The 72089-nt window shown below is 38.2% G+C and overlaps 2 protein-coding genes and 1 long non-coding RNA gene across 4 annotated transcripts; 1 reads left to right on the forward strand and 2 right to left on the reverse strand.

Moving 5' to 3' along the window:
• Nucleotides 1-15361: 15361 nt before the first annotated feature.
• LOC107810280 (putative envelope ADP,ATP carrier protein, chloroplastic) lies at nt 15362-22511 on the reverse strand. 2 transcript variants are annotated; one of them, XM_016635036.2, is made up of 11 exons: nt 22069-22511; nt 20627-20683; nt 19362-19424; nt 19191-19247; nt 19024-19107; nt 18623-18691; nt 18433-18545; nt 18164-18333; nt 16779-16857; nt 15640-15790; nt 15362-15425 (listed from the first exon to the last, which is right to left on the reverse strand). In XM_016635036.2, the coding sequence occupies exons 1-10, from the start codon at nt 22402-22404 to the stop codon at nt 15682-15684; spliced, it is 1137 nt and encodes a 378-aa protein (XP_016490522.1). In that variant the 5' UTR covers nt 22405-22511; the 3' UTR covers nt 15362-15425; nt 15640-15681. The 2 variants fall into 2 exon arrangements, with proteins under 2 accessions (XP_016490522.1, XP_016490521.1); XM_016635035.2 differs by having other exon boundaries at nt 15362-15790.
• A 5777-nt stretch (nt 22512-28288) lies between these two features.
• On the reverse strand, nt 28289-29765 carry LOC107810282 (uncharacterized). The gene is made up of 2 exons (XR_001653599.2): nt 29506-29765; nt 28289-28727 (listed from the first exon to the last, which is right to left on the reverse strand). It is a non-coding gene; the product is annotated as an uncharacterized LOC107810282 (long non-coding RNA).
• A 2593-nt stretch (nt 29766-32358) lies between these two features.
• LOC142165076 (uncharacterized) lies at nt 32359-33144 on the forward strand. Its single transcript, XM_075223712.1, has one exon. The coding sequence runs from the start codon at nt 32359-32361 to the stop codon at nt 33142-33144; it is 786 nt and encodes a 261-aa protein (XP_075079813.1).
• Nucleotides 33145-72089: the final 38945 nt, after the last annotated feature.

The following is a 72089-nucleotide window of genomic DNA, read 5'->3' on the forward strand; positions in this document are numbered from 1 at the left end:
TTCTTGGTGGAGCGCATCACATTCGACGACGGCTGAGTTCAGTTGTGCCTAGAGTTCATCATTGAGTCGAGACCACTTTTTGGCCTTGTCCTTTGCCCCCCAGAGTTGGTACTTAACCGATGCCAGCTCCTTTTTCGATGTCTCTTCTTTCAAAGCTAGCAGGTCTATTTTGCCTTTCCACGCCTCGGTCGTGGCCTTGACCTCATCCATCTTAGCTCGAAGTTGGTCGATCTGGTCTATCTTCTCTTGGACTTGCAAAGTTGCGTTATTAGTCACCACGAGTAGCTTCTCATTTTTAGCCTCAAAGATCCTTACCTTCTCGACCAGGTCGGTGTGCTCCCGCTTCAAGGACGAGGCCTCCTTCAGAGCCATTTCCAGCCCGGCTTGGAAAATTGGAAGGTTCTTGAGGGCCTTGTTTGTTGTTTACTAAGGGCCTTGTACATGTTCTTATTCCGGACTTGCTCCTTAAGCTCGAACTCGAGCTAACTGATTTACAGGAGGGACCTAAGGAAGCTTTGATGATGAAGCACTGAAGCCTTAAAAATAATAGAGTAATTAGATTATGTCTAAAACTAAGTAAAATTCGCAAGGGGTACGAAGGATAGACATCTTACCCGGTTCAGTTCCTGTTGCGCCTCGTTAAAAAGGCTCGACGTGCGTACTTCATTCATCTTTTCCTGGTCATCCTCGGTCACCAGGTAATGAAGGTAGCTAGCCATGCCCACTTGAGAGGACAGCGCTCGAGCGTCCGCTGGGATATTAAGAACGATCATTCTCTTATAGTCGGGGTCCACACGCGGGGCAAGGAACTACTTCACTAGTTTCGGATTCAAGCCCGACTCGCCCGTTCCTGATGGCACATCCTTTTTTGGGACCTCCAGGTGACCCAGCCTAGAAAAGTCCTCCAGCGCATCCATGGCCATGCCATCAATGAACGTGTTGAGGGCATCGTCTGGGTCGGGCGCCATCTCGTTTGATTTCTCTTTGCCCGTTTGAGCCTCTTCGAGCATGGACTCAATATAGGACGGCGTCTCCACGATGTCAATGAAACCAACTACCTCCTTCGGGACAGAACTGACTTCTCTGGAGTCTGCGGCCTCCGTTTCTCCCTCTAGTACCCGAGCTAGAGAGGGATCGATCTCGTGGTCACCTTTCCCGATTACCGCCTGCTCTCCCTCATTGAGGGTTGACTCATGAGCGATGAACTCAAGGTCGTCATCCTTAGGATAATCCTTGAGCCGGTAGAGGGAATCAGAGTTTGATACCCTAGACTTGGTACACTTTTTGTTTTTCCAGACCCGGATGGTCGCCCTCTTCTTCTTCACCTTGGTATTCGGGGAGCTCGAGGATTTCCTCTTCTTCTTTTTCTCCTCCTTTGCGGCAGCCCCAGGCTGTCCCGAAACGGAGGGTTTAGCAAGCAAGGATAGATCCTCATCCTCATCTAAAGGTCTGAACTCGATGGTCTTGGGCAAACATGTGAGAAAAAAGAAGACATAGAGATATATAAGTCAAGTGTATGAACGTAATCGTTCGGGAAAGAGCCTCACCATGGGAACGAGCCTCCATTTGCAGAAGCGGATCCAGGATTTAAATTATATGAGTTTAATTATAATATTTTTAGCATTGAACCTATTATATTTTTAAAGTTATGGGTTCATATCTATTATTTTTGCAATTTTAATGAATTTTTACATACAAATTTTTACTCCGCGCCGAAAGTTTTGGGTTTAGTTGAACCCGTAGGCAGTACACTACATCCGCCTCTATCCACTTGCCCTTGGAGAGCTTATGCCATGTGCACTCAAAGTAGGGCATTTGTTTGCGGATCTCCTCGATCCACTCCTTGAAGCGAGGCATTGTATTAGGAACCTGGGAAACCACTGCACAACGACAAACATAGGTAATTGGAAAAAGAATAAAAGGGAATGCCAAATACCCGAGAAGGAAAAGACTTACAGGATGCATTCCACTTTTTGGGGAACGATAGAAATTCAGAGGGGATAAGATCTTCAGTTTTCACCTGAACAAACCTCCCCTACCAACCTCGATTTTGGTCCTCGTTGATGCTCGAGAATGGAGCCTTGCTTTCTTGGCAAACGAGCTTGATCAACAACCCTCGAAAGATTCGAGATTATATAAACAAAGAAAATGGTAGAGGGTGAACTGGGGTGCTTTGGTGTTGTTTACAAAAGGTCAAGGGAGGATTACGATCCTCTAAAAGGATGGGTGAATCTGCCCAAGGCAGAGGTCAAGGACTATGGGGTCCACCGGGGCGAGCGTGAAGGGGTAAGTGTAAACACTTAAGTACCCTTCTACATGAGTAGTGATGTCTTTGTTGGGCCCGGGGACGACCGCCTCCTTGCCCTCCAGTTACAGTCTACCTGGACCGTGGGTAGTGTTTCCTTAGTAACGGAGCATATCTACCTCCATGCTCCCTCGCCTCGATCCTATTGACCGGAGGCCTTCTCGACATTGAAGTTGTTCCCAATGGAGCAACCCCCAGGTACGAAGCTCTTCAAGGGAGGCTCCTAGGCCATCTCAGGAATAGTCACCTAGGCGTTTGTAGTCGGGTTGGAAGATGAAGGGGCGGTTTGCTGAGGCACGAATTTGAAAATTTTTGCCACCGGGATCTGAGAAAATATGAAAGTTTGAAGAAAAGATATGAATATTTAAAGAAGGGATGAAGATATGAAGGTCTGGGTTGAAATTTCAAAGAGAATATATGAAGATTAAGGATGAAGATATGAAGGTCTAAGAAGCAATGTATGAAGATATGAAGGAGTTAAAAGTAAGTAGAGAATTCGAGGGTAAATCAAAGAGTTTTGGAATCGGAAAGTGGAGAAGTGAAAAAGGGTCGGAGTTTTTATAAGGGGATAACAATTAATGTGCGACGTTTCGCATTCGAGGACAGTCAACCGACGACTGACACATGTCCAAAGTCAGAACGACGTGAATGATGGGATATTTTGTTGACCCAACAACTCGGTCGTAACATACGAAGGAAGGAACCGGGATCATTTATCGCTTCCTGCCGTTTCAATAAATCTACTCTACGAAATTCGAGGGGACCATTTGTGTACGGGTAAAATCGGGGGCAATGTATATCCCGATTCCCCGATGAGATAACGAAGGGGGAGCACGGATCCGGGAGATTGTAATCGAGGTCAAAGATCCTTTATATCAAGACTCGGGAAGAGTGAACGGTATATCGAACATCGGACATGGTAAAGCGATGTGCCTGGGCCGAGAGTAAGTTCTGGACCTCGGAAGACACGGTGAATGGTTATGCATGACGGATAGAGGGTCGTGATACTCGCCCTCAACCGGATATCACAGCATGAATCTCGCTCTATGTCGATTATGGATCAACAATTACCCGAAAAAGAAGATTTTTTTACCTTTTTTAGACTTATACTAGTGCTGAAACTCTCCTACTATATAAAGGGAAAGTTTTTCTTTGATCTGGGACATTGTAACACGCAATTCAAGGCAAAAAAGTTTATTTTTACCTTCTAGCTACTGTTAAGAATTTTGTTCACTTGTTATGTTCTTCATTCCGAACTGAGTTCGAACCGAGGGTCTGATCGAGGACAAGGTCACTGTTCAATCTAAGATAGGCTTGGTCGTAACATTGCAATTGGTTTGATCGTTTAGTTGGTGTTTAATTTATTTATTTGTTATTCTTAATTATTCATATTGAATTAAACTACGTATCCTTTAAACCGCATACAAATTTAATTATTATTCAATTCTAGGGTAAACAGACTCTTTCTGCTACAAATACCAGAAAATCTTCAAAACAAGAAGACCTAGGAAGGTAAGTAGACCTTTAAGATGGTGCGAAGCATGCATTATTTGAACTGATAACGGTTTTGGAAGTGCTAATTTTAACATGTAGTATATAGCTGCATATCTTGTGTATGAATAGAGAATGCCCGCTTCATTAAATTCTTGTTGTATGTAATAACGAGAGAAGATATTAGTTTTACCTGGTCTACAGTAGCATCAAATGTTAGATCCATCCATTCAAGTGCATGTTATCTTCATTTCAGTCGCATTAAGACCGAATCTCTGTTCCCCTTCCCCTTCCCCTTTGTGAATGAAATAAAAATGTTATGACGTAACTACCTAATCTTCTTGATGCCCTTACCGAAAACTTCTAAATACTCTTTTTTCAGAATTTTAGGTGTTATTTCACTTGCTTTCTTATTTAATTTGCGGCCCAATGTCTAATATACTATGTAATTTGTAGATCCAGTGCTATCACTCAACGAGAACCTAGGTAATATAAATGGTGCACCTTAGGGGTATAGATACTCATGTCGTATCTCTCTAGAGTAATATTTAACGATTGCATTTTCTCGTCTATCATCCAAATTTTCGTTTCACTGATCTAATGAAGGCTAATTCGAGCTGCTAAAAACCTAAAAATTAAGTGTTACTGTTGCAATGACGTTGATTTTTCCTTCACAATTACTTCATTGTGATAGAGAGTAGGAAGAGCTGAAGGAAGAAAATATAGGATCAAACAATTGAACATATTGTTCATGTTTTCGAATAGATTTTTTGCTAGGTAGACTCTTAACATAACTACTCTAGAGAACCAACATAAATAAACTTACACAACAGCAAACTAAAGGCTAAAGAAACCAAAACTGAGAGTCTGAGAACAACTTATGCCCATGTTGGTCAAACTAACAATTTTCTTTTCAAAGGCATCCAAAATGAATGAATGAATGAATGAACTCTAATACCCAAAGATGAAGAGAACCTAGAGAAGGCAAACATTTCCAGAGCTTTCTTAGACTCTGACTTATATCATCTTCCAAGCAGTAGCTATGATATAATTTAGCCCCGGGGAAATGAGAGCAAAAGCCATTGATTAGTTTGATTTTTACCTTATGAATTATTGAATTCTTGCTTAGGAATGAATGAGACTTTTGTTCATTTGATGATCTTGCTTTGTAGTGATTCAAAAGGGAGTAGTTTGTAGTGCTTAATGCTACTTAGATTTGAGAGAATCAACTCAAGGGCGGATTCGCTTCGTTGGAAAATTTTACTAAGTATATGTATTAATACTGTGAGGAAACGGATAAGTAGGAAAAAATTACACAACCTAACAAATATTGTCACTTGGAGTATTGGTTATGTATTTAATTTTTCTCTAAGAGGTCAAAGGTTCAAACCTCAACTAGCACGTCTTTTTGTAAATATTTGAGAGAGCCTCGCTAGGAAGAGCGCCATGCTCAACAATGTGCTGGGTTGTGAAGATAGTTGATGTTAGTAAACAAAAAAAAAAAAAAAGTAATGTGCATGTCTTGCACAGTTACAGTTGAGTAAAAAATGAAAGATCCTTTTTATTTTATTATTGAGAATGATAAAAATAGCCAGTTTTTCTAGTGTGGTCTTTGCATCATGCACTCATCCAACTATTTTAGCACATTGAAGGAAGGATGATGTTATAGTAGCTTAATACGACAGCAAGGGAAGACAAATAATTGAAGATCCCCCAGCAAACCAATCCTAAGATAGTGGCAGTTTTATGTAAATCTCAAAGATATAAGAAACAGTTTATACCATAATTAAAGTCTACAATCGAAATGTCCTTTTAGAAGCCACAAGTATAATCAAGAAACTTGCTTATATTCAACTAAATTTAATATTATATACCTGGAGAAGTTAAAAGATCTCATAAATTATCTTGTTGGAACTATTGATAATTTTGGAGTTTGTTATTAATTCCTGCTCAATATTTCAAATAATTGTAACTGCTAATTTATAAGCTTTGAAAACTAAAATATAATATAGAATACTATTATTAGTGGAATAGTCTTGTATATATATTTTTTAGGAGTGGGCGTTTGGACAATTCGGATTGCATATAAGAATTTTGGTTTGTATTTTGATTTTCGGATTAAAAAAATGACGATCCAAATCCACTCCAAATAAGCTCAAATTGGATCGGACTTTTTAAGTTCGGTTTCAAATTAATCGGTTTGGATATTTTAAATTTTCAGTTTTGAACCTATATGTTGAGATGTTTCTTCTTCTTACGAAAGCTAATATCCAAATGAAGTAGCCATGTTAAATTGCCTAAAAAGTCCTTCATTCTCATTGCAATCATCCAAATAAAGTATACGTAATAAAATTGTCATCAAGGAAATGCAACAGAGACATTAATAAGGCCGATAAAAATTAACAATAGTAAAATTATTTCCAAATAGAAAGTACTCTGACGGTAACTTAGTAATTAGTATTGAATATATGAGATAATGCCTTATGGGTAGGGTATTGGAGATATTACTATTTGCATATGGATAATAAACAAAATATAACATATAAAAAAAATTGAATTTTCGGATATCCAAAAATCCGAAGTACCAAATCCAAAATCCAAAAATTTTACAAGTTAAATCCGAAATCCAATTCGAATATCCAAACCAAAAATTCAAAAGATTCAGATTTCAATTTGAATTTCAGGTTTTCCCGGACTATGCCCACCCCTAATATTTTTGACACTCTAATATAGAAGAGTTTCATATAAATCAGAATGTAGAAAAGTTTTAAAAATTCTACCACTTCCATTATTATCCAAAGCCAAACGTATGTCCTCTTTCTTTAATGTTCTTATTCTCTTCTTTATTTATTTTGTTTGTCATTTATATATAATTTAGGTGTATAATTTGTATAAAGTAAAATATTAATGATTTTAAAGTTCTAAATATCAGAATTTTTATTACAATTCAAATAAGGAAAACTTTCTTTATTAAAAATCCTAAATATTAGAGAATTAATTAAATGACTATTTCTAAATATTCTAAAATAGCATGCGAGAATATAACAAAAATCATATTTTTCGGTTTGTAGGGGAGTGCACAAGAATTTAAAGGGTAGAGTTCCAATTCCATTATTATAAAGTGTCAACTGGTGTTAACATGAAAAGCTGAAAAAGGTATTTTTTGAGTTTTAAGGAAAAATGGCAAAGAATGTTGAGAGAGTACCAAAGATTACATTTGACACTGAAATATGTAACGAGCGGGCATTTACTACTATTATTATTATTATTAATATTATTATTATTATTATTATTATTATTATTATTATTATTATTATTATTATTATTATTATTATTATTATTATTATTATTATTATTATTGAATTATTACATACGGAACAAGTTATTACCCCTAAGTTTTAGGCCATACAATTTAAAATAAAAACTTGTTAGACTTTACGAACAAGTTTAGTTTCTTTTCCCATCTCAATGTGAATTAAGTTTTATGTTAAATCTTTATTAAAGTTTTCCTACTACAAGTAGGTTTTCCTACTACAACTACGTAGAATCTCTAAACATCTTTTCCATTCTTCTCATTTCAAAATCCATCTTCTTCGAATTATAGTGTTCTGTCTTACTTTCCAAAGGTTTCTTAACTAAGTATCAATCAATGGAGAAATCAGCCGCAAACATTAAAATTGATGACCAAACCAATGACGACCCTAATCACTACAATTTGGCATTGTGGATAATATTAACTGTACTGGCTATAGCATTGGGTGTTGTCCTATCTTTTTATGTGTTCTTTCCGGCTAAGGTTACTGAGGAAGTCCAATACCCTAAGTTTCGTCTTATATATGCCTCCTCTTCACTCCTTACCGTGACATGCATTGCGCCACCTTCAGTCCTCGACAATCCTGACAATTGGAAACTCACTTTCTTAGTCGACAACCCAACCATTGATTATAATTTCTTATATGATGAATTTGATGCCAAGATTACCTACAAGGATAGAGTTCTTTGGCAACCTAATAATTCTGCTAGATTTTATCAAGACGAAAGCGCTCAAAACTTCGTCGATGCAACTTTTGGTGCTTTGCCTGATAGTTATAATGGTTGGATGACTAACACTATTATGAATGATGTTTCTTCTGGTCTTTCCACAAGATTTTCAGTAAATTAAATGGAAAAGTTCAAATAAGCCACCACGAAGAGGCACAACGTAATTGTGGAAAATTGCAAGTCTCTTGTGAGGATTTAGAAATTAAGTTCTCGCAAGGTTCCAGCATCGGAATGTTGATGGCTACTTCAGATGCTTGTGCAGTACATTTGCAGAAATCAAGTTGTTGATTGAAGGAGTTGGGGCTATGAAAACATAGAGTGATACAACTAGAGTTTTTGTTTACTTTAATAGAGTGATAATATTTTTGTAGTGAAATTTCTGAAAATACGTTATATTCTCTTATGTTCCGGTTCGTATGTACTTTTTACTCCAATGTTTGAGATCACATATTTAAATGTATGACATGAATTTTGATATTCTCTTGTTTAACATTCTTTTGCGGTCTTTATTCAAGTTTTAGCATCCTTTAATTAATCTGTAAAATAAGGAACAGAAATTGGCCTTATAAAACAATAATCCACAAAAGAGTGCAAAGTAATGATTAAAATGAAGAGCGTCTAATTAATGTTGATAGATAAGTGATCAGCTCCTTATGATAGTTCTTTGCCATTACAAAGCGAAAAAAAGGAATCACTTCAAACAATACACAAATGAATGAAGTTAATCAACCATAAAAAAGCCAAACCTAACTACTCTGACAACTAATCTTAGTCTAGTTTCTAATTCTATGTTTGAGAAATATATCTGTTATATTAAAATCAATAGCATGATGTCGCCATGGGCGAGAACTGCATTAAAATCATGCATGCATGGTTTGGCAAAATTCAATGTACATCTACTTCACTATTTTCAAAGATGTACGTAACAATTTTGTATTACTTGGAGAAAATACTGCTAATTATAGTCTTCAATGGAATTTTTATGATACTTTTTAGTAGTTAATTTACACGGGCAAACTAGAAACTTTACCAAATTAATCATTTTAGTTCTGTAATACACAAACTTCACTTAAAAATTAAGTAATTAAGTAGTAGCACAAGAATAATTAATGAGAGAAACCTGCGTTACGTTCCAAGCAGAATTAAAGTGTGAGCCACCAATATGGTATTTTAAGACAATTTTCAAATTCTTGAATTGCCATCAATGGGTGCAGAAAAGAGCTAGCTAATAAAGTTTTGAGGAACTTCCATTTCCTTTTCTGGTTTTCTGTTTGCTTGAGAATTGTTTTATCTATAGTAACTTCAATTTTATTTCTAAACGATTGTTGGCCCAAGTTAAGGTGAAGTTTTGAAAACTGACAAAGGAACTCAGACATGGACCAGGTCCATCTTGTGAAGCACAGTTATGATCAACTCAAACATGTGAGATGCACCTGAAGGAGATAAACCTAACATATCAGAAGTGTTATCTCTTGATCATGATCGAAAAGGTTGCATATTGGATCAGGAGAAAAACTCTTTACACAAAGAGAACACGGTTTAGGAAAAGGATAGAGTACTTAGAGTATGAGATCAACTAGAACTCTTCCACCATGGAAGAGTAGCATTTGTATCCTAGTCAATCTCTAATTGCTAAGTCCTTAAATGTTAGTGTTGTTCTCTTTTACAGGTAATGCACATAAGCAGAAGTTAAACGTGAATTAAGAGCAAAATAGCAAGGCAATTTTGCAAGCAATTTATGTGTGATTCAAGCGTGCAATCCTGAAGCTACTTGAACCGAATAAAAGAACCAGTTCCAAGTGTCTATTTTTTATTCTAGTTCAATTGTAGTAAGTGATTTTACATTATGCCTTTCAACTTATTTAGAAGCAATTGTATTAGGTACTTAGAGTTTTCAAGTTAGAGTTAACTTGAAGTTGTCGCAACAGTTGAGGTTGTGTGCCATAACGGGATTAGAGTTTATCCTAGGTTTACAAAAGAGTTTTTGTAAATGCAGTTTTTTGGCTGAGTAATTTTAGTGGAGAGTTTGGGAAAATCCTACTGGAAGGTAGGACGTGTTTTTTCACCTTTTGAGCCAGGTGTTTTCAACGTAAAATCTCTGTGTTCTTTATTTTCTGTATTTATTATTCTGCAACAGTAGTAGTTGGAACACATAGAAAAACCAGGTCTTTCTATAATCAAGTTAAGCGAAAATTGGGTATCACACAAATCACTCCCCCCCCCTTCTTGTGTGGTATTGAAGTATAAAACATCAATTGGTATCAGAGCGGGTTATCCTTGAAGAGGCTAACACCTTAGGAACAGATCAAAATGAGTGAACCACCTGGAAACTGGGAAGGACAATCCACCGCTAGGCCTCCACTCCTTAATGGCCAGTACTATTTCTGGTGGAAGAACAGGATGAGAGACCACATCATAGGAGAAGCCTATGAACTTTGGGACATTGCCTCTGGCTACTACAAAGAAGAATGTTGAAGGAGTGGATGTGCCAAAGACTAGAGCTAACTATACTGCTGAAGATTTGAAGAAGTGGGAAAAGAATACCAAGGCCAAGAAATGGCTTGTGTGTGGACTAGGTCCGGACGAGTACAGTAGAATTCAAAGTTGTACTACTGCTAAGGAGATCTGGGACACTCTACAAGTGGCCCATAAAGGAACTCCTCAAGTAAAGAGATCAAGAGGAACACTGCTATATTCTCAATATGAAAATTTCACCATGAAGGAAAGAGAAACCATCCAAAAGATGTACACAAGATTCACAACACTAACAAATGAACTTAAGTCTCTTGGAAAAATTATCCTTGAAGAAGACAAGGTTGAGTAAATCTTGATAAGGGTCTTGCTAGTAACTTGGAAAAGCAAAATCACTGCTATTCAGGAATCAAAGAACATTGCTACTCTCAAGTTGGACGAGCTGATTGGAAATCTCACTGCCTATGAACTGAGAAGACAAACCATGAAGATGGATGCACCCAAGAAGGAAAGAAGCCTGGCTCTCAGAATAGTTGAAGGTGCAGACTTAGAGGATGATGAAATGGCTATAATCACAAGGGCTTTCAAGAAGTATCTAATGAGAGGAAAGGTTTCTTCAAGATGTGCAACCTTCAACAAACCAAGGGCCCCTGAAAAACAGACCAACGAGGGCTACTAAAAATGTGGTAAGACTGACCACATGATCAAGAATTATTCTCGGTGGGAAATTGAATGGAAGAAATAAAGGGTTGAACGAAGAAATAGGAAGAAAGAACAGGTTCAACCCAAGAAGAACAAAAGATCGACAAAGGCTATGGTTGCTGCTTGGGGAGAAAGCTCATATGAGGATTCAGAAGATGAAGCTGGAGATGAACAAGCACTTATGGCCATTGGAGAATCAGATGATGAACAAGAAGTAAGTGTGATTCATCTCAAAGACAAAATTAAATTTCTGTCTAAAGAAAAGCTATCTGAATTACTGGTAGACTTCATTGATGAGTCTGAGGTCATAAACTATGAGAAGGAACGACTGTCTAGGAAATGTGTAGTCCTAAAAGCTAAGTGTAAAAATCTGAAACTCAGGGCTAGTGAAAGTGATAGTAAAAACACTGAGCTGAAGAACCAGGTTCTTGAACTTAACAACACTATCTTAGAACTTAGATCTGAAAATTTAAAACTGATATTAAGAAAAGGTAAAAATAAAGTTGATCACACACATCTCACCTTAGAAGAAAATTTAGGAAAAATGAAGGATGAGTTGTACAAGAGAGATGAGCAGATAAGAGTCTTAAAAGAAGATCTAGGGAAGGTGAAGCATGAACTAGACAGAACTTGCAAATGGAATAAGTCCTCTGATGTACTATCCTGGCCACAAGAGCACCACAGTAGCAATAACAGAGGACTTGGCTATGGGACCCCAGCATCTAAGTAGGATCCCAAAAGCAAGTACATCACACTTCCTGAGAACAAAATCTGCACACATTGTGGCAAGACTGGTCATTACAAAAGTGAGTGTAATGCAAAATAAAATGCCGGTCAAAAGAACAAAATCTTTGTTCAAGAGAAAAATAGGCTATCTGGATGGGCTAAAAGGAATTTAATTCACCCCTTTGCCTATAGAAAGGGACCCAAACTAGTTTGGGTTCCTAAAACTAACCCCTGATTTCGTTTTGCAGGTCCAAGTGAAGGGAAGTAGTCAAATATGGTACATGGATAGTGGCTGCTCAAAGCATATGATTGGAAGTAAGAACCAGTTCCTTTCACTTGAGGACCTAAGAAATGGGAAGAAAGGTGAGATCATTGGGGTTGGAAAGGTAGGTAAGACAGACTTATATTCCATTGAGAATGTCTACTTGATAGATGGCTTGAAATATAGCATGATAAGTGTATCACAACTATGTGACAGAGGTAATCTGGTAGCATTCACCTCTCCTAAATATTTTGTGATTAATCTTACCACTGACAAGATTGTTTTGCAGGGAAAAAGAGTAAACAATATTTACATTGTAGATTTGTCCACTCTTTCAGAAAACGAACTCACTTGCTTAAGTGTGTTGGACAATGATCCCTTCCTATGGCACAAAAGACTTGGTCATGCAAGTCTAAATAAACTCAACAAATTAGTCTCCAAGGACCTGGTGATAGGGTAACTTAACATCAAGTTCAAGGAAGACAAAGTTTGTGATTCTTGTGCAAGGGAGAAGCAAGTAAGATCCTCTTTTAAAAGCAAGAAAGTGGTATACACTACCAGGTCGATGGAACTGTTTTATATGGATCTTTGTGGTCTAATGAGAACATTGAGCAGAGGTGGTAAGAAATATATGATGGTACGTATTGATGATTACTCTAGGTTTACTTGGGTATTGTTTTTAACATCTAAGGATAAAGTATTTGACATGTTTACTGCCTTTGTTAGAAAAACTCATAAATAACCAGGTAATCAACTTGCATCAATTCGGTCTGATTGGAACTGAATTTGAAAATGCTAAGTTTGCTGAATTTTGTGATGAGCATGATTAGAGATGGCAATGGGGCGGGGTGGGGCGGTTGCAGCGCAGGTTCATCCTTAACCCGCATAAAGTTCAACCTGTCCCGCCCCGCCCCGCCCCGCACCGTATAGCAAGATATTCTGTTTTCAAACCGCCCAGCCCCGCCTCACACAAACCCGCACCGCCCCGCAAAGCAAAAAAATCATTTTTTTCATTTTTAACAAGTAGTTTCTATTTTTAAAAAAATCCAAACAAATTAAAGATAACATATGGCCTTCTTGTCTCTTTTTCTCGATAGTTCCATTTATGTCCATAATGTTTTTCATGTGCTACAATGTATCTACTACTAATCTTGTTAAAAAATATCTTTTAGCATATTACTCCATAGTAAAAGTAGTAATTTAATTAGTGAGTTAATTATAATAATCAATTTTAAAATATCTTCTTAAAACTAGTATGCTACATTCTTACCGAATAGACGCATCAATATTATATTTTAATGACCCAAAAAAGTGGTAATATCTGAATATGAAGTTATGAACTAACAAAATTTAAAATAAAAATAAAGATATAAAGATAAGCAAGGGAACATTAATAAAACAGATTCCAATTAAAAAAGCAGATTACAACTCTACGAAAACATTTGATTCTTCTTTGATGAAAAGCAGAAAATGTGCGATGCAGGTATTAAACAAATGCACAACCCGCAACCGCAGCTAAATTAAAAAAGATTCTTGAACCCGCCCCGCATAAACTTAAACCCGCACCGCCCCACATAAGCTTAAACCTGCCCCGCCCCGCACCCGTCCCGCCCCGTTTGCCATCCCTAAGCATGGTATAGATCATAATTTTTCTGCCCCTAGGACTCTTCAACAAAATGGAGTAGTTGAAAGAAAGAATAAGACTCTTGAAGATATGGCTAGGACTATGCTTCTTTCTAGTAAACTACCCCATAGCTTCTGGGCAGAAGCTGTAAACACTGCATGTTACATCATCAATAGATGCATGATTAGACCTCTTGTAGAGAAGACTCCCTATGAGTTACTTAAAGGGAGAAAACCAAATATATCTCATCTTAGGGCATTTAGATGCAAGTGCTTTGTGCACAATAATGGAAAGGACTCCTTAGGTAAGTTTGATCCCAGAAGTGATGAGGGAGTATTCTTGGGACATTCTTCACATAGCAAAGCTTATAAAGTGTACAACAAAAGAACTTTGTGTGTAGAAAAAAGTGTACATGTAGTTTTTGATGAAACTAACATTCGTACTGAGAGACAGGAATATGAAGATGAGGCTATTGGGCTGGTAAAAGAATTAAGTGAAGTCACAGCTCAAACTGAAGCTGCATCAAAAAAAGGAACATGTGATGGAACAGGTTCTTCCATCTAGGGCAACCTGGCAAAGGGAACTGAACAAAGAAGAAGTGAATCTAATTTCCAAATGGAACCTGTCCATGAGCCTGTTCCTCAACAACAGAACATGGGAGAAACTCCAAAGAGAAATTAGTTGGTTTTGAAACCTTACAAGTATCAAAGTTCTCATCCCATTGAGAACATCCTTACTGATCCAACTTTTGGAGTTAAAACTAGATCTCAACTAAAGAATCTATGTGCTTTTGATGCATTCTTATCTCTTATTGAACCTAAAAATATTGCTGAAGCTTTGCAGGATGCAGAATGGGTGAATGCAATGCAAGATGAACTCAATCAGTTTGAAAGAAGTCAAGTGTGGCATCTGGTCACTGACCCAAGGACAGATCAATAATTGGCACTAAATGGGTCTTCAGAAACAAACTTGATGAAAATGGAACGGTTACAAGGAACAAGGCAATGCTGGTGGTCCAAAGTTATAGCCAAGAGAAGGGCATAGATTATGATGAGACCTTGCTCCAGTTGCAAGACTGGAGACAATAAGACTCCTCATAGCCTTTGCAGCACACATGGAATTTACCCTTCACCAAATGGATGTGAAGAGTGCCTTCTTAATTGGCTACTTAAAGGAAGAAGTCTTTGTCAAACGAAAGCGCTCAAAACTTCGTTGATGCAACTTTTGGTGCTTTGCCTGATAGTTATAATGGTTGGATGACTAACACTATTATGATGTTTCTTCTGGTCTTTCCACAAGATTTTCGGTAAAATAAATGGAAAAGTTCAAATAAGCCACCACGAAGAGGCACAACGTAATTGTGGAAAATTGCAAGTCTCTTGTGAGGATTTGGAAATTAAGTTCTCGCAAGGTTCCAGCATTGGAATGTTGACGGCTACTTCAGATGCTTGTGCGGACATTTGCAGAAATCAAGTTGTTTATTGAAGCTGTTCGGGCTACGAAAACATAGAGTGATACAACTAGAGTTTTGGATTATTTTTTTGTTTACTTGAATAGAGATAATATTTTTGTAGTGAAATTTATGAAAATACGTTATGTTCCGGTTCTTATGTACTTTTTAATCCAATGTTTGAGATCACATATATTGTAATATTCTCTTCTTTAACTCTCTTTTGCGGTCTTTACCATCCTTAATCTGTAAAACCAGGAACAGAAATTGGCCTTATAACACAATAGCTGTAGTCATAGAAAAAGTAATGTTGATAGATACTCAGTGATCAGCTCCTTATAGTTCTTTGCCACTACAAAGTGAAAAGGAGGAGTCACTTCAAACAATACACAAATGAATGAAGTTAATCAACCATAAAAAAAGCCAACCTAACTACTCTGGCAACTAAACCTGGTTTTACAAAATTGGAGCTCCAGTCAATAAACCAGATTACTGGTAGCTCAATTCTCTTGCTCATCGAACGAGTGCTTCAAAATGACATGAATATTAATTAGGAGATCAATTACCTTCAAAGAATCAGAACATCTACAATATGGTGCAGTACGTAGCTAGGATTCTGTCTTTTGTCTCTCGCGGTTTTCCTCCATAATTCTTTGGAGCTCTTTCTCACTTCTCGCTATCAAACGCTTAACAGTGTCAAAAGTGGTAAGCCTAATGCTGCAGGAGAAAATGAAGAGACAAAAACAATGATGTGTTAGGTTATGATGTTAATATCATCGTCAATGATCATTGCCTGGTAATACTAGTACTAGTAGTAACTAAATTCCTTGTTATCGGTCCCCTTGGAGAACTGTTTGTTCCATCAGGCATGAGCTTACTTACGTTACTGGTTCGAGCCAGCATAAAACTAGTCAATTTATGATGAATCCTTAGTTTATGAATACTAGTGTAATCATCTCACGGAACAAACATGACATTTTATGAATGAAGCAACAACGTAAATATGCTTCTTTTTTTTTTTTTTTTTGAATGGCAAACAGAGAATAAATGGGCTGAGAAATACTGCAACGGGAAGACAGCTACTGCAAACATCTACAGAATGACACTAGCTGGAGCTGTGTACTATTTATGGCAAGAGAGGAACAATGGAGTCTTTTAACGCAAGCAGAGATCTTCTGATATACTGGTGAAACTGATTATACAAGAGGTTATATTCAGAGGTAGCATGCGGCCAAAATTAGCTGGGAAGATTCACGAACTCAATTTTTATCCTAGGTAATTGGTAGAGGTTGAGGAGTTAGCTGTGTAAGGAGATATAGTGGAGATGATCTAGTCTTAACTCTAATTACTGGGTGCTGCCAGTTTTAGAGATGTTTTCTTTTGTCTTGAGCTGTACATATTCTTTACTGGTAATAAAATTGTTTTAATTACCAAAAACAAAACGTCCATATCTAAAATGCACCTGCTATTAGGGGATGGCGATTATAACCGTGCAGTTTGTTAAACAAACACAGCGTCAAACATGAGATTTTAAAACCGGCAAGCCTAACTATATTTATCAATTATGCTACAATCTCAAATAGAAACTATTGAGCCTGATTAATGCCCAAAAAATGGAAAAAAGGTGTGCGGAAACAGAGACCAGAGAAGATAAAAAAATAAGTGAAAAGAGAACAGAAGAAGGCACAGGAATGAGAAAATGCACCTGCTATTAGGGAGAGTTTTCAGCGCATTGGGAACAAACCCCCTGTATAATCCAACTAAACCATCACGCGCCACTATACCTGAAAAAAGAAAGGATTCATTTAAACAATCAGAAAGAGTGTTAGGTTGATTAACATTCTCAGTTTAAAATAACTTAAATCCCCTCTCGAGCATGATCATGGACTTCAAAAACTATGATACAATCAGTCAGTCACTGAATTTTAAAGGCTTCTTTTCTTTTTCAAATGAAGTGAACTATAGAGTCAACAAGTTCGAGGAATTGAAATCAAAATGTTATCTAATTTTGACATTTCATACTTTTTGATACTTTAAGCTTAAAGGATTTGAAAGGATTTGAAGCACAAAAAACCTCATAAAGTGGAAAACAGTTTTATTAAAGCAGCTGGGCGACAGTATGTACAGCTATTTTCTATTACTCACTCGCCCCATTTTTTATGACCTATGTTGACTAATACCGAGTTAAAAGAGAAAATGGATTTATTATTATCTGATTTCGGTATATATTTGTCAACATAATTGTTGGAAGATGTGTCATGGTAAAAAATTATAATAATTGTTCGAAAATGTGAAGGCGTGAGATGTTAATTAAAGCCAAAGTTATATAAAACAAAAGCAAGTTATATTATTTTTTATAATGATGGAGTCCAGGCTAGCTTGCGCACACCTCGACTATTCCATCGGTGCTTGCTATCTCCCATCATTACAGGTTCGAGGTAACTTTGCCAGCCCAGCAAGGCACAGACAAACCGTAAGAAATCACCTAGAGTTTTTTGTCCATAGTGGAATTTGAACCTTAGTCTCCAAGGTTTTCACCTATTTCATTGACCATTAGGCCACACCTTGCGTGCTTAGTGGACGTTCCGATTCAAGGAACAATTCATTTCTCGGCACAAACTATTAGAAAGCAAGCCAAACAAATAGGGGTAAGGAGCATTCCCTATAAATCAAGGCTTGAGTATGGGCATAGGAAAGCCTGTGCCAATGACTACTACGATGCACAAAGCCTGAAAAGTTTATGTTGTACTAGAACCAAAAGGTAGGCTACACTTTAGCAAGCAAGTCTCGATCCCTTAAGTAAACTAAGCAAAACTTGGAAAGCAGGACACATGAATCGAGATCATGCAAAATTTTGACCGCAGCACATGTAAATCAAGAACAAACAAGACAAAAATACGGTTTAGATTAAAAGAACAAAGTGTAGAAAGATGGAACAAAAACCTGAACCTTTCAGATTATCTGTTCACAGCCAGGATTTGTACACAGTACATACCTACCAACTCCCATCCCCTCCTCCCATCTCCGCATAAAAAAGAAAGGAGAAGAAAACAACAAGAGATACAGGCAATGACGTCATTTATTACTTACCTGGGAAGGCATCCAAAATTGTCACATAAGGTGTACCCCTCATTTGCATTTGCCTTCTCACTGTGTCCAATGGATAGCACATTAGCGTGGCAATAGTTGCGGAAATCAAACCTGTAACCAGAGATGCTTCAGTTCGTTTCTGATATTTCTCTGGCAAAGCTTTCTTCACCCTGACATTCACAAAAGTGTCATTACGTTAGAGTACTAACACCAGGACCCTGTTTTATATGATATATAGGATTAAGATCTTCCAAAGAACATAGACTCACAAGTCAAAAACACAAAAGTTCACAGCGATATATGGTGCTATTCCAATAAGAGAGGGCCCAAGACCATTATAAAAGGATGCAACGCCTTCCTCTTTCAGCATTTTTAAAGCAACCTGAAATCATTGAACTAATCAAAATAATGATCCAGATATGTCCTCGTATAATAAATTTGGAGTTATCCAACTTTTACCTCACTCATCGTCTTATACCCAGGGTCTACTGCTAATCTCAATCTGAGGACATCTAATGGGTAGGTTACCTGACAACATAACAACAAGTTAAAGGTCTTGGAGACAGATAAAAAATATAACCAAAATACCAAGAACAGGAATATGAATAATTGAGCTTCTGCAAGCTCCCACCCCACCCCTGCAAATGGGGGGGGGGGAGATAGAGAGATCAACTGGTAGTTTTCAAGTATATCTTATAAAGCAAACAACAGATTTCAGCTCAGTAACATTACTGAAACAACAATAAGCACCAAGTTTCTGCAAGGTCACTTTCACTTGTGTAAACATAATTGCGAAATTAAATGCCAAATGAACAACAACTGAGAAATAGCTATTTGGTGTTCACAAAATGTAAACTTACAAAAGTCGAAGTCATGCCAGCACAAGCACCTGCTGCTAGTCTTCCAATGACAGAAAGCTCCCCATCCTTTCCTTGAAATAGTTTCTGGAAATAGAAAGTGAGAAATAACCTTAATTGTGGTGATACAACAAACTACTGTTATGTCTTCTCTAAAGATGTTTCAATACCTTGTAATTTTCATAAGCAAACAGCTGCACTGCACTATAAGGTATGATCCGTATCACCTAAAACATAAACAGAAAATATCAACTTGAAGTTTTAAAAAAAACAGAGCCCTAATCACCAAGAATCTATGACTGACTATAAATGTTAGCTCAACAGGAAAATGGAGCAAAAACCTGTGGAAGGTTGCCTTTCCAGTATCCTTTGATCCCTTCCTCCTTCCCAATCAATGCAAATGCCTGCAATCGAATTTTACGCATATATCAAAAACTTGAGAATCATAAGACTCAATGATGGCACCTATGAGTGGTAATTATTTCCCTATGGGAGGTTTGCAGAAAAGAGAAGCATAAGAAGAATTTACTTCTGCAATGTACCGATAAGGAAAATAACCATTATACTGTTATAGACTAAACAGGAGAGCCCAACCCAAAAGACTAGCCTATTAGGTGGGAGAACCCATTTACCATTTGAAATACTAGTCCTTTTTACTCAATGAAGGAGTCAATTGGTTCACATCAATTGCCCCTGCTTGACGACCAACGACCTTGTTGATCGCGGCTGGCACCACTTTTTTAGATCCAGACCACCACCACTTGCGGCACCCCTCTAGCCCAGGTGGTCATAGCTGGCATCTGTCCTTTTTTTTCGCTGTGTGTGTGTGTTGGGGGGGGGGGGGGGGGTCCAAGTCACAACTCTTGGTGCCCTACCAGGTGCTCACAGCTGGCAACCCCTCCATTCACGAGTCCAGGCCACCACTCCAAGTTGCGGCCTTAAGCGTTCATCAATCTGCTCTGATACCAATTGTTATAGACTAACATAAGAGTCCAACCCAAAAGACTAGTCTATTAGGTGAGAGAGCCCATTTAGCCTATAAACCAATTATTAGTACTCTTTTTAATCAGTGATGGACTCAATTGGTTCACAATAGAGAGCATCACTTGCTTATAACTAATTAAAGAGAAGTAATCAACCAAATGGCAGAAAATTGTACGCGTACGAGGATAATTTATCTATTCATCATAATAACTATAAAAAATTGTTTCTAAAGACAGAACTTCCCAAACTGAGACCCCCACCAAATTCTACAAATTTTACTAGGCGGTAGAATCGGTCACCAACACTGGCTGACAAGTAACAAGTTGACTATATTTCCACCCTCAAATCTAGAGTGGAAGGGACAGCCTTCATCATTTGTAGTAAATGGGTTCTAACTATGATACTGCAAATTACTCGCTTACTCTTTTGGATCAATCATCACAATACTAAAACTCCGCACAATATAAAAGAACAGCTAACAGGGAACATCAGACTACAGGAAACTCAATAAATTAAGAAGTAGATGCCGAGATGTGGGTAATTCTGAATTATTAACTAGGACATAGATTGTCTTTGTCGTATATCTCAAAAAGCAACAACAGGCAAGAAAACAATACAATACCTCAATGAATCCAACTCCCTTCTTTGCAGCTTCTTGTCCAGCTCTTAGTCCATGTGTCTAGCAACCAACGCAAATGACAGGAAGATATAAGTGCAAGGAAGAAAACGTAAAAGTGGCCGCTGTTAACTAAAATATGCATATCAAACTCATAATAGTATGGAGTCACCTTACCAGTAACAATATGAAGGATTGGGGCAATACGTAGATGGATACAAGTATGAGCTGGGGATTTCACTGTCGGGTATACAAATGCATAGTGAGAAAGGATGCTCGCGATGTCAAGTTTCAACACAGAATTTTTTTTTTTTCTCAAATGGAGTTTCACAAGACCAGAAGAGTGGGGAGGCAAGAAGAATAACCCCCAAAAGTCATTCTTGCACCGATATGTATCAGGCAAGTCATTCTTTCCTCTTTCTTCTCATAGAATAACAAAATAGCAGTAACGTTCATAGTTCCTTTAACTTGTCAACAGGTCAATGGCATAAACACATTGCAGCTGCACCTACACTCTTTGTCTACTTCTCTGCCACCGACATCAAAGACTGGACAATAAAGCCAATTTGGGCTTTTAAGATACACATTCAGGAATATAGTATAAGATGGCGAGAGTAGATGCTGATAACAAGTACTCCTACAAAGGATGTGGCCTTTTCTGGCTACCATTTAAGAAATCATATAAGTTTAAAGGTTATAAACCCTTCAAAAGAATATATTAGCAAACTAACAATCCTTCAAAACTATGAAAAAGATAATGCAAATACTTGCAGAAGTCAGTAATACCAAACAAAATTCATGTGAATTGCGTACCAGCCTACTTAGCCAAAACTAAATCACCATCCTGATCGGAGGATGACTTATCTGGCTATATCTCATGTTATTTTCCTCAAGTCCACTAACCAAATATGCTGTAAAGTCATTTTTAACTCTACTCTTAGTTACTGTCATTTGCTTTAAACATTTAGTTACCGTCTACTACTATAAGTATCACCAAATCTTGACCTCCTGCCCCATTCTCTCTATCTCCCACTATCACATTTCAGTTCAACCAAAAATCAATCAATCAACTATACCTCAATCCTGAACTAGTCAGGGTCTGCTACATGAATCCTCTATATTCACTCCACTCTTTTCTTTTCTTTTTTCTTTTTCCTTTTATCTAGATAACTGAGAAATTTTTGTATCCAGCTTCAAACTTTGTGAAAAGCGGACCCGCCTCTCTACTCTTCTCCATTTAAATACTATAAGTCAACGCTCTGAAGGGCATATTCACTCCACTTTATTGGGACCCACATTATTTTATTTGTTCAAAGTGTAGGAAATGAAACAAACAATTTTGTCAAGAAATTAAGCCTAAAGTTCAACCAAAATTCAATTATCCAAGAAAACAGCAGTAATATGGTAGTAAAAAAAAAACAAAACGATAAATTAAAAAGGAGAGACACCTGCATGAGGAGCTTGATACGGTCAAGGGGAGCAGTAACAGTCTTAGCAGCAGCACCAGCAATAGCACCAGCAGCAAATAAAGCAGCATCTCTTGGAACCAAAGCTACCATAGCTAATGGGTGCTTTATAAGCTGAGCTGTTGTAGGATTATTGAACCCTTTATTATTATCAAGATTCTCCGATAACGAGATGCATCCAAAATTGCACCCAATTTGACCCGTAGAACCGACCCATTTGGTTTGCCATTGTTGTGGTGGGTGAGTTTGAGAGGTGCTGTTGGATAATTCGAGACTCGGAATGTCCATGGATACTAAAACGGGTCGGTTCTTTCTCATTGTGGATACTGGGTAAGAGGAAGGAAGTTTTTTTTTTCCCCTCTGTTGTGAAGAAGATAAGAGGGGTTTTAGAGGGAGAATTTGGCACTTTGCAGCTACCTACTCTAGGGGTTTATTCTGTTTCTATATTCATTTCTTTTGTATAAATTATTTTTTTTTTGTATTATTATATTGTTTTGTTTCTTAAACAAATCCTTTTTTATAATCAAAAAGAAAATCAATCATTATTTTAAAGAGAACATATTCTATACTCCAGATCCAATGCTTTTTCTCATTTTTTTATTTATCTTCCTCTATGCTTTTTATTAGATGCCGTTTGGTTGGGTTTTTAAGTCAGTTATAGCCTGTTTGGCCAAGCTGGAGAAATCAGCTTATTTTGAGAAGAGTTTTTTTCAAAAGTGCTTTTGAAAAAAATACTTTTGGAGAGAAGCAGTTTGTGTTTGGCTAATCAGTCTGAAAAGCACTTTTGAGAAATAATTTGTGTTTGGCCAAGCTTTTTAGAAAATGCTTTTAAGTGTCAAATTACGAATAAGGACATGAATAGATTTACTTAATAATTAATATTATAAGTAAATAAATAATATCAAAATTTTGTTATTACATGCAATAATTAAAAAAATCATTTTATTTAAGTAAAATATGAAAATAAAATTTAAAAGTACTTAATTCTTTTAATATAAGTTAAATATATTAAAATTCCTTCAACAAATATAAAAGCATTCACCCCTAAAGTCACTATATATTAGAAAGTTTTCCTAAAAATAAGAAGAAATATTTATAAATTAATATCCTAAATATTAGGTTTAAGGGTTATTTTGGTATATACTATATTTTGTTAAGGATATTTTAGGTAAGAAGAAAAGCCAAAACTGCTTCTGCTTCTGCTTTTGGAAAGAAACTATTTTTTTCTGCTTCTCTGAAACTGCTTCTGCTTCTTCCCGAAAGCACTTTTTTTTCCCAAATAAGCTTGGCCAAACACTTCAAATTAGGAAAAAAAGTGCTTTTGGGAAAAAAAAGTGCTTTTTCCCCTTGAGAAGCTTGGCCAAACAGGCTATTAGTAGGCGTTTGGACATAAAAATTGTGAAATTTCAGAAAAAAGTTATAAAAAAAATAACTAAAATAGTATTTGAAAATTAGAGTTGCATTTGGAAATGAATACAATTTGGAGCTATTTTTGAGTTTTGTGAGAGATTTGAAGTGAAGATTTTGAAAAATAACTTTCTAGAGTTTTTTAAATTTTTGAAAAATTCCGAAATTTAACTTTAAGTGAAATTTAAAATTTTTATGGACATACATTGATTCCCAAAAAAAGTAAAAAAAAAAAATTGAAAAAATGTATAATTTTTGTCCAAACGAACCCTTAATCTTCTGGTTGGTATTTTACGAAGAATTTATCTCGGTATAAATTCAGCTAACCATGTGGAGGCGGAAGCAGAGAGGTGAGAGGGGGTTCAATTTGACTAAAAATATACTATGTAAATATGGGCAAAAATGAATTTTTTTTACTATACATAAATTGCTGAATCTCCTCGCCATAAATAATTTTTTTGAATCCATGGCTCCTTCACTAATGATTGTTTAGCTTTTTCTTTTTCTTCATACGTAAAACTCACACAAATTAATAAGGAAATTAATAATTATTTTAATGTAGAATAAGAATACATATATTAAATAATAGGCCAAATACATATACAGACCATTAAACTTGGCCCAATTTTTTATTTTGGCACTTTAATTCAGCCTTGTTCCATTTTGGCCCTCCAACCCCATTTCTTTTGTTCCACTTTGACACAAAAAATTTTCTCCCAGGTAAAAATGCACTGCATGCGAATACCCAGTTGTTGCCCCCCTCCCCCCCCCCCCACCCCCAATTTTTTTTTTTACTTTTTTTGTAATTTCAAATTATTATTTTTTTCGTTTTTTCTGCCCTCCTCCCGTGGAAAAAATATTTTTATATATATATTTTCAATAATAACTACGGGTTCAACTGAACCCATAACTTTCGACGCGGAGTAAAATTTGTATGTAAAAATTTATTAAAATATTAAAATTGTAAAAAAATAGATATAAACCCATAACATTTAAAAATATAATGAGTTCTTTTGTTCCACTTTGACACAAAAACTTTTATCCCAAGTAAAAATACAGCGCGGACAAATACCCAGTTGCCCCCCCCCCCCCCCCCCCCCCCCCCCCACCCCCACCCCCCCCCCCCACCCCCCCCCCCCCCCCCCCCCCCCGCAATTTTTTTTTTGTAATTTCAAATTATTATTTTTTTCGTTTTTTCTGCCCCCCTCCCGTGGAAAAGATATTTTTTTATATATATTTTCAGTAATAACTACGAGTTCAACTAAACTCATAGCTTTTGACGCGAAGTAAAAATTTGTAAGTAAAAATTTATTAAAATTGTAAAAAAAATAGATATAAACCCATAACATTAAAAATATAATGGGTTTAATATTAAAAATATTAAAATTGAATTATAGGATTTAAATTCTGGATCTGCCTCCACGTTGGGAGTATGAAATTTGGCTTAAAAAATGGCTCTCACGCGCCTACAAGGGTGAGGCAAATCACACATGGAATCTAGTTAGCTTTTGTGTTAAAGTGGAACAAAAGAAATGGGGTTGGAGGGCCAAAATAGAACAAAGCTGAGTTAAAGTGACAAATGAAAAATTAGACCAAGTTTAATGTGCTGTCTATATATTTGGCCTAAATAATACCTTGATTAGAATATTAAAATAATAAAGTAACCCTTATAATGTGAAATGTAACTTTTATTTTGCTAAAATTAAATAAAGATTTTAAATTATGCACTTTATATTGTAATTTATAATATATCAAACTAAACATGCAACAAAAAATAATCTATGTATTACAATTTATGCATAACTAATTTTGCATTACTGATTTCTATATGGCATTATTAATTCATGTATAATTTGTATCCAAACCAAACGATCCCTTATTTATTTGAGAAAAAATTAAACAAAATAAATTTAGGTATCTATTTATTTACCACTTAAAATTTAAAGACTGGTACGGCTAATTGTTATTCACAACATAAAATACATGTTTTTTTTATGATAGAAAGAAAAAAAAATGATGCAAATGTGAAATTAAGAAGAAAAGTGACAAAATAACCCCCCCCCCCCCCAAGCCAACCCCAACTCACCAAAAAATAAAATCCTGATAGCTCCAATAGTTTTCGATCTAATTTTTCAAAGCTCATCTTTCAAAATCAATCATTTTAAAACGTGTTGTATCTCTTCTTTATTTTATACTCCTACTTGTGGGGTCAACTGTTACTAATAGCTTGTTTGTTCAAGTTTTTTTTTGGCCTTTAAGGTATTTTGCGAAACTTTATTGTTGAGTAAAAGCAGAATTTGTTTTTAAGAAAATTACATTTAGAAGTACTTTTTACAAGTTTGGTCAAATATTAATTGTTGTTCAAAAGTGTTTTTCAAATTAATTAGTTCATCATAAACTAATTCTCACCAAAAGTACTTTTTAGGAATATATTTTGTAGAAAAGCACTTCAAAATAAGCTGATTTTTAAAGCTTGACCAAACAAGCTATAATCATATTTTGCATATGAAAAGGTTCAGTTCGGATAATAGATTTATTTTTATGTAAGACCGTCTCCAACCATAACACCAAATTTCACACCAAAATGGTGTAACACCAAATTGACTCCAACCATTACACCAATTTTTACAACAAAAAAGAATATTTTTTCTCTTTCTTCTATATTATATTATATTATTATCTTCTATTTAAATTTTATTTTTTATTTCCTTCAAACAAATTCTATCTTTTTTCTTTTTTCCATATTCATCATATATAATTCACATTCACCACTTATATAATCATTTATTACAAGATTATTTTAAAGAATAAATCAACTAAAGGATAAATCATTTATTACAAAAACTAAACTTATGTTTTATATTTTTTAGTGTAATTTCAATTTTAATGTATCCTCCTTTGATGTACTTTAATTATAATGTATTTTTATTTTATGTATTGTTAATTTTCTTTTTTAAATTTTAGTTTCCACTTTTCAATTTTAGCAACATTAGATATCTTACATTTGCATTTTTTATTCTTAAATAATGGTTATATTTCTTTTTATACAATAATAATAATAATAATAAAATTAACTTATAATTTTATATAAATATAATATATATACAAAAATTAATATAGCAAAAAAATAGGATATAAAATTAAAATTATAAAGATCTTAATATAAAAATTAATTATATACACAATTTATAATAAATTAAAGTCCAAAAAATAAAAAGATAAATAAAATAATAATAAATCAAATTTGGTGTTGATGAATAGTGTTGCACCAAATTTGGTTTGGTGCAAGATTTGGTGTTTCATTGGAGCAAAAAAACACCAAATTTAGATTTGGTGCAAAAAATAGTGCATCCTTGGAGATGCCGTAAGGATCATTTTTAAAAATTTCAAAAACTAAGAAAAAAAAAGGAAAGGAACAGAAAAAGTCATACATGTTTTGCATTTCTTTCACTTTTGTTAAAAAACTATTTGATGAAACAAAGAGTAAACTGTTTAATAAAATTGTAAGTAAGGAGCTGAACATTTGATTTTCAAAGATTTCACAAACCAAGAATTGAAATAGAATAAGCAAGATAAGAAGAACTTAAAGGAGGAAATGGAAATGGTCTAAGAATAATATTACACTATCTGTATTAATAATCTAAGGACGTCTTTATATGTGTTTACCCTAAAATTTGATTGAAAGGCTAAACCAGTTAAATTTGTAAAGTTAAATGTTAAACAATTAATTTAATACGATTAAATTGGTCCCTGTTAATTTGAAACAAGAAAAAGGTAATGATAACAACTAGTAAACGCAAGATATATAAATAGAAATTGAATTAAAGTAAAATCGATAATAGCTAGAATCTCTTACTGAACAATCTGCAAAATTGAACAAAAGTCGACTGAATCTTTGTACAGTGACTGTAGTATGTATTCAGTGATTGTGCGTAAAAATGCATGAATCATGATCTAGGAGGTGATATTCATATCTAGAGACTCCAAACCATATAATCGAAATAACAGAGCAACTAACTCAGAATGACCGCAACATGTATGCATTCCACCTATCACAACTGCTTACTGTCAATATCGATAACTCTCCCATTTTTCGGATAGTCTCTTACAGAATATTCCAAAAAGATTTACGCGGAAAATTTTATTAAATCGCCATCATTATTTTTGAATATGAAGAGACGTGCATCCTCGCCATTTAATGCTTAACCCTGACTAGTGAAAACATCAGCGGAATAAGGATGACATCCCCACACTTGTATATATTAATTCCTTCTTTCCTAGGATTATTTTATTAGATTTATTCTTGTTGTCGCTTTTGTTTAGGGGTGGGCATTCGGTATTTCGGTTCGGTATTTCGGTATTCGGTTTATCAATTGTGTATACCAAATACCGTACCAAAATATTTCGGTACGGTTCGGTATTTCTTATTTTGGTTCGGCACGGTTTCGGTACGATTTCGGTTTGATACATTAATGAGTAATATTTAAAATATTGACACGTCAACTACTGGAATTTCTGCTTCAATATTAAATTTTGATACTGCTTCAATATTAAGCTGCTTTTTCATATAGACGTGTCAAGACTTTACATTAAGAAAGCAAAGTCGTTTCTTGAAAAACCACAACCAGTTGAAGAAATCTTAGTCCTTAAAAGGAAATTGCCAAATATAGCACCTTTTGGTTATTCTTGTGGTCTGTAACTGGGCGTGCATTCTTGCTTGCTTGGACCTGTTAGTTCTCATTACCTTATTAGTTTTCTGATCTTTAATAGCCTGCCTGCATACTATTATGTAATAGGGATGAGGAAAAAATTTACTTACTAGATTGTTTACACTGTTATAGGAGGGAAGATCAGCTTGAATTTAGGCATGCAGTTGTGAATGAAAATTACAATTAGTAACAAATGTAGTTGTGCCTTCAGTCTTAAACAGACACAGGTACACAACAGAATTAGACTTAAGGCTTCAGGCCATGTAACAATCATCTGCAGCCAAGCTAATAGATCTGTAGCCAAGCAAGAAAAACCAGAATTATTCTTGTCATTCTTTAGAAGAGATGACTAGCATTCAGAACACCTGCACAACATGTAACAAGCATCTGCAGAACAAGCTATGTAACAAGCGTTTGCAGAACACCTGAACAGCTAAACCATCTGCAGAACATCTGAACAGCCAAACATTTACACACTGCCAAGCTGCAATTGTAACTAAGATGCAGCAACAACATCAGGAACACCTGAACAACCAATTGCACTATGCCAATTATATTTACACACTACCAATGCCAAGAACACCTGAACAACCAAACCATAAACACAAATACACAACATTCAACAAGTTTGAGGTCTTGCAGCAGCTAAAAGATGCTAGCAGTAACACTAGAAGTTCTTTTAAAAGATGCTAACAGTAACACAATATTGAGTCCATTAGCCCGCCGATTAACATATAGTCATATATCAGTCTGAATAAAGTTGAAGATTCCACCAAGTCTAAAGAAGATTTTAACAAAATAGAAAAAGAAAACAAAATCTTTTTGTAATCATCTTCATTTATCTTTATGCTTTCAAATACAAATTACAATATGATCTATCCAAAATTAATCAGAGTACTATGTCCATTGCTAAAGAACAGAGAGCAGCAGCAGCAGAAATTAGTACAGTTTCTATCCAGTTAGCTCTAGTAAGATACAATTACTACAGTTTGTGCAACGGGCTACATAAATTAGGTTACAGAATCATTTTCCTGTATCAGTTACTTCAATCAATATCTATACATAACTGCCAACGCTTACTGCTAAAGAAATTTCACGAAACTACTATCTTCATTCCCTGTTCTACTGCTATATCTTATAGGTTTCTCATATGTCAACCTACTTTATACCTAATCAAACACTTGATCCAAAAAAATGAGTTTCAAATATAAAATTAATCTTCGCTAAAGAACATCGTTAGAAATCTTCATCAAATTCATTTCCATCGCTAGAAAGTAGAAATCGCTAGAAAGTAGAAACATACCTTTGAAAATTGAAACTATCGCAAGTTCTCAACAACAACATCTTCGTTTGCCCGGAATTTGTGAGGACTAAGGACTGAGGAGTGAGGAATCGGAGCTCGGAAATCGGAAATCTCCAGATCGCCGCTCAACTGTACTGTAATCTAAATTGCTAAATGCTAATGCCCTAACCACTAACCAGTAACCAGCTAACCTTTAGAGTTTAGGCTTGGGCTTGGGCATAAGAATTAAGATGGGCTTGGGCGTTTGGGGCTGGGGCGATGGGCTGGGTGGGCAGTAATAATTAAGAAAATGTCTTTTAAAATCGGATTTTCGGTATTTCGGTATACCGAAATTTCAGAATTTTAATACCGAAGACCGTACCGAAATACCGAAATTGCAATACCGAATTGGACCGAAATACCGGAAAAAATCGAAACCAAAATACCGAATTAATTCGGTCCGGTTCAGAATTTGATTTTTCGGATTTTATGCCCACCCCTACTTTTGTTGCTTTCTAGTATTTCGTCGTTTAGAATATTCCTTCTAATCCTTAAACACAAGAACTAAGCGGAATGGCTTCCTAGCCACTTAAACTTGTCGAGTTTTTAAAAGCCGATACATAAACTTTTTATTTTCCCATTTGAACACTTGAACACATTTTCCTCGTAACTAATAAACACATCTAGCTAGAGACCATATGCGCGTGTATTACACATACATATACGTGTCCATCCAGTCAGCAAATGACCAAGGGATATCTTACACTTCAAAGGCGCGAAAAAAACCATGGTCCCTTCTTTATTCCATAGACCGACCCGCCTCCCTCATTTTAACCTCTCTCTGGCTAAACCCTCCCATGTTAATTCAAAATTTTTGATGATCGGAGAAGGTGAAAAAAATCTGGAAAGTGAGGAGATCATATGTAAGGCCCATAGGCCATCATAGTAGGCACTCAATAGGCCACATAATATGCAAAGCCCTTCTTGCCATCGATGAACTCTCCATAAGTTCGGAAAACCTCGTCGAGAATGGCACTGATCTGCTCATCGATGAATTTGACCCTAGGATTTGCAGCAACCACCAAAGCTGCTGTTTCCTCGCGGTTAAGACCCCTATCGCCATTTGCATCAAAAATTTGGAAGATTCTTTTCACCTTCTCCGATCACGATCTCTGAATTCCAGAATCTTTCACATTCTTTTCACCTTCTCCAATATTCAAAAAGGACTTGTTTATGGTGGTGAATATGGCGTGAGGTCAGTCGTACTGGATGAACTTTCAAAATCAATCATAATCACTCACCCTTTTTTTTGTTTTTCGTTTATTATCTGTTAATCTTGTTCTGATCGAGCTTCGTTTGGTCTAAGTGATGCAAAACTTTGCTTTAACTCCACAATGAAAAAATATACAACTTTTCATCATTTTCATGGTCTGAAAAAAAGAAAAGAAAAAGTAAAAATAGAGCTTTAGATTTTAAAAAATGGAGAAAGAGGGTATTTTAGAAGGAATGAATAAGAATACACTTAAATACAACCCATTTTGTACGGTTGGGCATTGTGAAGGGGGTTTTCACGCTCCTGTGCGTCGTGTTCCTGATGCGGCCTGCTGATTAGAACCAACTGATGCCACATGGGCATGGTCAATGGTCAAATGTGTTTATTAATTACGGAAAAAATGAGTTAGAATGTTCAAATGAAAAAGTTAAAACTTTATGTATCGACTTTTAAACCCCATCAAGTTTAAGTGGCGAGGAAGTCATTCCGCCGAAGAACTAGTATCCATGACCTCCCAGAACCCTAATACTCAGAATAAACTGCCATCATCTGTTTCGGCTCTGAGGTGGCTGAAAAAATTATATTGGTGGTCGTTGGCGCTTAAACTGAAAATAGTCTACTGCCATACAAGAAGGGCAAATCAAGTAAGTCGTTCTTCCTGCAAAGCCGCAAAAGCTAAGTCGCTCCCCGAAATAACTGTTACATATATAGTCCCTGAGGAATTGGATTTGACTTCTGACTTGACAGTTCGAATAAGACTGATAAGTAATTTGGTGATCGAAACACATCGGTGATCGAATTCGCGTCCATGATCACCTGGGAACTCCTTCCTGTTGTCTGAAAGGACTACTGGTGGACATATAAGAATATCAAGTTCTATTGTATTTGGCCTGAGCGATTCACCAGCTATCGTCCTGGACACTCTTTTGTACATACTTATCTTTTTATTCTTGGGATGTCGCTTCTAATAGACACGATCATCAAAGAGATGTACCGTAGATACTGGATTTGCCTGGCTCAAATAGGTCCAATGATCTAGAGGTTGGTTGCCTGTCTTTGCCACTTGGCTTTTGCGAACGTGCTCTTCACCTTGTGGTATCTTATCCACCTTCTTTCTCCCAAGATCTACCAGAGTGTTATGCTCACCATGAATCAGTTGACTAATTCTTCAAATCAGTTCAGTTGCACATGATTTGGTCGTGACTCCTTTTTAGCAGCAGTGGACTTATGTTTTACTTTTCTTGTTAGTTTTACAACATTATCACTTAGTAGTGGACCATGTTTTTCACTTTTCATAATATTCTCCCTTATCTATTAGTTGCTATTTTTTAGACTTAGCAGTTAAATCGTAATCCTATAAAAGGCAGTAGGTGTTCTTGTTTTCAAGTGAAGTGAATTGAGCAGTAAAAAAACTTTCTGTTGTATATCTCTTTTATTGCTTCTGCATTTGTTTCCAACATATTTTGGTATCAGAGCAATTAGAAAAAGAAGTGGGTTACAACATAAATCTTCTTCTTTTCAATTTTCAGGTTTCACTCTAACTCATGTGCATCAAATAGTTAAGTTAGAGAGACAATTCTAAACACAAATCAGAGACCAAAATGGCAGCAAATTCAAACTCTAACACTAACTCCCAACATCTTCCAATTTTCAAAGGGGTGAATTATCATTTTTGGAATCTTAAGATAAAGACTCTCTTCAAGTCTCAGGAATTATGGGACTTGGTGGAGAATGGATTTCTAGACCCGGATGAAGGCCACGCACAACGGCTACGGGAAAATCGCAAGAATGATTCGAAGGCACTGTTTCTGATTCAACAAGCCCTTGATAATGATATCTTCCCCCGAATTTCAGCAGTAGAGACTTCCCATGAAGCTTGGGAATTTTTGCAGCAGGAGTATATGGGAGATAAGAAGGTAATTGCAGTAAAATTGCAAACTTTGCATCGTGATTTTGAAACTTTGAGCATGAAAAATAATGAATCGGTGCAAGATTATATGTCTAGAGTCTCTTCCATTGTTAATCTCATGAAATCTTATGGGGAGATTGTAAGTGATGAAATTGTTGTAGCAAAGGTGTTGAGGTCTTTAACCAATAAATTTGAGCATGTGGTTGCTGCAATTGAAGAATCCAAGGATTTATCTGATTATTCATTTGATGAATTAATGAGTTCCTTGTTAGCACATGAAGATAGGTTAAACGGGTCTCATGAGAAAATTGAAGAAAAAGTATTCCAGGTGAAAGAGGAGGCATCTTTCTCTAGAGAAAAATCGGCAATTTTTTCTGGCAGAGGTAGAGGAAGAGGTGGATTTTGTGGTCGAGGTCGAGGACGCGGTAGAGGCAGAGGTCAATTTACTGAGACACGTCAGCCCAATAATGACATGTAATGCCGATATTGCAAGAAGTACGGTCATATTGAATCATATTGCTGGACTAAGCAAAAAATGAGCAGAAGCATTCCAATTTCTCAGAGAAAGTAGAGGAAGAAAGTAAGTTGTTCATGGCTCATTCTCCAATTTCTAACTCTTCTGATGGTGTTTGGTTCATTGATAGTGGATGCTCGAACCATATGTCTGGCACAAGGTCTTTGTTTAGAGACCTCGATGAGTCACAGAAGAGTGAAGTTCGACTTGATGATGACAAGCAAATTCGAGCCGAAGGCAAAGGTACCATAGCCATAAAGACAATACAGGGTAATGTAAAACATTTCTATAATGTGCAATTTGTTCCTAGTTTGGCTCATAATTTACTAAGTGTTGGACAATTTATGGCTAGTGGTTACTCTATTCTGTTTGATAATGGAGAATGTATTGTTAGTGATAAAAAATTTGGTCAGACTATTGCAGTTGTGCATGTGACACAGAACAACATGTTTCCCCTTAATGTTTCAAATGTTGTGAAAAATGCTTTAGTTGCTAAAGGTGTTAATGAAACTCAGCTTTGGCATCTTCGCTATGGCCATTTAAATATTAATGGGCTAAAATTGTTGACTAAGAAGAATATGGTTGTTGGGTTACCAGAAATTGGGGAGCTTGATTTGTGTGAAAGTTGCATTTTTGGGAAACAAAGTAGAAAATCCTTTCCCGTAGGACAATCATGGAGGGCTACATGTTGTCTTGAGCTTATACATGCTAACTTGTGTGGACCAATGAAGTCTGAATCACTTGGTGGGAGTCGGTTTTTTCTGCTATTTACCGATGATTATAGCCGTATGAGTTGGATTTACTTTCTGAAATTTAAATCAGAAGCTTTTGAGAATTTCAGAAATTTCAGAAATTTCAAGGCACTCGTGGAGAAGCAATCAGGCTGCAACATAAAGATTCTTCGCACAGATCGTGGTGATGAATTTTTATCTAATGACTTTAATTTATTTTGTGAAGAGAATGGAATTTGCAGGGAGCTTACAACACTGTACACACCACAACAAAATGGAGTTGTCGAGCGAAAAAATTGTACGGTGGTTGAGATAGCCAGAAGCTTACTTAATGCAAGAGAACTTCCAATTCATTTTTGGGAAGAGGCAGTGGCAGCAGTTGTGTACCTCTTAAACATCTCTCCAACAAAATTAGTTTTGGATCAGACTCCATATGAAGCATGGACGGGACGAAAACCACGAGTAAGCCACTTGAAAGTCTTTGGTTGTATAGCTTATGCTTTGGTTAATTTACGCTCTAAACTTGATGAAAAATTAGAAAAATGCATTTTCATTGGTTGTAGTCCTCAATCCAAAGCATATAAACTATATAATTGATTATAGACTATAATTGTGTATTTTAGTCACTTATTACACTCTAAGTTATTGTACTTTAATTGAGTTTGAGCTTTAATCGCTAGTGTTTTGCACTAAATTTGTGTTTTATTCCTTGTAGGAGTGATTTCTAGCTATGTAGATATTATGGAATGAATTCAAGTGATTTGGAGCTTTGAAATCTGAGTAAAAGCCTAAGATATTAAGTCGGGATCGTGTTCGAAGGTCATGTACCAAGTCCGCATGTTAAAAGAGGACAAAATAAGTTCACTCTGAGAAAATTACACTACTGCGCCACATGGGACGCCGCAGGGTGCAGCGCAGCAGTGTAAAAACTGCCTGACAAGAAAAATGTGAGGTTGCCGATAAACTCCATTGGCGCGCCGCATGGTGCGGCGCGGCTGTACAAATTTCACAGAGCTGGAGTCCCATTTCGTGCAGGAGAAGGTATTTTCGTCTGGGCCCGACCCTACTTGGTATATATACATGGAAAAACATTATTTTGGAGATCTAACAGACTTTTGGCACATCTTAGACCTAAGGAGAACACAAACCACGTTTGGAGGAGGCTTCTAACTAGTTTTTCTTCTCTTCTCTTCCTTTAATCTCATAGTTTATTAGTTCTAGAGTTTTGGGTGCTACAAGAACATTGTAGTTTAAAGCTTGAATTATTCTTATTATTTTATCATATTGGTTGATGTATTCAATCTTGTGCTTAATTATTTGATTGCTTGATCACCAATTGAATACTATCTACGAATCTAAGATTGAACTCGGGAGAGAGAATTCTAGATTACATATAAGATTGAGTAGAGCAAGATCTTAACTCTTAGGGAGGGCGGATTTGCGGTTAGGATAGGAATATACCTAATCGCCTTGCTTGGTTACTATACAGGAATTATTAATGCGTTCTTGTTAATTCTAATTCCATAGGAATATAGGCGTTAGGTTATCTTGAATACGCGAGTTGTACTTCGGGAGAAGGCTACTAACAATATTAACCCTATCAACCAATAAACTAGATAAATTAATTAGACGATTTAAGTGGAAAACTAAACTGGATTGTTAGCTAACCCATAACTCTAGAATATTCAACCACATTGAATTCGCTATTAAGCTTGTCGTTGTTTTCTTTGATCTCTTAATTTGTTACTTTAGATTAATTTTAGTAAAATATTCATACTTTAGGATTCGCTTGAATAGATTAATTATTTGGTTTAATTTAGTTGATAGTTAATCACAAGTCCCTGTGGGTACAATATCTGGACTTACAATTCTATATTACTCGTTGGCCATGTATACTTGCCTGTGCGTTTGGGAGCAACACTTTCAGAAAAAATGACTCTTCATCGTTTTCCGATTAGGGTTTTCCTTCAAGTTCTTCAAGAAGGAAGATTCATCCGTCCATATTCCATTTCACACAGAAGAGGAGCATATGGATATACTTGAATCAGGAAGTTCGAATCCTTCCTCTCCTGGTAGCAATAATACTGATTTCTCTTCTCATGGAAGTACCAAAAATTCTACTCTAGCAAGCTCTCATTCTCCAACTTTGACATCATCTAGCGAAACTCCACCAACAAAGTTCAGATCACTGAAAGATGTTTATTCAGCTTGTAGTTTTGCCTTGTTAGCTGTTGATCCACTATGTTATGAAGAAGCTGCAGAGCAACCAGAGTGGAAGAATGCAATGATTGAAGAGATTCAGTCCATTTAGAAAAATCAGACCTGGGAGCTAGTTGATTTGAAGGGAAGAACGTTATCGGGATAAAATGGATTTTTAAAACAAAATACAATGCTGATGGAAGCGTCAAAAGGCACAAAGCTTGACTTGTTGCAAAAAGATACTCCCAACAACAAGGCATCGACTTTGAAGAGACGTTCTCACCAGTAGCTCGCTTTGAAACGGTTAGAACTATTCTAGCCATGGCTGCTCAACTTGGTTGGCCTGTGTACCAATTTGATGTTATGTCTGCTTTCCTAAATGACGACTTAAAAGAATAAGTATATGTTTCCCAACCTGAAGGCTTCATTTCTAGTGAAGGCAAGAGCAAAGTATATAGATTGAAAAAGGCATTATATGGTTTGAAGCAAGCTCCTCGGGCATGGTATAGTAAAATTGCCTCTTTTTTTCAAGAGAACCAGTTCAGAAGAAGTGATAATGAACCTACACTCTATATGAAGAAGCGAGGTAATGGTGATTTTCTGGTTGTCTGTCTTTATGTAGATGATATTATATATTTGGGCTCTTGTGAATTGATTGTTGCTGAATTTAAGAATTGCATGATAAGTAAATTTGAGATGTCCGACTTAGGTATGTTGCATTATTTTCTTGGGCTTGAGATAAAACAAGGTCTAGATGGTATTTTTATTTCGCAAAGAAAATATGCTACTGAACTTTTGCAGAGATTCAACTTGCTGAACTATAATCCATCTCCAACGCCCATGAATATGAATGAGAAGCTGGTACTCGAAGATGGTACTGATGATGTCCATCTCATTGAAGAAGTATTAGGCATGTGACTAATAAAAGTTTCTTTGGTTTGGTAGCCAACCTTGTTGACTTGGTTTGGTTAGGTGTCCAACCTTGTTGAATTAGTTTGGTTTGGTAGCCAACCTTGTTGAATTTCTTTGGTTTGGTCGCCAACTTTGTTGAATTGTGAAAAGCGTGTGTAAATTATCAAATATTGTAGGCTTTAGAGAGTGAAGCTTTGGCTATAAAAGGAGAGCTTCAACTCTCATTTCTTCACACCAACAAAGAGAGAAAGAAAGAGTGAGGTTTCACAGATAGGGTATAAGAAAATAGTCTGTAAAGAAAATAGAGAGTGGACGATATTGTAGTGAGGTGGGAATATCAAAAGAGGGTTATTTCTTTTGAGTGTTGTAGTGATTTTTGGAATATTTTACTCGGACCTACAAAGTGTAAAATTCCTTACTATAGTGATATCAGTTGCTCCTCTCGGGGCCGTGGTTTTTTTCCTTATTAAAAAGGTTTTCCACGTAAAAATCTTGGTGTCATTGTTACTCTTTTATTCTTGTTAATTACCGTATCTCGGTGCTACATTATTATTTCGCTTTTATTACCGTGAATATTATTTCTGTGGGGGTTTATTCCCAACAACTGTTATCAGAGGACAGGTTCTGCTCGTTCACTGAAATACTATTCAGTATCGGTAGTACTATACTCGGTGAAAAATAAAAATGTCTGGAGTAAAGTACGAGGTAGCAAAATTCAACGGAGATAACGGTTTCTCAACATAGCAAAGAAGGATGAGGGATCTGCTCATCCAACAAGGATTACACAAGGTACTAGATGCTGATGCCAAAAAACCTGATACCATGAAAGCTGAAGATTGGGCTGACTTGGATGAAAGAGCTGCTAGTGCAATCAGGTTGCACTTATCAGATGATGTGGTAAATAACATCATTGATGAAGACACTGCACGTGGAATTTGGACAAGGTTGGAAAGCCTATACATGTCCAAAACGCTGACAAATAAATTGTACCTGAAGAAGCAGTTATACGCCCTACACATGGGTGAAGGTATGAATTTTTTGTCACATTTAAATGTGTTTAACGGATTAATCACACAGTTTGCCAACCTCGGAGTGAAAATCTAGGAAGAAGATAAAGCCATCTTGCTATTGAACTCGTTGCCATCTTCGTACGTAATTTGGCAACAACCATCCTGCACGATAAGACTACTATTGAGTTGAAAGATGTCACATCGGCTCTTTTACTCAATGAGAAGATGAGAAAGAAGCCTGAAAATCAAGGACATACTCTTATCATAGAAGGTAGAGGCAGGAGTTATCAAAGGAGTTCGAACAACTATGGTAGATCCGGAGCTCGTGGGAAGTCAAAGAACTGATCCAAATCACGAGCCAGAAATTGCTACAACTGTGATCAACCAGGTCACTTCAAAAGAGATTGCCCAAATCCAAGGAAGGGCAAAGGTGAAACTAGTGGCCAGAAGAATGACGACAACACAACCGCCATGGTGCAAAACAATGATAATGTTGTCCTCTTTATAAATGAGGAAGAGGAATGCATGCAGTCGGAATGGGTGGTTAACACAATGGCATCTTACCATGCCACGCCGGTAAGAGATCTTTTTTGCATATATGTAGCAGGTGATTTTGGCACAGTGAGAATGGGTAACACAAGCTACTCAAAGATTGTGGAGATTGGTGACATTTGTATCAAGACAAATGTCGGATGCACATTGGTTCTAAAGGATGTGCGACATGTACCTGATTTGCGGATGAACTTGATCTCGGGAATTGCTTTAGACCGAGATGGATACGAGAGCTATTTTGCAAATCAAAAGTGGAGACTCACCAAGGGATCATTGGTGATTGCAAAGGGAGTTGCTCGTGGCACATTGTACATGACAAATGTAGAAATATGCCAAGGTGAATTGAGCACGGCACAAGATAAGATTTCTGCAGATTTTTGGCACAAAAGAATGGGTCATATGAGCGAGAAGGGATTGCATATTCTTGCGAAGAAATCACTCATTTCTTATGCCAAAGGTACAATAGTAAAACCTTGTGACTACTGTTTATTTGGTAAGCAACATAGAGTCTCATTTCAGACATCGTCTGAAAGAAAATTGAATATACTTGATTTAGTATATTCTGATATTTGTGGCCCAATGGAAATTGAATCAATGGGCGGTAACAAATATTTTGTTACTTTTATTGATGATGCTTCACTAAAATTATGGGTTTATATTTTGAAAACCAAAGATTAGGTGTTGCAAGTTTTCCAGAAGTTTCATGCTCTAGTAGAAAGGGAGACGGGTCGAAAGCTAAAGCGTCTCCGAAGTGACAATGGAGGTGAGTACACTTCAAGGGAATTTGAAGAGTATTTTTCAAGTCATGGGATCAGACATGAAAAGACAGTTCCTAGAACCCCGCAGCACAATGGCATAGCCAAGAGGATGAACCGCACCATTGTGGAGAAGGTGAGAAGCATGCTTAGAATGGCTAAACTGCCTAAGTCATTCTGGGGTGAAGTAGTTCAGACAACCTGTTACCTGATCAATAGGAGTCCATCAGTTTCGTTGGCGTTTGACATCCCAGAGAGAGTTTGGACCAACAAGGAGGTGTCCTACTCGCATCTGAAGGTGTTCGGTTGCAGAGCTTTTGCACATGTACCAAAAGAGCAGAGAACAAAGTTGGATGATAAATCTGTTCCCTGCATATTTATCGGATATGGAGATGAAGTGTTCGGGTATAGATTGTGGGATCCTGTAAAGAAGAAGGTCATCCGAAGCAGAGATGTAGTCTTCCGAGAAAGTGAAGTTGGAACTGCTGCCGATATGTTAGAAAAGGCGAAGAATAGTATAATTCCTAACCTTTTTACTATTCCTTCTACTTCTAACAATCCCACAAGTGCAGAAAGTACGGCCGACGAGGTTGCCGAGCAGAGGGAGCAACCTGGTGAGGTTATTGAGCAGAGGGAGCAACTTGATGAAGGTGTCGAGGAAGTGGAGCACTCCACTCAGGGAGAAGAACAACCTCAACCTCTGAGGAGATCAGAGAGGCCAAGGGTAGAGTCATGCAGGTACCCTTCCACAGAGTATGTCCTCATTAGTGATGAGGGGGAGCCAGAAAGTCTTAAGGAGGTGCTGTCCCATCCAGAAAAGAAGTAGTGGATGAAAGCTATGCAAGAAGAGATGGAATCTCTACAGAAAAATGGCACTTACAAGCTGGTTGAACTTTTAAAGGGTAAAAGACCACTGAAATGCAAATGGGTCTTTAAACTCAAGAAAGATGGAAATGGCAAGCTGGTCAGATACAAAGCTTGATTGGTGGTTAAAGGCTTCGAACAGAAGAAAGGTATTGATTTTGACGAAATTTTCTCACATGTTGTCAAAATTACTTCTATTCGAACAATTTGAGCTTAGCAGCTAGCCTAGATCTTGAAGTGGAGCAGTTGGATGTGAAAACTGCATTTCTTCATGGAAATTTAGAAGAGGAGATTTATGTGGAGCAGCCAGAAGGATTTGAAGTAGCTGTAAAGAAACACATGGTGTGCAAATTGAATAAAAGTCTTTATGGATTGAAGCAGGCACCAAGGCAGTGGTACATGAAGTTTGACTCATTCATGAAAAGTCAAACATACCTAAAGACCTATTCTGATCCATGTGTATAATTCAAAAGATTTTCTGAGAATAACTTTATTATATTGTTGTTGTATGTGGATGATATTTTAATTGTAGGAAAAGACAAGGGGCTGATAGCAAAGTTGAAGGGATATCTGTCCAAGTCATTTGATATGAAGGACTTAGGCCTAGCACAACAAATTCTAGGGATGAAGATAGTTCGAGAGAGAACAAGTAGAAAGTTGTGGCTATCTCAGGAGAAGTACATTGAACGTGTACTAGAACGCTTCAACATGAAAAATGCTAAGCCAGTCAGCACACCTCTTGCTGGTCATCTAAAGTTGAGTAAGAAGATGTGTCCTACAACAGTGGAAGAGAAAGGGAACATGGCTAGAGTTCCTTATTCTTCAACAGTCGGAAGCTTGATGTATGCAATGGTATGTACTAGACCTGATATTGCTCACGCAGTTGGTGTTGTCAGCAGGTTTCTTGAAAATCCTGGAAAGGAACATTGGGAAGCAGTCAAGTGGATACTCAGGTACCTGAGAGGTACCACAAGAGATTATTTGTGCTTTGGAGGATCTGATCCAATCTTGAAGGGCTATACAGATGCTGATATGGCAGGTGACATTGACAATAGAAAATCCACTACTGGATATTTGTTTACATTTTCAGGGGGGAGCTATATCATGGCAGTCTAAGTTGCAGAAATGTGTTTCACTTTCAACAACTGAAGCAGAGTACATTGCCGCTACAGAAACTGGCAAGGAGATGGTATGACTCAAATGGTTCCTTCAAGAGCTTGGATTGTATCAGAAGGAGTATGTCGTCTATTGTGATAGTCAAAGTGCAATAGACCTTAGCAAGAACTCTATGTACCATGCAAGTACCAAACACATTGATGTGAGATATCATTGGATTCGAGAAATGGTAGATGATGAATCTCTAAAAGTCTTGAAGATTTCTACAAGTGAGAATCCGGCAGATATGCTGACCAAGGTGGTACCAAGGAACAAGTTCGAGCTACGCAAAGAACTTATCGGCATGCAAACTAGAAGACAGTACTACCTTCTCTAGATGAATGAGAATGGAAGGGGAGATTGATGATGTCCATCTCAATGAAGAAGTATTAGGCATGTGCCTAATAAAAGTTTCTTTGGTTTGGTAGCCAACCTTGTTGACTTGGTTTGGTTAGGTAGCCAACCTTGTTGAATTTCTTTGGTTTGGTAGCCAACTTTGTTGAATTGTGAAAAGTGTGTGTAAGTTGTCAAATATTGTAGGCTTTAGAGAGTGAAGCTTTGGTTATAAAAGGAGAGCTTCAACTCTCATTTCTTCACACCAACAAAGAGAGAAAGAAAGAGTGAGGTTTCACAGACAGGGTATAAGAAAATAGTCTGTGAGGAAAATAGAGAGTGAGCGATATTGTAGTGAGGTGGGAATATCAAAAGAGGGTTATTTCTTTTGAGTGTTGTAGTGGTCTTTGGAGTATTTTACTCGGACCTACAAAGTGTAAAATTCCTTACTCTAGTGATATCAGTTGCTCCTCTCGGGGCCGTGGTTTTTCCCTTATTAAATGGGTTTTCCACGTAAAAATCTTGGTGTCATTGTTACTCTTTTATTCTTGTTAATTACCGTATCTCGGTGCTATATTATTATTCCGCTTTTATTACCATGGATATTATTTCTGTGGGGATTTATTCCCAACAGGTATAAGTGAAGCAAATGCTTCTTATTTTAGAAGCTTGGTTGGTGGTTTAAATTGCTTATCGCACACAAGGCCCGATGTAGCGTTCTCTGTCATTTTGATTTCAAGGTTCATGCATAGTCCCTTAAAGCAACACCTAGGTGCAGCCAAGAGGATTTTGCGATATGTTACTGGCACAACAAGTTATGGAATTTTTTACTCAAAAGTATCAGATTTCAGGTTAGTTGGCTTTACTGATAGTGAATGGGCAGGTAGCTTGGATGATCGCAAGAGAACATTTGGTAATGTTTTCAATCTTGGTTCTGGAGCAATCTCATGGAGTTCAAAGAAACAAGATATAGTAGCTTTTTCATCTTTGGAAGAAGAATACATGGCTGCAACTACAGCAAGTTGTCAAGCTGTCTGGTTAAGAAAATTGTTAGCGGATCTTCAACAGGTGCAGATTGGTCCAACTGAAATATGGTGTGACAACAAGGCAACAATTGCTATGACAAAGAATCCTGCTTTTCACAGTAGAACAAAGCACATTGACACTCACTATCACTTCATTCGCAATCTAGTCATTGGTGGAGTAATCTCAATGGAATTTTGTGGCACAAATGATCAAGTTGCTGACGTTCTTACGAAATCGCTGCCTCGCAACAAGCACGACTTCTTCAGACTACAAATGGGCGTATGTGATTTTGAAGAAAGGGGGAGTGTTGACTAATTCTTCAAAACAGTTCAGTTACACATGATTTGGTCGTGACTCCTGTTTAGCAGTAGTGGACTTATGTTTTACTTTTGTTGTTAGTTTTATAGCATTATCACTTAGTAGTGGAACATGGTTCCCATTTTTTCTCATATTCTCCATTATCTATTACTTGCTATTTTTAGACTTAGCAGTTAAATTGTAAGCCTATAAAAGACAGTAGGTATTTTTGTTTTCAAGTGAAGTGAATTGAGTAGTGAAAAAAATTTCTTTTGTATTTCTCTTTTATAGCTTCTGCCTTTGTTTCCAACAGAATCATCAGGAAAAAATATCTTTGATTAGCGACTGTAATAATGACCACGACCGGAGGTGGTTCGAGAGATACATTATAATACCGACCACATGCCTCGTCAATTCAGAGAGTATGACTTTTCCGGAGAAGTGGAATCCCAACTGTAAGTACTTTTTCTTAAACTCCCTAGCTTTTATCCCATGAATTCCTCTGATTTCTTCCTTTGGATTGTAGATGTCTCCCTTGATTTTAGAGGGGTCGACAACATAGAAGAGTAGGTATTTGAGATATTGGGGTTTCCTTCTTCAAAGTAAAGAACATCATTTTCGGGCATAAGCTGAGAGTCAAATCCCACAAACTTCCACGTCATGGTCCTCCTGGGAAGAAAAAGGAGAAGCGGGAGAAACATCAACCTCTCTCAAGGGCTAGATTACCCAATGTCGATGGCGCTGCATAGAGAACAACTGAGAAAAAAGATGGCCACCCGTGGTTAATAAGAACACTCCCCATATTAGGCCTCTAACTGCTCGCTACCGCTTAAGTGAGGAAGTTAAAAGTGACATGGTCTTGGTTATGGTCGATATGGAGGAAGATACTCATCCCGGAGATGAGAGGTCACTTACTACAATAAATCTGGATGGAGATTCCGAAATTCCTATCCCTGAGGGTCCGCTCGATGAGAGGATGCCCGTTGTTCGAATTATTGGACCCGAGAAAACGGGCTCTCGAAGCAACACAGTGCCACTCCCGATGGGTCACCGCTGCTGGAGGATGGAGGCACCCTCAGTTGGCGATGATGTAGTGTTGGCACAGGGTTCTCCTCCCACCATTTTGTTCACCCTTCCCAATGACGTCAATATCATAGCGAAACCTTGGCATGCTATTTAATGTTTGCACCAATAGGTCGGCCCCATAGAGAAGGAGAAAATGGTGTAGTATGATATGGAATGGTTGATGACCCAACTTGTGTATGGAACCATCAGGGTACATTTTATTTTCTGCCCTATTTCAGATTATTATCTTGATATTTTATAACTTGCATGACCTATTGTCTACATCATGCAACATAACACAATCACTTCGGAGACTTTAAAAAGACTCAAAATTGATATGGCCAAGTTTAGCGCGAACAAAGAGATGTGAAAATTGATGATAGCAGAGGTCAGAGGGCAAAAGACCGAGGTTGAAAGGTTCAAATATGAGGAGGCCCTATAGCTGAGGACAAAAGTTGTTGAGTATGTCAGAGAGGCGATATAATGTACTCTCGGGATCTCGCTAGAAAAAGCTTCAGGATGAGAATTGGTGTACTCTCGAGATCTAGCCAAAGCAAATGAGAAAATTCGAACTCTTAAGGCCGAATTGGTTAAGAAGGAGGAGGTTGAAACTGAGCATTATTCCTAAAAGGAGGCGCGGGAGAAAGAGTTAAAAGTTGTCCTGGCCCTTTTAAATAAGCTTGCTTGGGCTAGCGTTACCGACAGAGCTACCTAGAAAGAAGCTTATGATAAGATGGCCTAACGGTATTAGCAATTGGAGGAAAAAGTGGAGCTTGACAAGAATTAGGTCCCCTTGGAAACCCAATTGAATGTTCTCTATGAGGTTCATGCCGGAAAGACGGACATTCAAAGGAAAATCATAGATCTTGAAGTCGAAACGAAAGATATTTGGATCTCTTAGATTATCCTTCTCTCGATGGCCAAGAGTAGAGCCTTGATGTGGGTGAGGATAGCTTAGCAGGAAATTCAGGCAAAGATAACGAATGAGAAGAGATTTTGGCACCTCCACCATTTTCTCCTCTCCCAACTGCTCAACTCCCAAATATTGCCTCGTCGATCATCTGGACCTTCAAACCCCTTTCTTGATCCGAACTATGTAGCTAGTAGGCCTTATGGTTCTTAAGCATCGTATTTTGTACATCTGGGCTTATCATGAATAGAATTCTATTTTTGACGAGTTTTTGTCAGCATTTTTGTTTTGATTTCGAATATGTCATACTGAGAAATATTTGTATAGTTTATGTCTGGTTGTATGGACTTATGTTTTTTTTGTGGTTTATTGTATTCAGAGCGATTGCACAAAGCTGTTAAATATTTGACCTAGGTAAAAGACGGTCATTTTATATTATTCAATGTTATGAAGAGGATGTTTCCTTCTCATTTAGTCGTAAAGTGGAGTAATCGATCCCGAGTGACATCTTGAATGAGAAATACATCCAATTAAAAGATAATGATATATTCATTAACTCAAACGGAATAATCAGTCGGATGCATTGTCAAGTAACAAGCCTTTTCAATAGACTTAAACTTAATAAAGGGATACTTAACCTGAAATAAAATACAATGAGCCATTACGAGTAGGATTAATATTTCTACTAAGATGGCCGCTATTGGACTAGATGCAATACATGAATGATTTCTCGAGATAAATTTGCTCTGGTTGTATTTATCCGAGAAAGTCCCTTCAGTGTTTGCGCTTGAAATTTTTAAACCCCGTTCACTAATTTTGACTTGCATTTGTCCCGGATAGGTCCATGAATTCCCAAGTTTCAAGTATTTTGATCTTTCATCTGTTCTATTCCTGAAAGGAAATAAAGGGGAACGAAAAGTATTTTTAGACGAAGATGGTGCCTTAGCCCTTTATGGCATGACATTTTGTGACCTTGGTCAGGAACGTTAATGGTTCGAAATAGTTTTCGAGGGTCTGCGTAATCATCGGTCAGCTTGGGCTGGCTATGCCTATCATCTAAAAATATTAGTACAAATATATGAATGTAAAGAAAATAACTAATAAGGATAATCAAAGTGTAGCAAGTCCTTCAGAAGTAGTAAAACTTTAAGGGTACAACATTCCAGTTAGCCAAGATATGCTTTCTATTCATTGTCTCTAATTCATAAGCTACTTTTTTGCTGTCTCATGGACCCGATATGGGCTTTCCAGCTAAGGCCAAGCTTTCTTGAGCTCTTGTGTCATGGGGAATACTTTTCGGAGGACGTGATCCCTGAACTTAAAATATTAAAAATTGACTCTTTGATTATTATATATCTGATCCTCCATTTCTATGCAGCTCTTCAGATTATAGCCATCTCTCGACATCCCTCAACCTGATCTAAGCTTAGTGTTGATGTCTCTTCGTTAGTTTTCTCGGTGACATGTGCAGACCTTAGGCTCAGTCCCCCTATTTTGACCGGTATTAAAGCTTCCAAATCATACACAAGTGAGAAGGGGGTTTTATATACGCATAAAACTCTAGGTAGTTCCTTCATCCATCTTTCCTTGGTGTTTTTAACCATTTTTCAAGTTGTTTAAAAGGACTTTATTTGATGATCTCGCAGGGACGTTCGCTTTGGGATAGTATGGGAATGAATTTATCCTTTTTATTTCTTACCCATCTAAGAACTAGGTCACTTTAGCTCCAATGAACTATGATCAGTTATGACAAACTATCTCTTTGGGAACCCTATACTGGCATACTATGTTCCTCCATATGAAGCCTATTACTTGTTTTTATCAGACTTTTGTGAATGTCCTACTTCAATCTAATTAGAAGTAATTGGTTAATAGAGTAAAAACTTTTACCTGACCCGGAGCTTGAGGTAGAGTCCTATTATGTCCATACTCATTTCGTAAAAGACCAAGAAGAGAGGATACAATGTAACGACTCTACTGGTTGGTGTAGTTGATGTGCGAGCTGCTCGTATTTATCGCACCTTTTAGCAAATGCTTTAGCATCTTCTCCCATCCGGGGCCAGTAGTAACTAGTTCTGATGAGCTTTTAGACCAAAGACATGTCTCCAGAATGATTTTTGTATGTCCCTTCACGGACTTCTCTCATGATGTACTACTTATCCGGGTCTAAGGCACTTGGCTAAAGGGCCACTATACATCCTTCAGTACAAATCCCCTTCAGCGAGGCAACATCGGATTTGCTCGTACTTTAAGTTAGCATATTGCTTTCCGGTCTTCAGGAAACATTCCGATCAACAAGTAGTTCACAAATTTGTTGCACCTGTCCTAAATTATATTGGCTTTGCTTACCTTATTCCTGCTTTGATTGATGGCATAATAGAATAGGTGGACCACCGAGCTACTTCTTAAGTCGGTGATCTCTGCAGCTGACCCAAGGTTAGCAAGCACGTCTCATCTCGAGGTAGTTGAACGACTTTCTATTTCCGAAATTGATCAAAAAATGTTGTAATTTTGTTTAGATATTATTGCATTAGGGTCTCTCGTGTTGTGTACGTCAACTGAGAGTCGCTTTTTAACTGAGGTGTTTTGCATCGAGTTCTCTAGCTAGCTTAAGTCCTGTAACTACAACCTCATAATTGGCTTCATTGTTAATTATAGGATGACATTCTATAGACTGCATAGCTTTATCTCCAGATGGAGCAATAAGTACTGCCCAAAACTGGACCTTTTGACAGTAGATGAGTCATCAGTAAAGAGACTCAAGTCTTTAGGGGCCATTTTGGAGGAAATGATGACTGCTTCTTCGTCCTCCAGAAGGATACTCAAGCTGAAATTAGCCACAAACTCAGCTAAGACTTGAGACTTGATGACAGTACGAGATTGATATGATATGATATGATATGTCATATTCACTAAGTTTGACCACCCACTTTGCTAGTCACCTCGAGAGTTTCAATTTATGGAGGATGCTCCATTACAGAAAAGCCATGACTATCAAGATCGGATAATACAGAAAATATGGTCTTAGTTTTTGGGCAGTCGTTATTAAAGCTAAGGTCAATTTTTCTAAGTGAGAATATCTTATTTCCTCATCTACTAGTGATTTTCTAACATAGGAAATGAGGGATTACTTACCTTTATTTTCTCGGACCAATACTGCACTTACCAAGATCTCTAAAACTGCTAGGTAGACCAACAATCATTCTACTTCTTGGGGTTTTGCGAGTAAATTTGGCTTTTCCCTGTAACTTTTAAATCTCATAGTGTTTGTTGTTATTTCAGCGTCTAGTCAAATTTCTTATGCTTTTTCAGCACCGAAAAAAACTTATAACTCCTTTTTTATGACCTTGAGATAAATCTCCTAGAGCTTCTATGCAGCCTGTTAACCGTTATACTTCCTTCTTATTTGTCAACATGTCTGATATTCCCTCAATAACTTTAATTTGATCCGAATTGACTTCAATCCCTTGTTAGAAACAAGGAATCCCAAGAATTTCTCGGATGCCACCCTAAATGTACTTCTGGAGAGTCACAAATCTTTCTCTCAAGTGACACAAATGATCTGTGGCCTGAACCGGCTTTACCAACATGTCATCAATGTAAACTTCCATGATTTTTCCAATGTAATCCTTGAACATTTGAGTCACCAAACACTGGTTTATAGCCCTTAAATTTTTTAATCCAAACGACATTACATTGTAATAATAAGTCTCCCTATTTGTAATAAAGGAGGTTTTCTTTTGATCTTTCGATTCCATTCTGATTTGGTTGTATCCGGAATACGCACCCAAAATTCACAATAATTCGTGATTGGTCCTCGTGTCTATTAGTTGGTTGATTTGTGTCAACATAAAAGAATCTTTGAGACATGCCTTATTTAAGTTAGGGTAATGGATATATACCTTCTATTTTCATTATTCTTTAAAACTACCACCTATGGCTTAGTGTAATGGATATATACCTTCTATTTTCATTCTTCTTTGAAACTACCACCTAGGGCTGCTTATCGGGCAGATCGGGTGAATATTTACACTTAATAATTCTACTTATTGGTTATTGATGATTGGCTATAATATTGTGTTTTAGTCTTTTATTGCACGCTAATTTACTGTACTTTAATTGAGTTTGAGTGTTAATCGGTAGTGTTTTGCACTAATTATGTGTTTTATACCTTGTAGAAGTAATTTCGAGCTATGTAAATGTTACGGAATGAATTTGAGTGATTTGGAGCTTTGAAATCTGAGTGAAAGCCCAAGGGGTTAAGCCGAGATCACGTTCGAGGGTCAAGGACCAAGCTTGGATATCAAAAAGCGAGCGAAAAAGATTCACTATGAGAAGCCTTCACAGCAGCGGCACATGGGGCGGCACGTGGCGCGCCGCGGCTGCCCAAATTATTGTTGCCAGTCAAAAGTCATGCTCTCTGATAAGTTCCACTACCACCCCGCGTGGCGCGTCGCCCCGTGCAGTGCGCCTCTGTATTTTTATAGAGTAACAATCCAATTTTGGCTAGAAGAAGGTATTTTCATTTGGGCCTGACCCTACTTAGTATAAATACATATAAAAATATTTTTTTGGTGACTTTTGACACATCTTAGATCTAATGCAGTCAAGGAGGAGGTGGAGAAGCAAAAACTCAAAGATTTCATCATTCAATCCTCACTCAAGACAAGAGTTTGTATCGTTTTATGTTTTACTTTAACTTAAACATATTTATGATGAATTACTCCATATCCGTGGAGTAGTTCTCTTTAGGGTTTGATGGATTTGGTGTATTGATAATTGTTTGTGGATAATAACTCTAGTTTTTATGTATTGAATCATTTTGTATGTTTTAATCGTTGTATCTATATTCACTAGTTCATGTAATCGAGAGAGGCATAACTTGTGATATCTTTGTATTATATTTTGTTGGTGGAATTCATTAATTCTTCTTAGTAATCAGAAGAGGCTAGTTGAGTTGTTAATTAAACCTAGTTAGGAGGATAATCGAGAGAGGTTCTCCTAAATACCAATCCACTACAAATTCTTACATATTTTTACGTGCTTAAAATTGGCTCATCTTGTGAGGTTGAGACTTAATCGAGAGAGGAGTTTCTTCTAAACAATTAAACTAATAACCAAGTGAATTCGAGAGACTCACTTGATATTAGAAGTGAATTATCTAGAGTTAGATCTCAAACATTTGTCTTGCACCTATCCTATCAACCCGATCTTTTCCCAATTGATAACCTTCTTTGCTCATTGCATCGATTGTCATTAGCCAACAGTTTAGACTCTTAGTTAATTTTAGTTTTAATCACACGAATCTAAATTGCTGATCATCTTGGTTAGCAATCTAGCTACAAACTACGATAATACTGTTTAACTCCAATCCCTATGGATACAATATTATATTTTACTATATTCGACTAGCGAGCATATTTTAGTGTGTGTTTTGCGCTCGTCAAAAATTTAGCGTCGTTGCCGGGGATTGGCAATCAATAGTGTTTGAAATAGTTTGTAGTGCTAATTCAGGAATTTTTTTTTCTCTTTTTACGTTTGGGTGTTCTTTGACTATGCGCAAGCTACAGGTTAGAGAGGTGCATGACTCGATCTTCTGGAAAAGAATTGCTACCGTACGAACCAGAAATTGAAAAACAACTGCAACAGTTGAGAAAGGAAAGAAATCTCCCCGAGAATATAGAGAAGATTGGGCAATCCTCAACCAAACAAAATATGGCGGGAGATGATGAATGTTGATTTGTCTGCGAGAGAGGCAGCCCAAGTAAGAGAAAAAGCTGCTCGGGATGCTGAGGAAGAAGCTCTTCGAGATGCACAAATTGCATATGAAGAAGAGAAGGCTCGGAGAATTGCTCTGAATCAACCTTTGGTTCCAGACTAGTTTGGAAACATAGCTCCCGGTGCTGGTAGACCACTTGGTGATTATGCTAGACCAGTCTACAACCAAGGCTTATTAAGTGTGAGACCACCTCCAGTTTCAGCGAATAATTTTGAGTTAAAGAAAGGGTTGCTCCAAACCCTCCAAAACAACTGTGTGTCAGAGGAAAGATAAACGAAGATCCAAACAATCATCTGATGGACTTCGAGGAGATTATGAACACCTTTTAATACAATGGTGTGTCAACAAGATGCAGTTTGTTTAAGGACATTCCCTTTCACACTCAAAGATGATGCAAAACACTGGCTTCGAAGTTTGTCCCATGGATAAATTAGAATATGGGAGGAGATGACTAGAAAATTTCTTGCTAAATATTTTTCCTTAGCTAAGATGGGAAAGTTTAGAAGAGAAATCCATAACTTCTGCCAGAATGAAATTGAAACTGTGTTTGAAGCTTGGGAGAGGTTTAAGGAGATAGTGCGAAAGTGTCAGCATAGTGGAATTGAATTCTGGATGCAACTCCAGGACTTTTGGGATGGATTGACACCGGCCACACAGAGAACATTGAGCAATGTAACTCGAGGCTTGTTGATGAAAAAGACCCCAGAGGAGATAGTGACAATTCTAGATGAGTTATCTAAAGATGCAAATAAGTGGCCCTCTGAGATTGCTGAAAGAAGAAGATCAATCGGTATTCACCAAGTTGATGCTAACACATCTCTGGAGGTAAAACTTGATGCCATGGCCAAAGAAATAAGGAAACTGACATTAGCCTTAGTACACAATGAGACTCATGCAGCATGTGACATATGTGGAAGAGGACACCCTACATATGAGCGTCAAGCCTCAACTGAGAAAGTTAATGTTGTGGGTAATTATAACTTCAATGTAATGGGTCAAAAGCACCCTGGTTTTTCATGGAGTTCACCTGGGAGTACAGCAAATGCATGGCAACAAAACAACCTCAGAGTTCAGGGACAAGGAGCCCCATGCTTCCAAAATCAGCAGAAGTAGCAGTTTCAGCCCCAACAACCAATTTAGTCTGGGTTAGAAGATCTGATGAAGTCATTCATTGTCAAGACAGATGAGAGATTAGATGCTCATGGTGCAGCTATCAAAGAACTTGGCATATGTTTGCAAAACTTGGAGAAGCAGGTGGGACAAATTGCAACTATATTGTTTGAGAGAATTCCAAGAAGTCTCCCAGCTGATAATCCCAAAGAAACGGTGAATGATTTGTCCTTGAGAAACGAGCAAGTATTGAAAGATCTCACTCTAATCCAAAAAGAGGTGATACTTGAAAAAGAAAATGGGAAGGAGCTAAAAATTGAAGATGATAAGAAGAAGAAAGGCAAGAGGGAGTTGAGAAAAAGAAGAAAGAGAAAATTTCGAGAAGGGAGGAATCTAATGAAGAGAGAAAGCACATGCCTGCTCTACCTTTTCCCCAAAAGCTCTATAGATAAAAGTTGTACAAGCAATTTGAGATATTTCTAGATATGCTGAGACATGCTAATGTAAATTTGCCAGTCACAGAAGTGCTCTCACAAATGCCAGCTTATACTAAGTTCTTGAAGGAGATCCTTACAAAGAAGAGGAAGATAGAAGAGACCTCAGTGGTCAAGCTCACAGAGCATTGCAATGCAATATTGCAAAATAAACTCCCATAAAAGTGTGGAGATTCAGGGAGTTTTACTATACCTTGCTCTTTAGGCACTCTTAACTTTGATAAATCTTGCTAAGTTAGTGTACTGGATATATACGTTTGATACATGCCTTACTTAAGTTAGTGTAATGGATATATACCTTCGATTTTCATTCTTCTTTAAGACTACCACCTAGGGCTGCTTATCTGGCAGATCAGGCGGATATTTACACTTAACGATTCCACTTTTCGATTATGGGCTTGTAAATATACTAATCTGCTAGCCAACTGATAAGATATCGGGCGGATTGGTATTGGTTTAGCAATTATCAGGTGATTTATCATCTAAATCAAATAGACAATGAGTGCATATACAACTTGACTCTTCAGCAGTTCAAATGGTAACTGATAGCAACCCAAAAGATCAGAAAGATTGCTCTTAAAATTTTCTTATTTATCACAGTTTGACTTTGATTATTCAAAGAGTAGTTTGTGGTCTCCTCCAATTCAAAAAAGTCATGTGTTGTTGAACTCACCAGCTTCCCAAATTCTTTGTCACAGAGAAATGGTTGCTCAATTAAATAAACTAATAAAGTCTTGAAAAGACATCAAAGAAGAAGGCGTTGCTTCAATGTATGAATCTTCTTTCCCTTCTCTGCTTTATTGGGTAATTTTGATCTTTGAGAAAATAAAACTTTCATGTGCATATTCTTATTTATATTTATATTTAAAAATGTAAATAGAGTAATTTTTAACGGGTTAACAGCTTATCCGCTAAGACAATTGAGTAATCCGTCCCCTAAACTAATAAGCCATTAATTATAAAATTATAATCCGCTCACCAACTGTTAATTCGATAACCTGATACCAATAAGCCAATTTTGCAATTCAATTATCGATATTGGTTTGATATTGAACAACCCTACTTCCCAAATCGATTCTATTTTAAGAAGTTTATATACCTCGCTTTTGATGACTTGATTTCGATATGGTACGTATTTTCTTTTATTTTGCTTGATTGTTTGATATCGGGGGTCTATGTTAAGCTTTTGGGTTATCACCTCAGGAGAGATTCCTGCCATGTCAACATGGGACCAGACAAAACAATTTGTATTAGCTCGTAAGAATTCAATCAATTTAATTTTGAAATTGGAAAAGATGCCTGAACCAATGTAGACCTTTCTCTTTAGGAAATCAATTAAGAGGATGATGTCCTCCAACTTCTGTGCGGTAGATTTGGTAGCAATGTCTCCTTAAGTTCTATGATTTTGTCCAGAATTTTTATGTATGGTTGCTCAGTTGTGCTTGTTCTTCCTTTAGTTGGGAGTTTGTCGCTTTGCTTGATTCCTGTTGTTTTAATTGCTATATTTGCTTGCAACGATGATTGAATTGTGCTCTCTGGATGCTCTATGCTTTCCTCGGATCTCCCTTATTCCCGACTTGGTCAGAAATTAGATAACTTGGTATAAAATGGATGACACTCTACCCATCTCATTAATCTACAATGTTCCTAGAATGATGTGGTAGGTCATATCTCTGGCTAGATATGGAATGGGTTTTCTTTGGACACCACTTCTGCAAAAGTCATTAGAGTGATCTTACATTGGGTTGTCTTGCTAGAGTTATTGAACCGGGAGAGGAAACGTGATTCTGGAATGATCTGATCGGCCACTTGTATGTCTTCAACGACCGTTATTGGATAACATTCGTCAAGCTTCCTAGATCAACTAAAGCTCATTTAATGTAAGTATCAGAGGCTTGTAGTGTAATTATTAGTACTTCATTGTGCCACATCATTAGTCCATCTGCATCTTCATTTTCAAAAGTGATGCTTTCCCTTATTAGGATCTCCCGACTATGCTTCTCGTGTCTAATCAAAATTTGGCAAATTTCCTTGTCGCTGTGAACGTGACTTTGTTGACTTCTTCACCTTCAAAGATAACATTGATTGTCCGCTTAGGTGACAGGGCTTGGGGAGGCCCTTCTTTACTCCAATTCTTCATGTAGCATTGCTCCATGTGGTACCCTTTTTTAGAAGGTATTTTACCTCACTCTATAAAATTTTGCAATTTGCACACCTGTGCCCAAGATTGTTGTGACATTTGCACCAAAATTCTTGGCTTCTCTTACTAGGTCCTAATCTTATTTACTTGGACTATCTCAAGTTGTCGCTCATATCTACTAATTCAGAAATGTTGATGTTGAAGTTGTAATCTGCGAGCTTTGGTCTGGAGTGGTATTCAATGAGTTTTGATGTATGTGGTTACTTTTGTAATGACCCGACTATTCATTTTGCTTTTTAGAACCCCATTCCCTTAAATAAATCTTCCCGCACTTGCTTTAACCAACTTACGACCTGCGGGGATGGTTGGTTCGGGATTTGGAAGAGCTTGGGTTGAAATATGCTTATTTGATTTCTTAGGATTTTCTCAAAAGGATAAGTTTGACTTTGGTCAATATTTTAAGTAAACGGACCCGGATTCGTGTTTTGACGGTCCTGGAGGGTCCGTAGGAAAATATGGGACCTGGGCGTATGCCTGGAATAGAATTCTGAGGTCCCTAGCCCAAGTAATGAATTTTTATTAGAAATTGTTAAACTGAAATTCTAAGGATTTAAAGAAACTAATTAATGATTTATCACATGGGTATCAGGCTCGTAGGTTGGTTTCGGAGCCCGGTAGGTTGGTTTCGGCTCGTTAGAGGAAAATTAAGAACTTGAAGTTCATAAGTTTAATTCAATTGATTTTAGGGGGTGATTCTTAGATTTAGCGTTGTTTCAGATATTTCGAAGGTTCGAGTATGTCTGTTTCATGATTTCAGACTTGTCGGTATGTTCGGGCGGGGCCCGGGAGCCCCGAGCATCAATCGAACGAGGCTCGAGAGAAGTTGGAATTTTTGAGAAGTGTTGAAGCATCTGCTTCTATCAAAACCGCACCTGCAGTTGGTCAACCGCAGGTGCGAGACGGCAGAAGCAGTCCGCCTATCGCAGATGCGGCCAAGGCAGGCCAGGCCCAAATCGCAAAAGCGGCTCCCAAGTCGCAGAAGTAGCTTCGCGACCGCAGAAGCTGTCGCAGCCGGCTTGGCAGGTTCTGTAGATGCGTACGATTTCTCGCAGAAGCGGGACCGCAAATGCGGTCCCCTGACCGCAGATGCGGAAATCGCTGAAGCAGTGAGCTTCATTTAATACGGGTTCTAAGTCCCCTTTTTCAACTTTTCACTCCTCCATTGGCGATTTTGGGAGCTTTGAGAGAAGACTTCCACCTAGCATCTTGAGGTAAGCTTATCCCACCTATTCTTAGTTTAATACTTGTGTCTTAGGTAGATTAAACACTAGGATTAAGTTAAAATTATGGGGTTAGAGCAAAACCTAGGGTTTTAACAAAAGTTAGATTTAACCACGAAATTTGTTATGAAATGAATTAGAAATCATATATTATTGATCCTTAGGTTATGGAGAACAACTTCCTTCGAAAACTTCAGAATCCGGGCACATGGGCCCGAGGTCGGATTTTAGGAAACTTGTGTTAATGGTTGGGAAATTGCTTAAATAGCTAGAATACGATCTTGTGAGCTTATATTGACTAGTTCTTACCTCATTTAACTAGTTTGGTATCGTTCAGCTCTGAATTGAGGGTTTGGGCTCGTTCTTAATATTGGAAGTGCACTTTGGAGCGAGGTGAATCTCCTTTCTAACCTTGTAAGAGGGAATTGTCCCCATAGGTGTAATAATTTAGTAATTTGCTACTAAATGCTGGGGCTACATACGCACTAGGTGATGAGAGTCCGTACATAGCTACTATTATATTAATTGTCCGGGTAGTCTCGGACCCGTATCATGCTATATTTGTGAATGTCTCTATATTTTCTTGCTAATGTGATCACTTAGGACATGCTAGAGACTTGGAAAGGAATATAAGCGAATGTATACACTTGTTGGAAACTTGTATGAATTTACTTGAAAATAAATGCGCATTCATGTGTTTTCTTGATATTAATTGATATTTGTGGATCGGGCCAATTGCCTCGGTAGAAATAGATACATCTATGGTTCGTGCCATTTGACCCTCTGGCAGTGCATAGTTTACTTTCTATTGGATCGGTCCATCGACCTCAGCATAATGTGTGCATGATATCTATGTAAAATCTTATCCATGACTTGTCCTGCTAAATACTTGAAATGTATTTGGTTAACTGCAAAATTGTTCAGAACATGACTTATTATCTCTTGCTGCAAATTGTTGATTATTTGTGACTCCCATGCTTAGTATAACACCTTATTATATTATTTGACCCTAGTAAGTATCAAGTCGACCCCTCGTCTCTACTTCTTCTAGATAAGACGGGATACTTACTGGGTACATATTGTTTATGTACTCATGCTACACTTCTGTACTTAATTGTACAGGATCTGAGGCATGTACATCTGGCTATCAGTCTAGTGCGCGCCCCTGATTCATAGTTTGAGACTTCCACGGTGAGACGCTCCCTTCCCGTGCCGTTCAACAGCTTGATGGAGTCTTTCTTTACTTTTGCTGTCTATTCTATCTCGGACAGTAGGATAGTTTTATTCTTTTTGTACATTCTACTAGTTGCTCATTACTTGTGACACCACGTCTTGGCATACACATTAGTAGACTATTATTTTGGGGTTGTATAACTATTTTTGGCACATTACTGTTCATTCTTGGTTTAAGTTTAACTTAATGAATTGTTGCACTTATTTTGGTAAAAGTAAAAAAATGAGAACTTAATTATATTTCTGCGTTGGCTTGCCTGACAATAGTGTTGGGCACCGTCATGATCCATTATGGAAATGGGTCGTGATAACATGGTATCAGAGCACTAGGTTCACATAGGTCTCACAAGTCATAGGCAAACCTAATAGAGTCTTACGGATTGGTACGGAGACGTCTGTATTTATATTCGAGAGGCTATAGGGTGTAAGGAAAAACTACTCTTTATTCATTTCCTATCGTGCAGTGGTTGGTATACTAAATTTCCCTCTTCTATTCTCACATAGATGGTGAGGACACGCACGACTGACTTTACAGACCTGAGAGGAGCTGCTCCCCCCATTGCTAGAGGTCGAGCTAGAGGCCGGGGGGGCACCGACCCGAGGTAGGGGACGAGGGCATCCTAGAGCTTCCCCAGTTGCACCACCTGCGAACCGTGCAGGGGATCCCATTATTGAGGAGCAGCGCGAGGTGCCCCCAGCAGAGCCTGCCCTGGCAGATTTCATGACAGCACCGAGATTCCCGGAGGTCATGGGCCGTATGCTACGACTCATGGATACCATGACTCAGGCTGGTTTATTTCCAACGGATCCAGCTATATCATAGGCGGGAGGGGGAGCACATACCCCTACTGCTCAGGCTCCTGGTCATGCTGCTGTAGTGTATTAGACTTCGGGCGTACTACCCGCATATGGGGCCCAGCCAGTTGCTGCAGTGGCGCCCCAGCCTAGACTAGCTGCGCATGGCGACCCGTAGAAGTTATTGGATAGATGGACTAGACTTCACGCTCCTATCTTCGGGGGTGAGCGTCATGAGGATGCTCAGGACTTCATTGATAGGTGCAGGGACAGACTGCACAACATAAGCATATTGGAGTCACATGGGGTCGACTTTACTACTTTTCAGCTAGAGGACAAGGCCCATAGATGGTGGCAGTCTTATGTTCTGGGAAGGCCCGCAGGTTCTCCTCCTATCACTTGGAGTCAGTTCACGCAGTTGTTTCTGGACAGGTATATTCCACCCTCTAAGAGGGAAGAGCTACTGTATCAGCTTGAGCAGGGTCAGATGACCGTGACCGATTATGAGGCGAGGTTTTCTAAGCTATCCTGCCATGTATTGATGATACTTCCTACCGACGCAGAGAGGGTGCGGAGGTTTGTTACATGTTTGCATCTGGCATCAGGGCCAACATGGCCCGAAAGGTGGAGATTGGGACTCCTTATCAGTTAGTAGTGGAGATTGCTCGGAGGATTGAGGGCTACCGTCTGAGGGGTAGGGAGTAGATGCAGCAGGATAAGAGGGCTAGATTCTCCGGAGAGTTCAGAGGTGCCCCGGCTAGGGGCAGAGGTCAGTTTGGGAGGGGACAGCCTAGCAGGCCCCCATATTCAGCACCACCACCTGCTCGGGGTGTGTTACACCCCGCAATATTACATCCCGCAGTATTATATTACGACAATGTTATGCTCTGCAGTAATATGTTATGAGGATGTTACCTTTTACAGTAATATATTATGATAATATTACGTCCTACAGTAATAAGTTACGACAGTGTTGTACCCAGCAATATTACATTACAGTGATGTTACGCTTCGCAGTAATAGGTTACGGCGATGTTGCACCCCGCAGTAATGTATGTTAAATTTGTCGTAAGGTAATTGAAATTAGTCCAAGGAAAAGATTATTTGGGGATTATAAGAATTATAAGTGATGAGTAAATTCGTGAAGGTAAGAGGGTAAGTAATATCAAAGAAAATGAATTTTGTCAAAGTTTGGCATGTTGGAGTAAAATACGGCCCAAGCTAAAATACCCCGGTATTTATGGACTAGTGCCATACAAAGTACTACATGGCCATGATAGTAAGGTGTATAATGTATGTGGAAAGTGAGTAATATTTTAAGTAATTTGTGGTAAATTTTAATAATTCGGGTAATTGGTTAATTACCGGGTAGCGGGACATTACCTAATTAATTAATTAACTACAGGATAAGACTAAAATTCCCACCCCACCCCCACGTGGAAGCCACCTTTGTTTCAAGTAATGACTCTTAATGTTTGGAAGCATTACACTTGTAGTGCATATTTAAAGTTGTGTTCATGTGTCAAGTATATGAGGGCATATCTCATTTCTTGGAAAGGGATCATTAAGAGTTGATGATTTAGGGGGTTGTTTTAGAAACCAAAAACACGTGAAGAATGCCATACATTAGCCAATTTGATAGTTTAGCCATTATAACTTAAAAAGTTGATCTTTTGCAAATATGGAAGGCATTAAGAAGCCTCTGAACCTTACACGCATAAATCCTTTAAGCAAGGTTTATGGTTTCACATATAAGCTCCTACTTTAGAAACAATACTAACTGCATGTGCATAATGAATTCCTACTCTTCTTACGTGAAACAATTACAATAAAAAAAGAATAAGAGCAAGTTTTGTACCAAGACTTTTTGGAAAATTAGGGTCACTCACCAATAAGATAGTCTTCAACATCAAGTCCAAATTCTGTTGTGTCAAGCAAAGTTTCTCCTCAACTCCATTGTGCAGAACAAAAGTCCCGGTTTCTAACCAATGCATAAAATCAAGTAACGATACCAGATGTATGTAGAAATATGTGTATTGTCATTGGTTTCCTCCGTATAATAGCAAATTGGAGACTTCTTCGTATGAACTAAGGTAAAGGAAGACTAGTTTTGGCATATAAGATTAAGGCATGGAGGAGATTGTTCGTGGATACAAGTAGAAAGTTGATCTTAAAGGTATGTTAAGGCTAAGCTCTTCTTTCATTTTGCATGATCTCGTCATTACATTCATATCCCGAAATTTACGTATATTTTGCTAGTTTCATAAATTGCGTATATTTTCCTAGTATTGTAAGTTATAATATTCTCCTTATCAGGACTTCATATTTAGTTGAATATATCCTTCTTCCAGTCAAGAGAGCATAGAAGTTACATATATATAGTATTAAAAGTATTTTCATTACCATCGAGCTATAATCGATGGGCAGGCCCCTATTGGGCAACCTCTGATCAGATGGTAAGTTATATACCGAGCCTACTGTGGCCGAGCGCGTATGAGCGAGCCCAGTTGGTCGAGATACAAAGCCTAGTATGGCCGAGTGCTTATGAGCGAGCCTACTACGGCAGAGCAGTTATATATATACTGAGCCTATTGTGGCCGAGCGCTTATGAGCGAGCCCAGTTGGTCGAGATACAGAGCCTAGTATGGCCGAGCGCTTATGAGCGAGTCTACTACGGCAGAGCAGATATATATGTATACCGAGCCTTATAGGGCCGGATAACTATTTTACTTACTATATTGAGAGAATTGAGTCAGTATCAACAGGTAAGCATATCTTCAGATTATCTTTGACTTTCAGCTACTTGTAGTTATTATATTATCAGTTCACTTTCAGCTTTCAGTATATTGCCTTACATACTCAGTACATTATTTCGTACTAACGTCCCTTTTTGGGGGCGCTGCATTTCATGCGTGCAGGTCAGACAGACAGACGCGTAGGCCTCTTCAATAAGTATTGCCCAAGCTCAGCTTGGTCGGTAAGCTCCATGCCTTTTGGAGTTTCCGAGTCTAGAGCCTTATGTATATCTTGTATATATACGTATATATGTCATGAGTAGGTCGGATAGCCGTTCCGATCACAATATATCCATTAGTAGAGGCTTGTAGACATATCTTGTTAGTTAGTGCAGTATGTTGGGCTTTAAGGCCTTGTATGTATATTTGGTTGCTTTGTTAGTTGTAATAAATATGACGGCCTTATTGGCCAAGCTTTATATTCATATTTAGTCAGCATTCATTGTCGTCTTGCGATGTGGCCCATGGCCAAAAGTATGACATCATATGTTCAAAGTCCCTTAGTTGCAAGTTGGTACGCAAGGATAGGTAAGGCACTGGGTACCGGTCTCGCTCCCCTAAGTTTGGGGCGTGACAAAAGTGGTATCAGAGCAGTTCTGTCTTAGGGAGTCTACAAGCCGTGTCTAGTAGAGTCTTGTTTATGGGTGTGTCGTGCACCACACTTATAAGCAAGAGGCTACAGGGCATTTAGGATTGTCACTCTTTATTCTTACTCTAGATCGTGTGGTAGAGCTCACTTATAAGAATCCAAGTTCTGAAATTCTATTTTATTCATAATAAGACGATGCCTACTTCGCGAAAGAACAATGAGAGATTAATAAGATAAGTACAAGTTTCGGCAAGTAAAAGGAGCAAGGTGAAAAAGGGTACGAGGTACCTAGTTAATGAAGGTTAACAACGTTTATAATTGAGGCAGAGGAACATAAGCTTCTTGAGTTATATTTAATAGTAATAGAGGTATATACAATTGGTCACACCCTTTCCAGATATGTCTTGTAGGGGTTAACAAAAGTAGTATAAGAAGATATGATGGATGAATTGATTGCGTCAGTTGACATTTCCGTAGGATATTGCAAATGTGCTAATAGATCTAGTGCAGCCAGATATGAGTACTACAAAGACTTGCACTATAAGCCTTGAAGGGATAAATATTACCTTAGTGTGGCTCGCGTCCCTAGTAAAGCGAGAACGTTAAGCAACTTGAAGAGCCACTGGATGGAGCAAAGGAATTCTAAAAGCGAAAGAATGTTGTATTGAAGTTTTCACAAGAAAAGGAATATGAAAAAATATTAGCAGAATAATGAGAAGAGAGATAAGGAGCATTATGAATAAGGTGTGATACATTGATGAAAATGGTAGAGTGTTACAGAACCTATTGTCAAATGAAAGAAGAGACGAAAGGTGATGGGCCTTAAGACAATAAAAGAATATAGGCCATAAGGTCATATCCCCATTTCGAGAAATAAGTTCGAAACTCTAACGCGATTACCAAGAGAAAAAGTTAGACCCCAGAGTAATAGAAATTAATATGAACTGGTGAACAAGATAAATTAAATATGAATTAGGAACTGAGTAATTTGATAATAGTCAGCATCTTGACAATTTCAGATCATGTTCTGGCAATAGTAGGACGGACCACAGAAGGAGATTCACGATGAATTCAGAGAAAAATCATTCAGGGAGAAGCTTCCCTAGAGCAAGCAATGTGAGTAATGTTAAGTTTAAGAGACTGTATGTGCCAGTTACGCTATGTGTCAACCTCGCGAGTAAGGTAATTTGTCATCCTTTTTACAGGAGAATTGCCGCAAGGCGAGTAAAGATCATTGATATTGAGAAACGACGCCAAGGATGAAGAGGGAAAACATCTATAGGTAGATCCTTATGGCTTCAGCTTTTAGTACACCCCTAAAGGGGGAATATGGAGTGATGTGACATTAAGTCAGAATTAAGTGGTTCTAGTGACTATGGAATGGTAAAGGAAGTAAAGGTTCCTGCCCGAGCTGTTATTAATAAATAAGGAGCCAGTGCGAGACGTAAGTTAAGACAAAGGAAATAACCCAAGAAAGATTACAAGGAACATTGATATGAGAATGGGCCAACGAGTAATTAGTAATTGGTCAAGAAGATCCCAGTTATAGCTAAACAGGAGGTTACAAACGAGTCATCAGATCGTGTAAGATAAACATAGTAGAACCCAACATAGAGAATTCAACCTCGAAGAATATCATTATAATACTTGAAGTATATTCAAACAAGCGTCGGGGTAGTTAAAGGTACCGTATGAGTGTTACGGGGATAAAAGAAATTGACACTGGGAAGGCAGTTAAAATATCAGTTCAGAAGCAATATACAAGCACAAGGGCATGGAAGTAAACAACTACGGATGATTATAAGCAAGTAAGGACATCAAGAAGGTCCGTAGTAAGCTCACAACTTTACGAGAGTCAAGGGTTCTCCCTAAGTACTACAACAAAAGACTAGCTGAGGAAATAAGGAAGAAGGCTTCAACCTAAGCACAATGACCTAAAGAGGAAATGGTCGTGTAACAACAGTTTCGCAACAATATTGTAAGCACTCCAAAAGAAAGTGGCACCTATCGTGGCTAATGAACGGGAAGTAAGAATTAAAAGTAATATTCGAGATCATATGAGTTGTATGAAAACTCTGGCAAGTGTGGGCGCTAAGATAAGCTAAGTACGGATGCAACAAGGGGCAGGAAGACCAGGAAAAGTAATTGCACACGTTTAAAGAAAGCTGAGATAGAACGAAAAAATTATTTGATCAATGATCCAGAGTTAGTACGTTATGGATACACTCAAGATTTTGGAGCATTATGTTTGTTGACAATCATACAACCATAGAAGACTCCAGTATAAGCTAAAAGAAAGAATTGAGACCAGGGCATAAACGAGGGATTGAATTGTTAGAAGATTGTATCAGGGATATTCCATAATGCCCATGAAAGGCTAAGGTAATAACTGATACCATGAGCCACGAATCGGAAGATAGCTTAAGCCTACGTAAAGGCTGATTAGAAGGAAGAGGAAACTAAAGAATTACATCACCTAAGTGAATCAAGAGTCTGACTATTGGACCTAGGGAAAAAAATTATAGAAGTTGTGCTTGAGAACATGACAGAATCGCTCTTAATATCAGACGTTCAAGAGAAATAACACAACAACCAGATATAAGGGTTCTATAAGGAAGCCAGTTAGAAGAAGTACCAGCCTCATAAGAAGTCAATACGAAGCTCCCACCAGATTGTGTGTGTACCAGAGGTGCGAGTATTATAATAGAGCTTCAAGTTATGGACGTGAGTTACACTTAGATGGAAGGGAGGTTATGAAAGAGATAGAAGATATGATACGAGATTTTAAGTAAGTAAGGTAAAAGTGAACAACGTACGAGATACTAAAATGCAGAAAGTTGTGAATAGTCCATACTTTGGATAGAAGGTTATAAGTACGGGGATTCAAAATCCAGGAATGATAGCGGCATCGTTAGTGGCATATCTTCCAGCCTATGGTTTCTACGTATAGAGAGGTGAAGTTAAAAGAGTATAGAAGAGTTAGAGACGAGGTGACGTCTCGCTTGATATTCCAGAATAACATAAGGAAATCTATGGTGCAAGCAAGTTGAAGAAAGGTTGCAAGTAGTATAAATGGATATGTGTAGGTTGCAAGATAAAGTATGGAATAAGCAACGAGAGTAAGCTGGGATTTGGTAGCAGACCTCAGCAACGATAAATTAAAGTAAGAGTTATGGCAGTAAATTCATACGGATGGCTAAACGGACCTATGTAATGAGATATAACAATATTCGTGAATTCAACAAAGTACCTAGCAAAGAACTTCAGTATACTCATATATGTCCCAAGGGACATCTTATCAAGCTCTACATATGAAGCTTAGATATTGGCTAAAGACTGGGGAATAAGGAGAGAAGAGTCGCATAAGCGTGCATACAAGTTCAGAGCGGTACAGACTGCATAATGGAAGGCAGCAACAGTTACAAGGTTGGAAGGATTCCGACCACAAGCCACGATGTCAGAAAGAGGCCTAAAGGGGGGGAATGCCCTGGACTTTGGATTTATTCACAGAATAGTCACCTAGATAGCAAGGAAAGTTCTAAAGTATTCGGAAAATATAAGTTAAGAAAATGATAAGAGCATTGGTCAACATTCGAGGACGAATGTTCCAAAGGGGGGAATGATGTTACACCCCGCAATATTACGTCCCGCAGTATTATATTACAACAATGTTATGCTCTGCAGTAATATGTTACGATGATGTTACCCTTTGTAGTAATATATTACAATAATGTTACATCCTACAGTAATAAGTTACGACAGTGTTGTACCCAATAGTATTACATTACAGTGATGTTACGCTTCGCAGTAATAGGTTACGATGATGTTGCACCCTGCAGTAATGTACATTGAATTTGTCGTAAGGTAATTGACATTAGTCCAAGGAAAAGATTATTTGGGAATTATAAGGATTATAAGTGATGAGTAAATTCGTGAAGGTAAGAGGGTAAGTAATATCGAAGAAAACGAATTTTGTCAAAGTTTGGCATGTTGGGGTAAAATACGGCCCGAGCTAAAATACCCCGGTATTTATGGACTAGTGTCATACAAGGTACTACATGGCCATGATAGTAAGGTGTATAATGTATGTGGAAAGTGAGTAATATTTTAAGTAATTTGTGGTAAATTTTAATTATTCGGGTAATTGGTTAATTACCGGGTAGCGGGACATTACCTAATTAATTAATTAACTACAGGATAAGACTAAAATTTCCACCCCACCCCCACGTGGAAGCCACCTTTGTTTCAAGTAATGACTCTTAATGTTTGGAAGCATTACACTTGTAGTGCATATTTAAAGTTGTATTGATATGCCAAGTATATGAGGGCATATCTCGTTTCTTGGAAAGGGATCATTAAGAGTTGATGATTTAGGGAGTTGTTTCAGAAACCAAAAACACGTGAAGAATGCCACACATTAGCCATTTTGATAGTTTAGCCATTATAACTTAAAAAGTTGTTCTTTTGCAAATATGGAAGGCACTAAGAAGCCTCTGAACCTTACACGTACAAATCTTTTAAAGCAAGGTTTATGGTTTCACATATAAGCTCCTACTTTAGAAACAATACTAACTGCATGTGCATAATGAATTCCTGCTCTTCTTACCTGAAACAATTACAATCAAAAAAAATAATAAGAGCAAGTTTTGTACCAAGACTTTTTGGAAAATTAGGGTCACTCACCAATAAGATAGTCTTCAACATCAAGTCCAAATTCTGTTGGTGTCAAGCAAAGTTTCTCCTCAACTCTATTGTGCAGAACAAAAGTCCCGGTCTCTAACCAATGCATAAAAGCAAGTAACGATACCAGATGGATGTAGAAATATGTGTATTTTCATTGGTTTCCTCTGTATAATAGCAAATTGGAGACTTCTTCGTATGAACTAAGGTAAAGGAAGACTAGTTTTGGCATATAAGATTAAGGCATGAAGGAGAATGTTCGTGGATACAAGTAGAAAGTTGACCTTAAAGGTATGTTAAGTCTAAGCTCTTCTTTCATTTTGCATGATCTCGTCATTACATTCATATCCCGAAATTTACGTATATTTTGCTAGTTTCGTAAATTGCGTATATTTTCCTAGTATTGTAAGTTATAATATTATCCATATTGGGACTTCATATTCAGTTGAGTATTTCCTTCTTCCAGTCAAGAGAGCAGAGAAGTTACATATATATAGTATTAAAAGTATTTTCATTACCATCGAGCTATAATCGATGGGCAGGACCCTATTGGGCAACCTCTGATCAGATGGTAAGTTATATACCGAGCCTACTGTGGCCAAGCACGTATGAGCGAGCCCAGTTGGTCGAGATACAAAGCCTAGTATGGCCGAGCACTTATGAGCGAGCCTACTACGGCAGAGCAGTTATATATATACCGAGCCTATTGTGGCCGAGCGCTTATGAGCGAGCCCAGTTGTCGAGATACAGAGCCTAGTATGGCCGAGCGCTTATGAGCGAGCCTACTACGGCAGAGCAGATATATATGTATACCGAGCCTTATAGGGCCGGACAACTATTTTACTTACTATATTAAGAGAATTGAGTCAGTATCAGCAGGTAAGCATATCTTTAGATTATCTTTGACTTCCAGCTACTTGTAGTTATTATATTATCAGTTCAGTTTCAGCTTTCAGTATATTGCCTTTCATACTCAGTACATTATTTCGTATTGACGTCCCTTTTTCTGGGGGCGCTGCATTTCATGCGTGCAAGTCAGACAGATAGACGAGTAAGCCTCTTCAATAAGTGCTGCCTGAGCTCAGCTTGATCGGTAAGCTCCATGCCTTTCGGAGTTTCTAGGTCTATAGCCTTATGTATATCTTGTATATATACGTATATGTCATGAGTAGGTCCGATAGTCGTTCCGATCACAATATATCCATTAGTAAAGGCTTGTAGACATATCTTGTCAGTTAGTGCAGTATGTTGGGCTTTCAGACCTTGTATGTATATTTGGTTGGTTTGTCAGTTGTAATAAATATGACGGCCTTGTTGACCAAGCTTTATATTCATATTTAGTCAGCATTCATTGTCGTCTTGCAATGTGGCCCATGGCCAAAAGTATGCCATCATATGTTTAGAGTCCCTTAGTTGCAAGTTGGTACGCAAGGATAGGTAAGACACTGGGTGTCGGTCTCGCTCCCCCAAGTTCGGGGCATGACAGGGTGCTCCAACTCACCCCTATTTCAGCTCCATGCTAGAGAGTTCTTATCACCCGCCAACTATTCAGGGTTCTTCCGATAGGTATTCAGGTCCTCAGGGTTCTTCTGATCCTTATTTCAACGCTATGCCGAAGAGTTGATACCGTCCACCGGCTATTCAGGCTTCTTCCAGTGGGTCTACAGGCCATCAGTGTCAGCCATCAGGGCAGTAGGCTGCCACACCGTGGGGTTGTTTTGAGTGCGGGGACCTTGGTCATATGAGGAGATACTGCCCTAAGCTTCAGGGCAAGGCAGTGCAGCACGGTCAACAACCTATGATTTCAACACGGGCTGCCCCGACACCTAGAGGTGGAGGGCAGACTGGTATGGGTCGTCCTAGAGGTGGAGGGCAGACTGGTAGGGGCCGTCCTAGAGGTGGAAGGAAGACTAGCAGGGGCCGTCCTAGAGGTGGAGGCTATGCAGGGAGAGGTCAGCCAGCTACTACTCAATCAGGTGGAGGCCAGCCAGCCGGTGCTCCAGCCAGATTCTATGCCCTTCCGGCCAGGCCAGATGCATTGGCCTTAGATGTCGTCATCACAGGTATTATTTTCGTTGGCGGTAGAGATGCTTCGGTATTATTTGATCCAGGGTCTACTTATTCATATGTATTATCTTTGTTTGCTCATTTCTTGGTTATTTTCTCCTGAGCCTTTGGGCACTCCTGTTCATGTGTCCACTTCTGTGGGCGATTCCGTGGTTGTGGATCAGATCTACCGGTCCTGTGTGGTCACCTTTTGTGGTTTCGAGACTAGAGCGGATCTCCTGTTGCTTGACATGATCGATTTTGAGGTCATCCTGGGCATAGATTAGTTATCTCCATATCACATCATCTTAGATTGCCATGCCAAGACTGTTTCACTAGTGATGCCAGGGGTGCCGAGGTTAGAGTGGAAGGGTTCCACAGTTGATACATCTAGTCAGGTTATCTCTTTCCTGAAGGCTCGGCAAATGGTCGAGAAGGGGTGTTTGGCATATTTGGCTTATGTTCGGGACATCACCGCAGAGTCTCTTAAGATTGATTCAGTTCCAGTAGTTCGAGAGTTCGCCGATGTGTTTTCTTTTGATCTTCCTGGCATGCCACTGGATTATGATATTGATTTCTATATTGATTTGGTTCTAGGCACCCTACCTATATCTATTCCACCGTACCGTATGGCTCCTAAAGAGTTGAAGGAGCAACTTGAGGAGTTGTTAGCAAAGGGGTTTGTTAGGCCTAGTGTATCACCTTGGGGTGCACCAGTGTTATTTGTGAAGAAGAAGGATGGGACTATGCGGATATGCATTGATTACCGCCAGTTGAACAAAGTCACCATCAAGAACAAGTATCCATTGCCTCGTATCGATGATTTGTTCGACTAGTTGTAGGGTTCTAGGGTGGTATCCAAGATCGACTTGAGGTCAGGTTACCATCAGTTGAAGATTCGGGACTCAGATGTTCCGAAGACTGCATTCTGGACTAGATATGGCCATTATGAGTTTCTTGTGATGTTTTTTGGCTTGACTAATGCCCCAGTGACATTTATGGACTTGGTGAACAGGGTGTTCAGACGTTATATTGATTCCTTTATCGTCATCTTCATTGACGACATCTTGATATACTCATGTAGCCTGGGGAGCACGAGCAACATTTGAGAGTAGTGCTTCAGACATTGCGAGAGCAGTAGCTATATGCTAAGTTCTCCAAGTGTGAGTTTTGGCTAGAGTCAATGGCTTTCTTGGGGCATATTGTGTCGGAGAGGGTATTAAGGTGGATCCCAAAAAGATTGAGGCAGTTCAGAGTTGTCCACGTCCTACTTCTGTGACCGAGATCAGGAGTTTCCTTGGGTTAGCAGGCTATTACAGACGATTCGTGCAGGGTTTTTCATCTATTGCATCACCTATGACTAGATTGACCCAAAAAGGTGCTCCTTTCCGTTAGTCCGATGATTGTGAGGAGAGATTCAAAAGCTCAAGATAGCTTTGACCACAACACCAGTTTCTTGTGTCGCCTTCCGGTTCGGGGATGTATACAGTATATTGCGACGCTTCACGTGTTGTCTTGGGATGTGTATTGATGTAGGAGGGGCGGGTTATTGCATACGCTTTGCGTCAGCTGAAGGTTCATGAGAAGAATTATCATGTGCACGATCTAGAGTTGGTTGTGATTGTTCATGCTCTTAAGATATAGAGGCATTATCTGTATGGGGTGTCATGTGAGGTTTATACTGATCATCGCAGCCTACAACATTTGTTCAAGCAGAGGGATCTTAATTTGAGGCAGTGCAGGTGGCTTGAGTTATTAAAGGATTACGACATCACCATTCTTTATCATCCGAGCAAGGAAAATGTGGTCATGGATGCCTTAAGCAGGAAGGCAGAGAGTATGGGTAGCTTGGCATTCATTCCAGCAGAGGAGAGGCGGCCACTAGCTTTGGACATTCAGTCCTTGGCTAACAGACTTGTGAGGTTGGACATTTTAGAGCCCAGCCGAGTTCTTGCGTGTGTGGTTGCTCAGTCTTCCTTATTGGGGCAGATAAAGGCCCGACAGTTTGATGATCCACATCTGGCAGTTCTTAGAGAGACAGTGCTTCAGGGAGGTGCCAAGGAGGTCTCTATTGGCGAGGATGGTGTTTTGCGACTCCAGGTTCGTCTATGTGTTCCTAATGTTGATGGTCTGAGGGAGAGGATTCTAGAGGAGGCACACAGTTCGCGGTATTCCATTCATCCGGGAGCTACGAAGATTATTGTGACTTGAGACAGCATTATTAGTGGCGAAGGATGAAGAAAGACATCGTGGAGTATGTAGCTAGGTGTTTGAATTGACAGCAGGTCAAGTATGAACACCAAAGGCCGGGTGGGCTACTTCAGCAGATGCCTACACCAGAGTGGAAGTGGGAGCGCATTACTATGGATTTCGTAGTTGGGTTGCCGCGGACTTTGCGGAAGTTTGATTCAGTGTGGGTCATTGTTGATAGGTTGACCAAGTCGGTCCACTTTATTCCAGTGGCGACTACTTATACAGCAAAGAGATATGCTCAGATTTACATTCGGGTGATAGTCTGATTGCACGGTGTGCCTGTCTCCATCATATCAGACAGGGGCCCTCAATTTACTTCCCATTTCTGGAGAGCTGTTCAGAGTGAGTTGGGGACCCGAGTAGAGCTTAGCACAGCATTCCATCGTCAGACCGATGGGCAGTCCGAGCGGACAGTTCAGATCTTGGAGGACATGCTTAGAGCATGTATGATTGACTCTAGAGGACAGTGGGATCAGTTCTTGCCCTTGGCAAAGTTTGCGTACAACAACAGCTATCAGTCCAGCATAGAGATGGCTCCATATGAGGATTTATATGGTCGGCAGTGTCGTTCTCCTATCGGGTAGTTTGAGCCTGGTGAGGCTAAGTTATACAGTACATATTTGGTACAAGATGACTTGGATAAGGTAAAGTCGATCTAGGAGAGGCTTCGCACAGCTCAGTCCAGACAGAAGAGTTATGCGGATCAAAAGGCGCGTGATGTATCATTCATGGTTGGCGAGAAGGTTCTCTTGAAAGTCTCGCCAATGAAGGGTATTAGGAGATTCGGGAAGAAGGACAAGCTGAGCCCGAGGTTTATCGGCCCATTTGAGGTGTTGAGGCGAGTTGGGGAGGTTGGTTACGAGCATGCTTTACCCCCAGCCTATCGGGAGTTCATACGGTTTTCCATGTATCGATGCTTCGGAAGTATCACGCAGACTTGTCTCATGTGCTAGACTTCAGTACTATTCAGCTGGATGAGAGTTTGGGTTATGAGGAAGAGCTAGTTGTCATTATTGATAGATAGGATCGCCAGTTGAGGTCCAAGAGGATTTCTGTGGTGAGGGTCCAGTGGAGAGGCCAACCAGTCGAGGAGGTGACCTGGGAGTCCAAGGAGGACATACGGAGCAGGTATCCACATTTATTCAACAATTCAGGTACTTTTCTATATCCGTTTGAGGACGAACATTTGTTTAAGAGGTGGAGAATGTAACGACTCGAGTGGTCGTTTTGCTTTTTAGAACCTCACTCCCTTAAATAAAACTTCCCACACTTGCTTTAACCAACTTACGACCTGCGGGGTTGGTTGGTTCGGGATTTGGAAGAATTTGGGTTGAAATATGCTCATTTGATTCCTTAGAATTTTCTCAAAAGGCTAAGTTTGACTTTGGTCAATATTTTGAGCAAACGGACCCGGATTCGTGTTTTGACGGTCCCGGAGAGTTCGTAGGAAAGTATGAGACCTGGGCGCATGCCCGGAATCGAATTCCGACGTCCCTAGCCCTAGTAATGAATTTTTATTAGAAATTTTTAAACTAAAATTCTAAGAATTTAAAGAAACTAATTAATGATTGATCACATCGATATCAGGCTCGTAGGTTGGTTCCGGAGCTCGGTACAAGTCCAAAATAACATTTAAGGCTTGCCCACAAAATTTGGTGTCAATCAGAGTAGTTTAAGGGTGTTTCGGCTCGTTAGAGGAAAATTAAGAACTTGAAGTTCATAAGTTTGATTCAATTGGTTTTAGGGGGGTGATTCCTAGATTTAGCATTGTTTTGGACGTTCCGAAGGTTCGAGTATGTCCATTTCATGATTTCAGACTTGTCGGTATGTTCAGGCGGGGCCCCGGAGCCCCGAGCGTCAATCGAACGAGGCTCGAGTGAAGTTGGAATTTTGAGAAGTGCTGAAG

The sequence above is a fragment of the Nicotiana tabacum genome, chromosome 10 (assembly GCF_000715075.1).
Source record: "Nicotiana tabacum cultivar K326 chromosome 10, ASM71507v2, whole genome shotgun sequence".
Classification (NCBI taxonomy): Eukaryota; Viridiplantae; Streptophyta; class Magnoliopsida; order Solanales; family Solanaceae; genus Nicotiana; species Nicotiana tabacum.

Excerpts from the sequence above, each read along its gene's own strand:
- LOC142165076 (XM_075223712.1), top strand. The coding sequence starts at position 32,359 with ATGGCAGCAAATTCAAACTCTAACACTAACTCCCAACATCTTCCAATT.
- LOC107810280 (XM_016635036.2), bottom strand. The coding sequence starts at position 22,404 with ATGAGAAAGAACCGACCCGTTTTAGTATCCATGGACATTCCGAGTCTC. Across the intron at positions 19,425-20,626 it reads AGGGAGTTGGATTCATTGAG|GCATTTGCATTGATTGGGAA; the intron begins GTATTGTATTGT and ends ATTCGATTGCAG. Across the intron at positions 19,108-19,190 it reads TTGCTTATGAAAATTACAAG|AAACTATTTCAAGGAAAGGA; the intron begins GTATTGAAACAT and ends TTCTATTTCCAG.